At 37.4% G+C, this 72,089-nt stretch overlaps 3 protein-coding genes and 2 non-coding genes across 5 annotated transcripts; 3 read left to right on the top strand and 2 right to left on the bottom strand.

Annotated features, from left to right (window-relative positions):
- The first annotated feature begins 15,960 nt into the window (after window positions 1-15,960).
- On the top strand, window positions 15,961-18,383 carry LOC145031902 (ultraviolet-B receptor UVR8-like). The gene is made up of 10 exons (XM_078980559.1): window positions 15,961-16,083; window positions 16,159-16,303; window positions 16,585-16,695; window positions 16,789-16,849; window positions 16,976-17,094; window positions 17,194-17,279; window positions 17,375-17,576; window positions 17,675-17,728; window positions 17,828-17,995; window positions 18,086-18,383. Exons 1-10 carry the CDS (start codon window positions 16,052-16,054, stop codon window positions 18,281-18,283), a joined length of 1,176 nt encoding a protein of 391 aa, XP_078836685.1. The 5' UTR covers window positions 15,961-16,051; the 3' UTR covers window positions 18,284-18,383.
- Window positions 18,384-24,116: 5,733 nt separating this feature from the next.
- TRNAE-CUC (transfer RNA glutamic acid (anticodon CUC)) lies at window positions 24,117-24,189 on the top strand. Its single transcript has one exon. It is a non-coding gene; the product is annotated as a tRNA-Glu (tRNA).
- Window positions 24,190-30,220: 6,031 nt separating this feature from the next.
- Window positions 30,221-30,293, top strand: TRNAE-CUC (transfer RNA glutamic acid (anticodon CUC)). The gene has a single exon. It is a non-coding gene; the product is annotated as a tRNA-Glu (tRNA).
- Window positions 30,294-31,936: 1,643 nt separating this feature from the next.
- Window positions 31,937-33,253, bottom strand: LOC145029167 (membrane protein PM19L-like). Its single transcript, XM_078977770.1, has 4 exons — window positions 32,919-33,253; window positions 32,522-32,699; window positions 32,360-32,408; window positions 31,937-32,270 (listed from the first exon to the last, which is right to left on the bottom strand). Exons 1-4 carry the CDS (start codon window positions 33,052-33,054, stop codon window positions 32,094-32,096), a joined length of 540 nt encoding a protein of 179 aa, XP_078833896.1. The 5' UTR covers window positions 33,055-33,253; the 3' UTR covers window positions 31,937-32,093.
- A 13,689-nt stretch (window positions 33,254-46,942) lies between these two features.
- On the bottom strand, window positions 46,943-48,910 carry LOC145031901 (Rhomboid-related intramembrane serine protease family protein). Its single transcript, XM_078980557.1, has 6 exons — window positions 48,778-48,910; window positions 48,218-48,672; window positions 47,969-48,134; window positions 47,648-47,818; window positions 47,402-47,556; window positions 46,943-47,299 (listed from the first exon to the last, which is right to left on the bottom strand). Exons 2-6 carry the CDS (start codon window positions 48,664-48,666, stop codon window positions 47,026-47,028), a joined length of 1,215 nt encoding a protein of 404 aa, XP_078836683.1. The 5' UTR covers window positions 48,667-48,672; window positions 48,778-48,910; the 3' UTR covers window positions 46,943-47,025.
- Between the last annotated feature and the right edge of the window lie 23,179 nt (window positions 48,911-72,089).

Genomic DNA, 72,089 nt, shown 5'->3' with positions numbered 1-72,089 from the left:
CTAGACTCGCCGAGTTGCCTTTGCACTCGACGAGTCCGATCAAGTTGACCGTTGACCTGTATGTAATTTAGTAGGGTCAGTTGTCTTGTTTGATAAGATCATTAATAAAGGTATGTGGTATTATAGGGAGCCTGCAGATTAGTGGATCGAGTGCGAGTAGCTCGAAGGGTTTATAGCTTGCATACTACGAGGTGAGTCTTCTCACTATACTTCACCCGTAAGGGTTTGACTGCGTGACCGGAAGGTTGTATGTGTTATATTTATGCTATGTCTAGAAAGGTAGTTGCTTTATATGTGATGTATGCTTATATGTGAGGTATACTTATACGGGCCGGAAGGCGTGACTTTATGTGATAGAAAGAACGGTATGATGTATGACTTATGTGTTATGTGTGATATGTTATATGTGTTATGTTTTATACTATTATGGGCCGGAAGGCAAAATACTATGGGCCGGAAGGCAATGTAATACGGGCCGGAAGGCGATATGTTATGGGCCGGAAGGCGATTATGTTACGGGCCGGAAGGCAATGTTATGTGGACCGAAAGGTCCGGGCCGGAAGGCGTATGTGGGTAAGTCGTATACTGGGGAACTCACTAAGCATTTATGCTTACTAGTTGTGTTTATGTTTTTCAGGTACTAGCGATGACCGTGGGAAGGCGCCGGCGTGACACGTACACACTGCCATTGCTGAAGATCTTGAGGACTTATTATTTACACTTCTGCAATAAACTTGGAATAAACTCTTTTGTCGATTAATGATGTTTGATTTTAAATGAAAAATTTATTTGAAAATTTGAGCTGTTACAATTGGTATCAGAGCCTTGGTTTGAGGGATTCGGGTGTACTTTCGGGTGCAACTGAACTCAGACCGGGGATTTGAGGAAAAACCTTTTTAAATAATAAGGACACAACATTTCATAAATGGTAAGGCGGTAAAACAAGAATGGAGCAGTGTGTACGATCAGCCAGCGCCCGAACGGTAAAGATCCCCAGAATACCTTACAATGTTATATTATGCACTGAATTATGAATTGTTATGCATGCTAGAAGACTAGGTATACATGATAGGACTAGAATGGCCTGTTTTGTGATGCCTTGTCTAGGGAGATTGCTTATATGAGATATTTGGTAGCGTGCAAGTAGATAGTGCATACTAGAGGTAGAGTACTCATTATTCGGGATTTGGGGAGGAAGATTTGGGACGAATACTGATACGGTGTGGTCGGTAGTATTGGGCCCGTACTACCGAAGACACCGGATCAGTGGAAGACCCAAGTAAGAATCCCTGGAAATCGGAGACTGAGTAGGGCGCGTATCGAGTACAATTGTACTTGGTGGAGTCTCTGATGATTTTATGTTGTATTTCAGAGACATCATGGTCATCACACGCAATGGGGCGAGTTCGAGCGGTGCGAGTGACGAGGAGATTCGTCAGATTATTCAGGAAGAGGTAGCTGCGGCGGTTCGGGCTGAGATCCCGGAGATGTTTGGGTCTATTAAGACCACTCTGATGGAAGAGTTTGAGGAGCGGTACGCCGCACTTACTGAAGCTGCAGTCGCTGCCGCTACCGCAGCTGTGGCTGCTGCTAGGCCGCAAGGGGGTGATTCATTACTATTCAGGGAATTCAGCAACACGAAACCCCCTGAATTTGATGGGACGCAGGATCCGATTGCGGCTATGAGGTGGATCGCCGACATCGAGGGGTGCTTCTATACTTGCTCATGCCCGGAGCACTTGAGGGTACGGTTTGCCTTGAACCAGCTCTGTCTGGGAGCGAAGGATTGGTGGAAGTTCGTGACGGCGAACTTCACTCAGGCAGAGATTTCAGCGGTGACATGGGAGAGGTTTACGGAGATGTTCAGGGACGAGTACGTTCCCCCGGTGGAGAGGGAGCGATTGATTCAGGAGTTCTTGACCCTTAAGCAGGGTACTGATTCCGTGGCAGTGATCACGCGGAAGTTTCATGAGAGGGCAATGTTCTGTCCTGAGCTGGTATCTACAGAGCAGTCGCGGATGAGCCGGTATTTGGGCGTTTTGAAGAGGGAGATCCGGGAGTTTGTGTCAAACTCCACCTATCGTACTTTCACTGAGCTTCAGGTGAACGCCAGGAAGCGCGAGATCGAGTTGGAGACTCAGGCGAGGGAGGAGGCTGAGTCTCGGCAGGTGGATCGACGGCCGGCTCAGTCTCAGCCGGCAGCCAAGCGGACTAAGTTCGCTGATTCGAGGATGGGAGGTCCGAAGGGTCGCACTTGCGTGAAGTGCGGCAGGAGTCACGAGGGGGTGTGTCGAGCTGGTGGTTGCTACAAGTGTGGCAAGGAGGGACATATTGCCAGGGATTGCCCTAAGGGGTTTATGGTTTGCTTTCACTGCAACCAGACAGGCCATCGGAAGGCCGAGTGTCCGCAGCTTCTTCAGGGAGCTACACCTACTACCAGGACTACTGAGACCCGACCGGCGAAGGTCAAGGCCCCGAGGGCTCGCGGGAGAGCCTTTCAGCTGACTGCGGAGGAGGTCCGCGCTGCGCCCGATGTTGTGGCAGGTATGTTATCATTCACGTATTTACTTAAAGGTCGAAATGCTATGCTTATGTTAAGGTATGTGTAGGTACTTTCCTTGTGAACTCTATGCCTGCTCTAGTGTTATTTGATTCGGGTGCGAGTAGATCGTTTGTATCGTTAGCTTTTAGTCAGCACATCGGCATTAGTCGTGAGCCGTTAAGTCGGCCTTTGAGCGTTTCTATTGCGGCTGAGAGGGTGGTTTGTGCTACGGAGGTTCTTCGAGGATGTGTGCTAGAGATCTTCGGGGTCGCGTTTCCGATTGACCTAATTCCTATTGCGATGGGGGATGTCTGTGTCATCATAGGCATGGACTGGTTGAGCCGATTCAGCGCTGTCATCGACTGCGAGCGTCAGCTGGTGACTATACGAGACCCTAGTGGGGGAGTTCTTACGGTATACGGCGAGGGTACCCGTTCGGGATCAGCCTTTTGTTCGGCCGCTAGGGCGAGGCAATGCCTACAACGGGGATGTAACGGTTTTGTGGCATATGTGATGGATACGCGGGAGATTTCCGAGAGACCGAAGACTCTGAAGGAGGTTCCAGTGGTGCGCGAGTTTCCAGATGTTTTTCCCGAGGATTTGCCGGGAGTACCTCCTGCGAGGCAAGTGGAGTTTGGTATCGATCTAGTTCCAGGGGCTGCGCCTATTGCGAAGGTGCCTTATCGTCTTGCACCTCCAGAGATGCAAGAGTTGTCCTCGCAACTTCAAGAGTTGTTGGGGAAGGGATTTATTCGGCCGAGTAGCTCGCCGTGGGGAGCACCGATTCTGTTCGTCAAGAAGAAGGATGGTTCACACCGGATGTGTATCGATTACCGGGAGCTGAACAAGGTGACGGTCAAGAACCGCTATCCGTTACCGAGGATCGATGATCTATTCGATCAGCTGCAAGGGGCATCTTGGTTTTCCAAGATTGATTTGAGATCAGGGTACCATCAGGTAAGAGTGCGGGATGAGGACGTCCAGAAGACAGCATTTAGGACGCGGTATGGGCATTACGAGTTCGTGGTGATGCCTTTTGGGCTCACCAATGCCCCAACAGTGTTCATGGACCTCATGAACAGGGTATGCAGGCCGATGCTGGATCGGTCCGTAATTGTATTTATCGACGACATTCTGGTGTATTCGCGGTCTAGAGAGCAGCATGAGGGACATTTGAGGGAGGTCCTTGAGGTACTGAGGTCGGAGAAGCTATATGCAAAATTCTCCAAATGTGACTTCTGGTTACGGGAGGTCCAATTTCTGGGGCACGTTGTAAATCAGGCAGGGATATTGGTCGATCCGGCCAAGGTGGAAGCGGTGATGAGTTGGGAGGCACCGAAGTCACCTTCTGAGATCAGGAGTTTCCTTGGGTTGGCGGGGTACTATCGGAGGTTCATTAGGGACTTCTCCAAGATCGCGGTGCCGCTCACCAGATTGACCCGGAAGGGTGTTACATTTTCATGGGGACCCGAGCAGCAGACTTCCTTCGAGACACTTCGTCAGAGACTGTGCGAAGCTCCAGTATTAGCTCTCCCGGAAGGGATGGAGGACTTTGTCGTATATTGCGACGCATCGATTTCAGGACTGGGTGCAGTGTTGATGCAGAGGGGCCATGTGATAGCCTATGCATCGAGGCAGCTGAAGCCTCACGAAGCGAGATATCCCACGCATGACTTAGAGTTGGGGGCAGTAGTGTTCGCCCTCAAAATTTGGCGTCACTACCTGTACGGGGTTCGTTGTACCATATACACGGACCATAAGAGTTTGAAGTATTTGATGGATCAACCCAACCTAAACATGCGTCAGAGGAGATGGTTAGACGTGGTTAAGGATTATGACTGTGAGATCCTATACCACCCAGGCAAGGCTAATGTGGTAGCCGATGCATTGAGTCGTAGGGCGGAGAGCACTCCATTGCGGGACGTATGTTTGAGATTGACGGTGATGACTCCGGTATTAGATGCTATTCGTGGGGCACAGGCCGAGGTTGTGAAATCTGGGATGCAGAAACAGGAGCGGGTCGTCGGGTTGATTTCAGAGTTCGTTATGGATGGGCGGAGACTTCTGACGTTTCAGGGTCGGATCTGGGTACCATTCGTGGGCGGTACGCGTGTTACTTTGATGGAGGAGGCACACAGATCGAAATTCTCGATCCATCCCGGTGCTACGAAAATGTATTTGGATTTGAGGAAGGAGTATTGGTGGCCTTGCATGAAGAGAGACGTCGCTTGGTTCGTTGAGAGGTGTTTGACCTGCCGTAGGGTTAAGGCCGAGCACCAGAGACCGCACGGTAAATTGCAACCCTTAGAGATTCCTGAGTGGAAGTGGGAGCAGATCACGATGGATTTCATCACCAAATTGCCGAGAACTGCCAGGGGAGTCGATGCGATTTGGGTGATTGTGGATAGGTTAACAAAGAGTGCACACTTCCTTGCCATTAGCGAAAGTTCATCAGCAGAGAAGTTGGCAGAGTTATACGTGAGAGAGATAGTATCTCGGCATGGAGTGCCGACCTCGATTGTTTCGGACCGCGATGTACGTTTCACTTCCAGGTTCTGGAAGAAATTCAATGAGGAGTTGGGTACTAAGCTGCATTTTAGTACCGCATACCATCCCCAGACCGACGGTCAGAGCGAGCGGACGATTCAGAAATTGGAAGACATGCTTAGAGCGTGTGTGTTAGACTTCGGGGGTAGCTGGGATGCGCATCTGCCGTTGGCTGAGTTTTCCTACAACAACAGCCATCATTCGAGCATTGGTATGCCACCTTTTGAGTTGTTGTATGGTAGGAGGTGTCGGACTCCCATTTGCTGGGGAGAAGTGGGACAGAGAGTGATGGGCAGTACAGAGATCGTACTTCAGACGACCGAACAGATTCAACGGGTGAGGCAGAGGTTATTGACCGCCCAGAGCCGACAGAAGAGTTATGCGGACAGACGCCGGTCCGAGCTCGAATTCCAGGTCGGCGACTTCGTTCTCCTAAAGGTTTCTCCTTGGAAAAGAGTGATTCGGTTCAGAAAGAGGGGCAAATTGGGGCCCCGGTTCATAGGTCCATTCCGGGTAATTGCAAGGGTAGGTCGGGTAGCTTATCGGTTGGAGTTGCCAGCGGAGCTGAGTCAGATTCACAATACCTTTCACGTATCACAGTTGAGGAAGTGTATAGCCGATGAAGCGGCAGTGGTTCCGTTAGGGGATATTCAGGTGGATGCAAGCCTGAATTACGCTGAGAGACCAGTAGCTATCGGGGATCGGAAGATCAAGATTCTATGGAACAAGGAGATACCCCTGGTGTTGGTTCAATGGCAACATCGGAAGGGATCGGAGATGACTTGGGAGCCGGAAAGTGAAATGCGGGAGCAATATCCGGAGTTATTCGCAGAATGAGACTTCGAGGGCGAAGTCTAGTTCTAGTGGGGGAGAGTTGTAACAGCCGGAATTTCAGGTATTTCTTTAAATTATTTTTGGGGCATATTTAGGAGGGGACTCGGCGAGTTGGTGCCTGACTCGCCGAGTAGGACCACGGTCTTGGTCACAGATTCGCGACGGGACTCGACGAGTCCATTAGGGACTCGGCGAGTCGACGCTGTTCAGCTGAAACCCTAGCCGTTTTGATTCTGAATCGTATATAATGTCTTTAGGGCCGTCATGTCTCGTCTTTTGGCCGATTGAAGATAACTCAGGAGTCTGTGGGCATCTGGAGCAAGGGTGTGGGCTAGTGGAAGCTTGAAGAGGTTGTTAGACAAGGAGAGGCAAGGTGGTGATCAAAGGAGGTTCAAGGGGTCGAGTTCTGAAAGTTGGGGACACAGGGAACACGTTTCCAGGTAATCTTCGGATCATATCTGTAGCTTTTACGTTGTATGCGAATCTAGGGTTTAGGAAACCCATTTAAGGATCTGATAGATTATAGTGTTGTTACAAGAGTTTAAACCCCTGAAATAGTATATGTGAAGGTCCAGGAAGCCCCATATCTATATATTATGGAATCATGCGAAGTACAGGAGGCAGTTGATTGATTGCATGGCGAGGACTCGCCGAGTCCAATGATCAGACTCGGCGAGTAGCTTGAAGATTCACTAGGACTCGCCGAGTTGTTCTTCAGACTCGGCGAGTAGCTTGAAGACCTACTGGAACTCGTCGAGTCGTTCTTTAGACTCGGCGAGTGGGGTCGGGGTGTCTAGACTCGCCGAGTTGCCTTTGCACTCGACGAGTCCGGTCAAGTTGACCGTTGACCTGTATGTAATTTAGTAGGGTCAGTTGTCTTGTTTGATAAGATCATTAATAAAGGTATGTGGTATTATAGGGAGCCTGCAGATTAGTGGATCGAGTGCGAGTAGCTCGAAGGGTTTATAGCATGCATACTACGAGGTGAGTCTTCTCACTATACTTCACCCGTAAGGGTTTGACTGCGTGACCGGAAGGTTGTATGTGTTATATTTATGCTATGTCTAGAAAGGTAGTTGCTTTATATGTGATGTATGCTTATATGTGAGGTATACTTATACGGGCCGGAAGGCGTGACTTTATGTGATAGAAAGAACGGTATGATGTATGACTTATGTGTTATGTGTGATATGTTATATGTGTTATGTTTTATACTATTATGGGCCGGAAGGCAATGTAATACGGGCCGGAAGGCGATATGTTATGGGCCGGAAGGCGATTATGTTACGGGCCGGAAGGCAATGTTATGTGGACCGAAAGGTCCGGGCCGGAAGGCGTATGTGGGTAAGTCGTATACTGGGGAACTCACTAAGCATTTATGCTTACTAGTTGTGTTTATGTTTTTCAGGTACTAGCGATGACCGTGGGAAGGCGCCGGCGTGACACGTACACACTGCCATTGCTGAAGATCTTGAGGACTTATTATTTACACTTCTGCAATAAACTTGGAATAAACTCTTTTGTCGATTAATGATGTTTGATTTTAAATGAAAAATTTATTTGAAAATTTGAGCTGTTACAATTGGTATCAGAGCCTTGGTTTGAGGGATTCGGGTGTACTTTCGGGTGCAACTGAACTCAGACCGGGGATTTGAGGAAAAACCTTTTTAAATAATAAGGACACAACATTTCATAAATGGTAAGGCGGTAAAACAAGAATGGAGCAGTGTGTACGATCAGCCAGCGCCCGAACGGTAAAGATCCCCAGAATACCTTACAATGTTATATTATGCACTGAATTATGAATTGTTATGCATGCTAGAAGACTAGGTATACATGATAGGACTAGAATGGCCTGTTTTGTGATGCCTTGTCTAGGGAGATTGCTTATATGAGATATTTGGTAGCGTGCAAGTAGATAGTGCATACTAGAGGTAGAGTACTCATTATTCGGGATTTGGGGAGGAAGATTTGGGACGAATACTGATACGGTGTGGTCGGTAGTATTGGGCCCGTACTACCGAAGACACCGGATCAGTGGAAGACCCAAGTAAGAATCCCTGGAAATCGGAGACTGAGTAGGGCGCGTATCGAGTACAATTGTACTTGGTGGAGTCTCTGATGATTTTATGTTGTATTTCAGAGACATCATGGTCATCACACGCAATGGGGCGAGTTCGAGCGGTGCGAGTGACGAGGAGATTCGTCAGATTATTCAGGAAGAGGTAGCTGCGGCGGTTCGGGCTGAGATCCCGGAGATGTTTGGGTCTATTAAGACCACTCTGATGGAAGAGTTTGAGGAGCGGTACGCCGCACTTACTGAAGCTGCAGTCGCTGCCGCTACCACAGCTGTGACTGCTGCTAGGCCGCAAGGGGGTGATTCATTACTATTCAGGGAATTCAGCAACACGAAACCCCCTGAATTTGATGGGACGCAGGATCCGATTGCGGCTATGAGGTGGATCGCCGACATCGAGGGGTGCTTCTATACTTGCTCATGCCCGGAGCACTTGAGGGTACGGTTCGCCTTGAACCAGCTCCGTCTGGGAGCGAAGGATTGGTGGAAGTTCGTGACGGCGAACTTCACTCAAGCAGAGATTTCAGCGGTGACATGGGAGAGGTTTACGGAGATGTTCAGGGACGAGTACGTTCCCCCGGTGGAGAGGGAGCGATTGATTCAGGAGTTCTTGACCCTTAAGCAGGGTACTGATTCCGTGGCAGTGATCACGCGGAAGTTTCATGAGAGGGCAATGTTCTGTCCTGAGTTGGTATCTACAGAGCAGTCGCGGATGAGCCGGTATTTGGGCGTTTTGAAGAGCGAGATCCGGGAGTTCGTGTCAAACTCCACCTATCGTACTTTCACTGAGCTTCAGGCGAACGCCAGGAAGCGCGAGATCGAGTTGGAGACTCAGGCGAGGGAGGAGGCTGAGTCTCGGCAGGTGGATCGACGGCCGGCTCAGTCTCAGCCGGCAGCCAAGCGGACTAAGTTCGCTGATTCGAGGATGGGAGGTTTGAAGGGTCGCACTTGCGTGAAGTGCGGCAGGAGTCACGAGGGGGTGTGTCGAGCTGGTGGTTGCTACAAGTGTGGCAAGGAGGGACATATTGCCAGGGATTGCCCTAAGGGGTTTATGGTTTGCTTTCACTGCAACCAGACAGGCCATCGGAAGGCCGAGTGTCCGCAGCTTCGTCAGGGAGCTACACCTACTACCAGGACTACTGAGACCCGACCGGCGAAGGTCGAGGCCCCGAGGGCTCGCGGGAGAGCCTTTCAGCTGACTGCGGAGGAGGTCCGCGCTGCGCCCGATGTTGTGGCAGGTATGTTATCATTCACGTATTTACTTAAAGGTCGAAATGCTATGCTTATGTTAAGGTATGTGTAGGTACTTTCCTTGTGAACTCTATGCCTGCTCTAGTGTTATTTGATTCGGGTGCGAGTAGATCGTTTGTATCGTTAGCTTTTAGTCAGCACATCGGCATTAGTCGTGAGCCGTTAAGTCGGCCTTTGAGCGTTTCTATTGCGGCTGAGAGGGTGGTTTGTGCTACGGAGGTTCTTCGAGGATGTGTGCTAGAGATCTTCGGGGTCGCGTTTCCGATTGACCTAATTCCTATTGCGATGGGGGATGTCTGTGTCATCATAGGCATGGACTGGTTGAGCCGATTCAGCGCTGTCATCGACTGCGAGCGTCAGCTGGTGACTATACGAGACCCTAGTGGGGGAGTTCTTACGGTATACGGCGAGGGTACCCGTTCGGGATCAGCCTTTTGTTCGGCCGCTAGGGCGAGGCAATGCCTACAACGGGGATGTAACGGTTTTGTGGCATATGTGATGGATACGCGGGAGATTTCCGAGAGACCGAAGACTCTGAAGGAGGTTCCAGTGGTGCGCGAGTTTCCAGATGTTTTTCCCGAGGATTTGCCGGGAGTACCTCCTGCGAGGCAAGTGGAGTTTGGTATCGATCTAGTTCCAGGGGCTGCGCCTATTGCGAAGGTGCCTTATCGTCTTGCACCTCCAGAGATGCAAGAGTTGTCCTCGCAACTTCAAGAGTTGTTGGGGAAGGGATTTATTCGGCCGAGTAGCTCGCCGTGGGGAGCACCGATTCTGTTCGTCAAGAAGAAGGATGGTTCACACCGGATGTGTATCGATTACCGGGAGCTGAACAAGGTGACGGTCAAGAACCGCTATCCGTTACCGAGGATCGATGATCTATTCGATCAGCTGCAAGGGGCATCTTGGTTTTCCAAGATTGATTTGAGATCAGGGTACCATCAGGTAAGAGTGCGGGATGAGGACGTCCAGAAGACAGCATTTAGGACGCGGTATGGGCATTACGAGTTCGTGGTGATGCCTTTTGGGCTCACCAATGCCCCAACAGTGTTCATGGACCTCATGAACAGGGTATGCAGGCCGATGCTGGATCGGTCCGTAATTGTATTTATCGACGACATTCTGGTGTATTCGCGGTCTAGAGAGCAGCATGAGGGACATTTGAGGGAGGTCCTTGAGGTACTGAGGTCGGAGAAGCTATATGCAAAATTCTCCAAATGTGACTTCTGGTTACGGGAGGTCCAATTTCTGGGGCACGTTGTAAATCAGGCAGGGATATTGGTCGATCCGGCCAAGGTGGAAGCGGTGATGAGTTGGGAGGCACCGAAGTCACCTTCTGAGATCAGGAGTTTCCTTGGGTTGGCGGGGTACTATCGGAGGTTCATTAGGGACTTCTCCAAGATCGCGGTGCCGCTCACCAGATTGACCCGGAAGGGTGTTACATTTTCATGGGGACCCGAGCAGCAGACTTCCTTCGAGACACTTCGTCAGAGACTGTGCGAAGCTCCAGTATTAGCTCTCCCGGAAGGGATGGAGGACTTTGTCGTATATTGCGACGCATCGATTTCAGGACTGGGTGCAGTGTTGATGCAGAGGGGCCATGTGATAGCCTATGCATCGAGGCAGCTGAAGCCTCACGAAGCGAGATATCCCACGCATGACTTAGAGTTGGGGGCAGTAGTGTTCGCCCTCAAAATTTGGCGTCACTACCTGTACGGGGTTCGTTGTACCATATACACGGACCATAAGAGTTTGAAGTATTTGATGGATCAACCCAACCTAAACATGCGTCAGAGGAGATGGTTAGACGTGGTTAAGGATTATGACTGTGAGATCCTATACCACCCAGGCAAGGCTAATGTGGTAGCCGATGCATTGAGTCGTAGGGCGGAGAGCACTCCATTGCGGGACGTATGTTTGAGATTGACGGTGATGACTCCGGTATTAGATGCTATTCGTGGGGCACAGGCCGAGGTTGTGAAATCTGGGATGCAGAAACAGGAGCGGGTCGTCGGGTTGATTTCAGAGTTCGTTATGGATGGGCGGAGACTTCTGACGTTTCAGGGTCGGATCTGGGTACCATTCGTGGGCGGTACGCGTGTTACTTTGATGGAGGAGGCACACAGATCGAAATTCTCGATCCATCCCGGTGCTACGAAAATGTATTTGGATTTGAGGAAGGAGTATTGGTGGCCTTGCATGAAGAGAGACGTCGCTTGGTTCGTTGAGAGGTGTTTGACCTGCCGTAGGGTTAAGGCCGAGCACCAGAGACCGCACGGTAAATTGCAACCCTTAGAGATTCCTGAGTGGAAGTGGGAGCAGATCACGATGGATTTCATCACCAAATTGCCGAGAACTGCCAGGGGAGTCGATGCGATTTGGGTGATTGTGGATAGGTTAACAAAGAGTGCACACTTCCTTGCCATTAGCGAAAGTTCATCAGCAGAGAAGTTGGCAGAGTTATACGTGAGAGAGATAGTATCTCGGCATGGAGTGCCGACCTCGATTGTTTCGGACCGCGATGTACGTTTCACTTCCAGGTTCTGGAAGAAATTCAATGAGGAGTTGGGTACTAAGCTGCATTTTAGTACCGCATACCATCCCCAGACCGACGGTCAGAGCGAGCGGACGATTCAGACATTGGAAGACATGCTTAGAGCGTGTGTGTTAGACTTCGGGGGTAGCTGGGATGCGCATCTGCCGTTGGCTGAGTTTTCCTACAACAACAGCCATCATTCGAGCATTGGTATGCCACCTTTTGAGTTGTTGTATGGTAGGAGGTGTCGGACTCCCATTTGCTGGGGAGAAGTGGGACAGAGAGTGATGGGCAGTACAGAGATCGTACTTCAGACGACCGAACAGATTCAACGGGTGAGGCAGAGGTTATTGACCGCCCAGAGCCGACAGAAGAGTTATGCGGACAGACGCCGGTCCGAGCTCGAATTCCAGGTCGGCGACTTCGTTCTCCTAAAGGTTTCTCCTTGGAAAAGAGTGATTCGGTTCAGAAAGAGGGGCAAATTGGGGCCCCGGTTCATAGGTCCATTCCGGGTAATTGCAAGGGTAGGTCGGGTAGCTTATCGGTTGGAGTTGCCAGCGGAGCTGAGTCAGATTCACAATACCTTTCACGTATCACAGTTGAGGAAGTGTATAGCCGATGAAGCGGCAGTGGTTCCGTTAGGGGATATTCAGGTGGATGCAAGCCTGAATTACGCTGAGAGACCAGTAGCTATCGGGGATCGGAAGATCAAGGTTCTATGGAACAAGGAGATACCCCTGGTGTTGGTTCAATGGCAACATCGGAAGGGATCGGAGATGACTTGGGAGCCGGAAAGTGAAATGCGGGAGCAATATCCGGAGTTATTCGCAGAATGAGACTTCGAGGGCGAAGTCTAGTTCTAGTGGGGGAGAGTTGTAACAGCCGGAATTTCAGGTATTTCTTTAAATTATTTTTGGGGCATATTTAGGAGGGGACTCGGCGAGTTGGTGCCTGACTCGCCGAGTAGGACCACGGTCTTGGTCACAGATTCGCGACGGGACTCGACGAGTCCATTAGGGACTCGGCGAGTCGACGCTGTTCAGCTGAAACCCTAGCCGTTTTGATTCTGAATCGTATATAATGTCTTTAGGGCCGTCATGTCTCGTCTTTTGGCCGATTGAAGATAACTCAGGAGTCTGTGGGCATCTGGAGCAAGGGTGTGGGCTAGTGGAAGCTTGAAGAGGTTGTTAGACAAGGAGAGGCAAGGTGGTGATCAAAGGAGGTTCAAGGGGTCGAGTTCTGAAAGTTGGGGACACAGGGAACACGTTTCCAGGTAATCTTCGGATCATATCTGTAGCTTTTACGTTGTATGCGAATCTAGGGTTTAGGAAACCCATTTAAGGATCTGATAGATTATAGTGTTGTTACAAGAGTTTAAACCCCTGAAATAGTATATGTGAAGGTCCAGGAAGCCCCATATCTATATATTATGGAATCATGCGAAGTACAGGAGGCAGTTGATTGATTGCATGGCGAGGACTCGCCGAGTCCAATGATCAGACTCGGCGAGTAGCTTGAAGATTCACTAGGACTCGCCGAGTTGTTCTTCAGACTCGGCGAGTAGCTTGAAGACCTACTGGAACTCGTCGAGTCGTTCTTTAGACTCGGCGAGTGGGGTCGGGGTGTCTAGACTCGCCGAGTTGCCTTTGCACTCGACGAGTCCGGTCAAGTTGACCGTTGACCTGTATGTAATTTAGTAGGGTCAGTTGTCTTGTTTGATAAGATCATTAATAAAGGTATGTGGTATTATAGGGAGCCTGCAGATTAGTGGATCGAGTGCGAGTAGCTCGAAGGGTTTATAGCTTGCATACTACGAGGTGAGTCTTCTCACTATACTTCACCCGTAAGGGTTTGACTGCGTGACCGGAAGGTTGTATGTGTTATATTTATGCTATGTCTAGAAAGGTAGTTGCTTTATATGTGATGTATGCTTATATGTGAGGTATACTTATACGGGCCGGAAGGCGTGACTTTATGTGATAGAAAGAACGGTATGATGTATGACTTATGTGTTATGTGTGATATGTTATATGTGTTATGTTTTATACTATTATGGGCCGGAAGGCAAAATACTATGGGCCGGAAGGCAATGTAATACGGGCCGGAAGGCGATATGTTATGGGCCGGAAGGCGATTATGTTACGGGCCGGAAGGCAATGTTATGTGGACCGAAAGGTCCGGGCCGGAAGGCGTATGTGGGTAAGTCATATACTGGGGAACTCACTAAGCATTTATGCTTACTAGTTGTGTTTATGTTTTTCAGGTACTAGCGATGACCGTGGGAAGGCGCCGGTGTGACACGTACACACTGCCATTGCTGAAGATCTTGAGGACTTATTATTTACACTTCTGCAATAAACTTGGAATAAACTCTTTTGTCGATTAATGATGTTTTATTTTAAATGAAAAATTTATTTGAAAATTTGAGCTGTTACAAAAAAAATAGAAAAATATTTGATTTCTCATCGGTATTTTTTATTACGAAAAGATTATATATGTCTAATAAATATATACTTGTGCCCTAACCACCATGTCAAATAGATATTTTAGTCAAGTATTGAATATTTAAAAGAATATCATATTTTTAGTATTTTTCATGTTCCGTTTAATTAGTCAAAAAAATCATTGTTTTAATTTAGACTACTTAAATAATTATTATTGTTAGCGTTTGGAATTATCTATTTTAAGTGTTTATTAGTTTATTATATTCTATTTATAAACTTTTTGTTTTTTAATCGCCAAATACAAATATATATTCTATACCTAAATTAACACCTAATTCTATTTATACCCACAACGGGATTTAAACCCTCGACCTGATACCGTTAGACTAGAAACACTTTAGTATTTATAAGCTTTCAAATTGCAAACAATAACTACAGTTTATTAGAAATTATGCAGCTAATAAACACTTCTACCCAAACTATTTCATTATAATTTGTTTTAAAATATTTGTTAGAGGTCGAAACCATATTGCACCCTAATTAAAAGAGTTGATTACTATTTCAAAGGTTAGAACATAGAACTCGATGTTTCATTTTAGCAATAAAACCCAATATTTAAATAACTTAAACATCATATATTTTTATTAAAATATGTAATTAACAGTGTTAACTTTAATATTCATCTTAAAGATAGAATAAATTCGTTCATCATATATTTTTATTAAAATATGTAATTAACAGTGTTAACTTTAATATTCATCTTAAAGATAGAATAAATTCGTTCTCATCTAAGAAACTTACAACTTCTTTATTGATACACGTCACTGTCATAGTAAAACCATTTGACAAAGAATAAAATGGTCTGATATAGGGTTGTAAACGAACTGAACGTTCGGTGAACCGTTCGGTAAGAAGTTCGTTTATGTAATAAATGAACGAACATGAACAAAAATTATCGTTCGTTTAGTTATATGAACAAACATGAACAATAGTCTCGTTCGTTCATTTGTGTTCGTGAACGTTCGTTTATGATGTTTGTTTACGTTCGTTTATGTTCGTTCGTTTAAGTTTATTTATATTCATCTATATTCAATTATTTTTTATTATATTGCTATATTATATGTTCGTTTATGTTGTGTTTTTTTTTTTTTTTTTTTTTTTATCTTTGTTCGTTTAATATGTTCACGAACATAAATGAACGAACATGAACAAAGTAATTTGTTAAACGAACAAACATGAACAAGAAAATCTCGTTCGTTTATCTTTTCGTGTTCGTTTGTTGTTCGACTAACTTAAACGAACGAACATGAACATGACGTTATTCGTGTTCATTTGGTTCGTTTTACAGCCCTAGTTTGATACATATTATAATAAAAACATTTAACCAAGGAATATGATTTGTACACAATAATTTTTTTCCATACATAACAATTAATATTTTAAAATGTTATACTGAACAACTCTATAATATATAAATTGTTGTGTACAATTAAAAAAAATGTTATGCAAGAATTATTTCCTTTTAACCAATAATTTTTTTTAGGACAGTATTTACTTAAGATACATATGCATTAAAACTACATTTTGTTAACTTTTAATCAATTTAATTAATTTCTATAATAGATGATAAATCAAAATCATGACATATAATAACGTTGGTAACTAATAAGTAAACAAATAATATTTGTATTTTTTAAAAAAAAAAAAAAAAAAAAAGTGAAAAACTAAAAACACGCGGAATATAAATCTAAAGACTCCCAAACACTCCGGCTTCAAAATCGCTACTTCCGTAAGCTGTACACTCTCTTTCTAAACACTTTCCAATGCCTGTCGACACCACCGCCGTTATCGCCTGGTTCGCCTCTTTCCTCCTCCCTCCGCCGTCACACGCCACCATCAGTCTCACTTTACCTTCGATTTTTATTTTCAGGGGCTCAGGAGAAGATGGGCAACTAGGACTTGGAGACAACGAAGAGAAAGAATGGGTTTCCTCCGTCACCTCCCTTAATTCCGCCACCGTCCGTTCCGTCGTCGCCGGCAGCCGTAACTCTCTCGCTATTTGCGATGACGGAAAGGTAATATACCCATCACGCACCCTACACTGTTTCCCTTCTCGTTGTTATCACTAATACTAATTCTCTAACCGGAATATGCTCTGTGCACTCGGAATATCCAAAAAGTAACTTCACAAGAGATGATCGGAGTACCCTTTTGGTCTTACATGTTATCTTTCCAAATACCATCTTCAAAAGCTAGAATCTTTTGAAAAACGTATAAGATTACGATAGTAATCACCGTGCTAGGGTTTCGCTTTGAAATAGAAATTGAAATTGAACTTGAATTCGATCTGTATCAGTTGTTTACGTGGGGCTGGAATCAAAGAGGAACTTTAGGGCATCAACCATCAACTAAAACCGAAAACATCCCAAGTCAAGTTAAAGCTCTTGACAATGTCAAAATCATTCAAGTAAAACCACAATTCACCTCAAGAACAAAAAAATAGTTTTATAATTGTAGATTTATCTTACATTCTTACTTAATCCATGGGTTGTTGATTCAGGCAGCCATTGGTGGGTGGCATTGCTTGGCTGTTGATGATGAAGGCCGTGCTTATGCGTGGGGTTAGATCATTCCTCTTATCTCTTTTATGTTCATCTTTGATTTCAACTTTTTCAATTTTTCGTTAATTTCAAATTAAAATCACCACTAAGTTTCGAAGAAGTGAATATTATATATTGTGATTACAGGTGGAAATGAATATGGACAATGTGGAGAAGAGCTAGAGAAGAAAGGTGAATCGGGTAGAACTTTGAGAAGAGATATTGTAATCCCTCAAAGATGTGCATCAAAGCTTTCAGTTCGCCAGGTTTATATTTCATTTTAATAAATAAAATAAAAATAATTTATTATACTTTAAATTATAAACAACAAATAAATAAATAATTATCTTTTTATTTTTATACAGGTGGCTGCTGGTGGCACACATTCTGTAGTTCTTACACGCGAAGGACACGTATGGACATGGGGTCAACCATGGCCTCCAGGCGACATGTACAAAATCACAAAATCTCATTTAATTAATTTACTTTAAATCATTTAATGTTGAATTTATTTATCATAATTTATGTCGTTTATTATTAATGTAGAAAACAGATTTCAACACCTGTTAGAGTACAAGGTTTGGAAAAAGTCAAACTGATTGCAGTTGGGGCTTTTCATAATTTAGCTCTTCTAGAAGATGGAAATTTATGGGTTTGGGGGAACAACGAATATGGTCAATTAGGAACAGGGGACACTCAGCCACGATCACAACCTGTTCCTGTTCAAGGATTATCGGGACTCAAATTGGTTCATTTATTTTATATAATTTTGAAATTTCTTTATTTTAATATAATTTTGAACTTTCGTTTATTTAAATTTAATTGTACTTTCACTTTCATTTTCAGATTGATGTTGCTGCCGGTGGTTGGCATTCTACAGCTTTAACAGATGAAGGAGAGGTAATATTAATGAACTAATTAATATTCCATTTATACAATATTTTATAAATTGTTGGAAAAAATATATAATCCATGATTTTTTAAAAAAAAAAAAAAAAGGTATACGGGTGGGGAAGAGGGGAACATGGAAGGCTTGGATTTGGGGACGATAAAAGTAGTAAAATGGTGCCTCAACAAGTTCAGCTTTTAGCCGGGGAAGATATTGTCCAGGTGTCATGTGGTGGGACCCATTCGGTTGCGTTGACACGCGATGGGCGTATGTTTTCTGTAAGTGTTTTGTTTGTGTTATATAGAAAATTTATAATGTAGGTTGACCGAAGGTGACGTTGGAGTTGACTTTTTTTTTTTGATTGATAGTTTGGACGTGGGGATCATGGAAGATTGGGGTATGGTAGAAAGGTGACAACTGGACATCCGTGTGAAGTGCCGATTGATTTAAAGTCGCCAAAAGATGGTGAATTGGGGCGTTGGTGTGCTACATATGTGGCGTGTGGGGGCCGACATACGCTTGCGATGGTGAAATGGAAGGATATTGAGGTTGATGAGTTGATTTGAAGGATGTTTTTATGATGATTCTCTTGTGTGAGTGATGAGAGATCATTTGTGTTTTTGATTTATTACTGAATTTTAATATATATATATGGAGTTTGTTGAAGTTGGAATGTTTGGATTTTCGACATGGTATAATCTATTATAAAGAAATATATATATAATGGTCTTATTGGAAGCTCAAAGTTTGCCTAAAAATAAAGAGGTTATTTGGGTATTGAATTGTTTAGAAAAAAAAGGTAGATCTTGAACCAATTTCGATCTCCTTCCAAGGAAGCTATGCTTATCAAACAAGTGGAAACAAGAGTTTCGATTCACGTGGATATGATAGTTCAATTTACAAAATGAAAATGCTATCCCTTAACAAAAATGTTATTGTCATCTTATATTTATAAATAATAAATCACATCATCTAGATAATAATTCAAGTGAATATGATAGTTCTTCGTGTTTTTATTGCATCTTTAATCCTAATAGAATATTCTAATATCCAACATTTTTTTGTCCGCTTGATGATGATTCGGATGGAATTGAGTTCTTGAATAAGCGTGTAAAAATCATCCTCTCCCACACCCCTTTACACCAAATCATCCATACATAAACTATATGAGCTTCATGATCAACTTTAATGACTTTTGACAATAAAGCATATGTATCGTTTTAGAATATCCATTTCCACTTACATATGTATGAACTTCATATCTAGGTTCGTAATTATAATCAAGATCGTGCTTTTAACAACCTTACCACACATACTATATTTTTGCATTGCCACTTTATTTTTTCCTTCACCCTACTAGGTGACACCCACCGCAATACACATATTTATGCACATACAATGCAGTGAAACCATAACGCACGACAACTTACCACAGTGGAGCAAGGTGGGTTAGTGAAGTGTTTACCGCACAACATAGTTCCATCTCACATACTGTGGTGTGCAGTATCATGTGCACTGAGGGGCCTTAGGGGTGAGAATGAATCGGTTTTGAGGAACAAATTTAAATCTTTGATAACAAAAGATGACATAATGGTGACATAGACCTATTTAAAAGCCATGACTAAGCATATTAGTTTTGATTTGTAAGCCTTTAATGATTTGTTTCTTTAATAATTAATAAAAATTTATTTAATAATTGATAAAAATCTATAAGCATGACTAAGGTAGTACATAGGTGTCAAAATTTTCAAGGATAAAGTCAAAAAATACATGTGTCGAATTCTTATAAATTTACAAGTTGTGAAGCTTAGTGAACAAATATTCATTGCAAGACACTTATACAATAAACAGAAGCTAAAGGAATTCATATCATTTCATTTCAAAATAAAAAATACTCTCAAGAGCATAACATTTCTCAAATATTTCTATAACGTCAAGACACGTGCAGGAAAATAAAGTATCATAAAGGAAGGAGCTAGAGTTTTTTGAGGTATTTTCTTTATGGTACTAATACTTTATAATTTATGATTTCAAATCCTACTATACGTACTATGAGTTGATAAACCATTTTTATTTTTTACAATCACATTGATGTAATTTTTAGTCACATTGTTTTTTTATCCTTTCAAACTTCTTTTTTTTTTTTTTTTAAAATGATTAATAGTACGTTATTATATAACTTATGTTTATTTGATCGATCTCCATTTATGTTTATTTGATCGGTCTTCATTTTGATATTAGAGCAACATGTTAGGAAGCAGTTACTAAAGCCTTATTATGAAAATATTATTATTTATGTTATAGCTTATGCTTATTCGGTTGGTAAGCCTAGACGCAGATTTAACCGTTTATATCGAGTAATCACATTGGGAACTATCCAGGAGATGAGAGATATGCCATTTGTATGAGGTGGGGAATGTGGCATGTTTTATTTTGTCAAACTACGTACACGTCAAAATTATGATTTTTGTGAGAGTTATACATCTTAATAAGATTTGACATCAATGATATTATTTTGGCATACTTAGCGACTTAAGGAAAGTATATGGGACAAAATATTAATATTGTATTTCTATTCAATAATAGCATACGTGGAAAGTTTAATACGATCATTTTATAAAATGTTTTACTTGAAAAGTTTAATACGATCATTTTATAAAATGTTTTACTTGAAATGAATGCTATTTCCATTAACATGAGTTTGTGATGTACTGACAATATATTTAGAACATGGAAACTATTGATTATGGATTTGAATGAGCTCATCGGTGAAAAGCCTGATTTTTTATAAAACGTATATCAGAGTTCATGACTTTTATGGGGACTAGCAACTAGCAAGGGTAAAGAGAAGATCCCTAGGTCAGACACATAGTTTTGAAAGGTAAATAATTGATAGAAGATAGTAATGTGTTGAAATAAGGTAATGCCCGTGTTAGTAGGTTTGTAAAGCTGAATATATATTTTATTATTTTGCTTTCAATAGAGAAAACTTTGAGATTTTAGTAAAAGTTTTTTAATCCACATGTCGATATTCATCTATTTAGTTGAATTCTTATCTTTCAGACATAGAGTTTCATATTGCAATAATATATTTTTTTATTATGGATTTGAATGAGCTCATCGGTGAAAAGCCTGACTTTTTATAAAACGTGTATCAGGGTTCATGACTTTTATGGGGACTAGCAACTAGCAAAGGTAAAGAGAAGATATCTAGGTCAGAGATTTGAATTAGCCTTATTTTTTTATTGATATTGAAATTGGTTTTCTTAAAGTGTAATTCATGCCTTATTTTCATATTGCAATAATATATATTTTTTATTATGGATTTGAATGAGCTCATAAGTGAAAAACCTGACTTTTTATAAAACAACATATATCAAGGTTCATGACTATTATGGGGACTAGCAACTAGCAAGGATAAAGAGAAGAAACCTAGGTCAGACACATAGTTTTGAAAGGTAAATAATTGATGGAAGATAGTAATGTGTTGAAATAAGATAATGCCCGTGTTAGTAGCAGGTGCGATCCTACATGTATCTTAAGGGTGTCCTTGGACACCCCTAATTTTGAAATTTTATATACATGCCATATGGTAAATACGAGGGGATACCTGTGGGAATCACAAATTGGACACCCTTTGGACACTAAACAAAAACAAATACAAAATTTTAATATTTAAAATTTATCAATAACAATCTATTTCTAGCTCTTAAAAGTTAAAACTTATAAAAGATTTAGGAACATTGATTCAAGAGGCGGTTACAATACCAAATCTTTTCTATAAATATAACGGACAAGATAAATCATTAAAACTTGATATAAGTTCCGGGGAAATATAGAAGATTTAGGAAAAGTGACTTTGAAAACCTAAAAAAAATTACAAATCTTGGTGTCAATGGGCACTGCCTTCTTGCTGTCGTCGCCTGCAATACATCTCTGTCGATCGCATCCATCTTCTCCAAAACCCCTTCAAACTCGTTTGCATAGTCGCATTCCACTTACAGAACTTCGACTCCTCTAATTTGATTTTTGGAGGTAACTCTCTTTCTCTTTCTTCGGTTCATGAGAGTTTGGTCCTTTGTGGAAGCAATATAAATATAAATTTTAATTTGTATGTAAAAAATCAAAACCTAGAAATTAGTAATTAACCATAGGTCTTATAGCATCCATCATGTGTAGCAACACATTCATATTATCATGAACAGTAATCCCATGGTGGTACAATAAATAGTTATTAGTTTCTAACTTTTTTTCTATCTTTTTAAAAATATTTTTTGTATATATATATATATATATATATATATATATATATATATATATATATATATATTAAGGTGTTAAATGGACACCCGTTAATTTGTAAAGCCGAATATATTTTATTATTTTGCTTTCAATAGAGTAAACTTTGAGATTTTAATAAAAGTTTTTTAATCCACATGTCAATATTCATCTATTTAGTTGAATTTTTATATTTTAGAATGAGAGCGTTACAAAAGTGATAAAAATATTTGAAATATGAAATTTCTTAAAAGCTTAGTAAAATAAAAATACAATTAAATCCATTAGCCTTATTTGTGCACAATTCCAGGATCATCACATGATGAAATGAAGCAAGAATTGCTTTATGCGTGCTCTTGAGCAAACATGCAAATCCATCATGAAATCTTGCATAAACTGTTATGTTTATGATAAACATAACAACGTTTCACACATACTTCTATTGGATTATAAGTGCAAATACTTAATCGAGATCAAAAGATAAAGTAAGGACACATCATCATCATGTCATAGTCAAGTTCACTGAAAGAATGAAAATCAAGATCAAAATCTACAAGATACCTCTGGATCCAACTAGTCGAGGGCGCCAATGCGCAATGCATGTTGACTTTTTTTCCTTCTTACCAATGTTAGAACTCTTTGCAATTAACAGATCTCATGAATACAATGATAGCAACTTTTAATCAAACGCATATGTCAGTTATGTGATTGTCAATGTATATACCAAAACGAACCAAATTCAGGAAGTATTTCTTAGAGAAACCCTGTTTTTTCATCCATTTATCATGGAGATATCCTCTATTTTGAGATGATGTTTGGAGCAAAAAAGCAATGAAGGCTCGCCAATTTGGTCAAGATTATCGACTAATGAGTAATTATTTAATTATTTATTCAAATTAGATAGCAACTATCTTTATTAAAAACAGTGACAAATCTATAATAGAATTACACATGGTTTCTAATTAAGTGCAGACGGAAAAACCAAAGAGTCAACATTATATATGACATAGCGGGTCGAGTTGAACCAATAAAAAACGACCGATTTGTAAAACTCGAGTTCAATCGGACCCTTAGAATAACTAAAAGCTGGTAAAATCAGTCTACTCAACCCTAAAACCTGATTTTTGCAACAAAAAAACAACTATTTTACACGACCGAGTCTCTTTTATTTTTAAAAAGTTCGTTTGCAACAAATATTTTGCACGACCAACAATATGAGAGGAATTGTATTGTTTTTTAAATTTCCTAATAACCATTCATAATTTATTTTTATAACATCAAACAACTTCAACTTTCTCTATCTTTGATGTGTGATAGGTTTTGAAAGTATTAATCATTCATAATTTATTTTTATAACATCAAACAACTTTTTCTATCTTGGATGCTGGGTTTTTATTGGTTGGAACTTTTTTCTTATTTTCTTATCTTTTTTTTTCTAAAATAAAACTCATTCAACTAACACACCACCATTCCCTATATTTTAACCATTTTCTTCATCCATATGTAGCTTCAAAAAATTTGACATGGCCTAAAAAATTTGATGTGTTACATTTACCATGATCTTCGGAAAAGTGGAGTGTACTCACATAGCTTCAAAACAGAAACAGAATTGAGATAATGATTGTTAGAACTTGAGAGGATATGAAGAACTCCGGTATAAGATCGATTTCAGTCAACCTACCGAGTATTCATATAATCTTATAACTAATGTTGTTGAGTTGTTCGTAGTAGGTTCACTAGGCTCAAGAACAAGAGAATCCTATCTTCATACTAGATTACTGGTAAAGCTATAGCTGGAGTTAGGGTAAATCAGAATTGCAAATCAATTGTAAAGTCAAAATTTCATTTTATCAACTCAAATCACGAAAAGTTTTTCAGGGATAATTAAAGAAAGTTTACATGAGCATAACATCGTTAAACGCCCAAAACTACAAACAATAAAAAAATGGGCTTAACTGAAGAATGAAGAGACTGAAAATGAAACAACGCTGTACTTTCTTTCAAAAGAAATTATACGCAATTTCCATGGAAATTCTGAAATTCAGGCGACAATTTTGAAGCAAGCGAACTCTAAGTTGTTAGACATTGAATTAATAATTAAGAATTGTTAACATAAACAAATCCGTTGTAGTCTAGTTGGTCAGGATACTCGGCTCTCACCCGAGAGACCCGGGTTCAAGTCCCGGCAACGGAATAATCTTTTTATATATATATATATAAAAAAATAACAATAGATTTTGAGCTCAAAATTACTACGACTATTTTTAATTTTTTTTCCTCGTAACTTGACTTTTAGATGCTGATTTTTCGGTGGTCTTCTTTCGTATTTTCTCCAATCTTTCATAACTCCCGAATCCCGATTTTCAAAACTCTTCCTTTAAATTCAATAAATAATCTGTGTATTCTCTTTTAGCATCAAAATAAAATATATGTCTATATTCAGACAATTAGAGTTTATTGAAAAACATGACATCACGACAAGTAAGATGTGGTATGAACCCTATGCACATAAATGCATTCGATGTTGGGTTGCAACTACAAAGCATGATATGCTAGAGAAGGGATTGAAGCTACAAGAGGGTTACATGTTATGCCAGTAGGCATGCCACGTGTGGAAATGATATTTATACTTATTATTATGAGCAAAAAACTGATTCCCAAATGTATGATATGCAAATAATTAGGGTTACAGACTATAAAAATTAGGTTCATTTACGGCCAACCAATGACAAGATAGAAGAGAGAGCCCCGAACGCCAGTAAATTTGTATATGTGACCAGTGGCGGACGGACTCAGTACAAAAACTAACAAGGGGCCAAAATAAATAACAGATAAATATAACAAAAATTAATAGAAAAATATGAACTTTTGTTAGTGTTTCTTGGGTTTTTTTCAGTGAAAATGGTGCCAAAGAAAACTTAACTGGACGCCAATTACTCAATTACATAACAAAAACTTGTTTTTTGGCTAAAATTTTGAATAGAAGCAAATATTTAAGTGGAGCATACACCCCACTTGTTATACACTAGATCTACTACTGTATGTTAGGCCTGTCGAAAAAACACGAAACCCGTTCTACCCACCCGACCTGTTCCGGATTCGGGTAGAATGGGTCGGGTAGAACAGGTAACGGGTATGAACATTCGGGTAATAGGTTAACCCGATAATAATATAGGTCGGGTTTTAGATATGAATATTTATTTTCGGGTATACCCGAATATCCGAATTCGTTTTTTAACTAATACCAAATATACAATGCAGTCGCGTACGCATACTACAAATAAAACAAAACCCTTCGTAACATATTATAATGATTTGTATTGTTATTATATATGTATTTGTTAATTGTATGAAGTATTTTCCTAATTAATTCTTTATTAAACCAACCAACATGTAAAAAAAATTATCAAAAACTGTCACTTAATAAACTTTCGGGTATACCCGAAACTTACCCGACCCGACCTCAAACCCGAATACCCGAAAACCCGAATTACAATATAGGTCGGGTATTGGGTATTATTTTCTTAAGGAAATACTCATTCTACCCGAAACCCAAAATTTTTACCCGTTTGACACCCCTACTGTATGTGATGTGATACATTAAATTGGATCAATATTTTTTAAATTAACTAGGCGCACTACTCACTTGGGTCGCAGCTATTGGGCTATTTGAAAAAACAATCACTTTCTTTATTGTTACTTCACAGCTATAGCTAAAGGTGCACAAACCAGGATTTTTTTTTTTTTTTTTTTCAAACCGGTTCAGTTCAGTGGACCGGTTCGGTTCTAATCAACAAAGTCAACACCATTCACCCTTAATCTGGTTTAGTTTCAAACAGGTTCACCACCAAAATAATTTGATCCTATACAAACCAGTTCGGTTTAGTACAAACCGGTTCACCATAAACCAATTCTTCAAACCTGTCAAAAAAAAAAAAAAAGGACGGGATTGCTTTTTTTTTTTGCAATGTTTGTTTTGTTTTTTGAGATATTATGGATAATATATGCATGGTTAATTGGTAAGAATGGTTACACTTTTTAAAAATCGACATATTAAAAAGAAACCCACTAAAACAGTAGGTATATATTTGTGTATCATATGTCGTTTGTGCATAAACGGTTCAACACTAGTTCAACACAAGTTCGCTAAACCGGTTTAGAGTAAACTGGTTCCAAACCGATCCCAACGGTGAAAAATACGAATAGATGCAAACCGGCGGTTCAGTTCTAGAACGTTTTGGTTCACCAATAGACCGGTTCAGGGTTGAATCGGTTTTCGGTTAAGGGATGAACCGGTTCGGTTGGTGAACACGTTTTTTATGCACCTCTCGCTACAGCCAAAGCCAAAAGAGACATTAAAATAAATTTTGGCAATTATAAATATGGACCATAAGCTTCACTTAGAATTACAATTTTAGTTCATTTTTTGAAATTTTTCTGAAATCATCCCTAATTTTGGTTTTTATTTGAAAATTGTTCCCAACTCAAATAAAAGAAAATTTGTACATTTCTAGAATTTGTAATTAGAAATAATATGTCATACCCGTTTGACCCCATCCGAAAAAGTTTTGTATTTGAGGTTTTCTTTACCTCCAATTTATTTAAATACTAGATCCACCACTATATTTCATGTTGTGTCAATACGCCAAAAGTATGGAATATCTATAAATAATAATAAATAAATAAATTCAGTTCCAAAGCGTAACATCGTGATTTTTCATCCAAATTTTTATCTTAAACACTTTTTAAATCAGAAAACGTTAACGGAAGTCTTATGTTTATTAAAAAAAACATCATCAATGTACTTATTTCAAAACAACCATTTCAAATCAAGTTCATAAGTCAACAAAAATAAGTTCTCGGAATGGAAACTCTAATAGATGTTTTAAATGGTATCAATCTAGTGAAAGTAGTAAAGGTAGTTTTGTGTGAGTTTGATCTTATTCAAAGCTTTCCCAAAGTTAAAGAAGTAACTTTAGTATTGTCCATTTAATTGTTTAATAATTATAATAATTTTAAGTTATAAAAAATTTAAATAAAGATTTGGTCAATCTTATATTTTAAAAGCTTATAAAAAGTAAATATGACATTTAGGTATTAGACTAGACAAATACCATATTTAGTTGTTTAATAACAGTATAAATGAAAATCTCTCATTTTTATTATGAGTCAAAATCGATAATTCGGTCTACTTATTAGCGATAAGCTCAAGTGATATTCAAATATTATGATGTATAGTTTAGATAAGATAATCCCTGTATTTTAGTTTGTATTTGTTATTCATTGTACTATATATATATATATATATATATATATATATATATATATATATATATATATATATATATATATATATACAACACACACACGATTACCTCATTGAGGTTTATTAAAGCTAATCCTTATATGGTATCAGCTTAGGGTTACGATTCCTTCTCTTCACCCCCAATCATGACATGTGGCTCCTCTTCTAATACTACTCTCTCTCTCTCTCTCTCTCTCTCTCAAAATTAATACCATTAATCTCAGGGTTGGTTAAAAAGACATTCCATTTTACCATATAGACACCCTAATTTAATTTTGAAATAATTTTATTAGTTGAAATTGTATTGTTTTCCGAAAAAGCTTATTATAAATAATTAATTATAGGTTGATTTTTTAAAAAGTGATCAATGGGGTGTCCAAGATGTGTCTTATTAGCGACACCCTTAATCTCAGCTTCATCATCATCGTCTCTAGCAGCCACCACTACAATTAAACTGGAACTGTAATTAAGCCCTAACTTGAAACTAAAATTAAGACGTAACCTAAAACCCGAAACCTAGAAATAAGCCTTAACATGAACTAAAATTAAATAGTGAAGGTGTCTTCAGACACAAACTGAAATCGTCCCTGAGTGCGAAGATAGGTTCGAGATAAACACTGATCCCTGTGTGTAACAATGGAAGGTGCGTTTTAAGGAGGTAGAATCGCAATCTAATCTGGTGGAAGAGTGAAGATCTCGATGATCTGGTGGTAAGTGTAGATATGACAGTCAATCAATGAAAGAAACATAGGTGGAGCAAAATCAAAAAAGATGAAGAGACGAGGAGGTTTTGAATGACACCAGAGAAGAGGAAAAATGGTGAGTATGATCGTTGGTGATCTGGTTGTTGTGCGCACGTGTGTGTGTGTGTGTGTGTGAGAGAGAGAGAGAGAGAGAAGGGTGGGCCATATTTTATTTTTTTATTTTAATTTATAAATAATAACAAAACAATATGTTCAAAAGGACTCTGTAAGGGATTATAGTTTTTTCATATTTGCCGAGGCAACAAAACCAAAACATAAAGATGGATCAAGTGAAAAAAAAAGCTAAGGACCACATATAATTTTGACTAAACCATCGCGATGATTTCAATAATTTACTCAAAGTTTAATGATCCAAAATAATTTTCGCTTACTGTTTTTTGAGGCATCAGTAACTACAAGATCAATATTGTTCGTATCCATTACCTAAAGAACAAGAAAGATAGTTTTTAAGATTTTTTTCACCCGGTATACCGTGTATGCTTAGTGAATAACCTCAATGCACCATAGTTTCTACACATACTTTATGATGCTACTTGTACAAATTTTAATTTACAACCTATCACTCAGTTTCATAATTCTCTAGCGTCTAGCATATATTCTTAGTGAATAACCTCAAGGCAACATACTATTAGGTTGATTATGTTAAATTGGAGGTATAAATTATTAGGTTGTATGGTATGGGTGTAACTACTAGGCACACAAAAACACCACCCCAGGCTGTTTGCTTGTTGTGGTGTGGCGTGGCCTTTGTAACGGGCTGTAACGCAGGGTGTGAATGATTTTTCATTGTTGGACTACCATTTGTGATTTTTTTTCTTTAACTTAGTACTATATTTATTCATACTAACAGATTTTTACCATTTTACACACACCTCTTATACACTATTCTTTCTCTTACATCTCAAATACCTTTTTCATTTCTCAAAAATATGGAACAAAACCTAAATAACCAAAACGCAAGCATACCACCCCCAAACTACATTTTACGATTCCACAAATACGATCAGAGTTTCAAGAGTTCCCCGAACTTCAAGGACCTTCGTGAAACCCATTTCAACAACCACAATCCCATCAACAACCATCATTTCAACAAAACCCATATTATCAACCACATTTTCATCAACCCTTTCAACCAAATCCATCAACGACCTTTTCAACTGATATATATTTTTTTCAAATCTAGTTTTGAAATTTTGGATTAATTTTTTCACAATGACCGACAATTCCACACATGTTTACATGCAAAGATCTCTTAAACAATGACGTTTTTGAGGTTTTCTTGGCCACCATGATTTTCACCACCTACTAAAATCATAATCATGGCTATTTAGGTTCAGTCTCTAATTTTTTCTTAAATCTTCGAAAATGATTAATGCAATTAGTGTAATTTGTCTTTCCTCTTCTTTTAATTAACATAATTCGTGTGACATTAGTCCCCATTGAAAAGCTTAAACAAAATTAGTATTATGAGACCCCTTGATTGATACAACACATTAAAATGCAACAGATCTACGACCTTGTTATGACCAAAATTTTGGACTTCACTTGGTTGACTCTATTTCACAAAAGTACATAAGTTACCGATGAACACAACAACTTCCCGATGATTAAAATGAAATCTTAAATTCTTTGAAGCATAATCGAATATCGCATATAATTTTCTAGAAAAAGAAATTAACCATTTTTATGGATTCAATTAGAACGGGTTTGCAAACAACAAAGAAATTGACCATTTTTATGAAAGATATGGAGCTAAGGGTCACAAGATGATTCATCTCTAGCAGTATCCATGGCAGGTTATTTCGTCTACTTAGATGATGAAATCAATAAATTAATTCTAATCCAAATGGTAGTTATCATATGCAAAGTAAAATTACCTTTCAAGAATACTTTGTGGAGTGTGGTTACATGGCAAAGCTGGATCTCTTGAATTGAGATATAAGCAATACTTTGTGGGATTCATCTTCTTGTAGTTATGGGTAGCGTAGAATTTGATCAGAAGCAATGGCTTCAAAACAGAAACAAGAATTGAGATAATGATTGTTATAACATGAGAGGATATGAAGAACTCCAATATAATCTAGCGAGTATTCATCTAATCCTATTACTAATGTAATACTTAGTAGAAATAGTTAAGAATATTTAGCAAAAACAAATCCGTTGTAGTCTAGTTGGTCAGGATACTCGGCTCTCACCCGAGAGACCCGGGTTCAAGTCCCGGCAACGGAATTCTTTTTACTCAAATATGATGATATTGATTATGCTATTTAATCAAATTATGTGAGTTATTTATCAATACTACCTCAATGACTAATTTATTTATTTGTTTGTTTTTTTTAAATCTCATAACCTCGCTTTCAGAAGCTGATATTTAGGTAGCATTTCCTCGTGTTTTCCCATTTTATGTCTTTCGCAACTCCCGTTTTCCAAACCACTTCTTTTAAATTCAGCAATTAATATTTGTATTCTCTTCTTTTTTGGAAATGGCAAATATTATATATAAAAGTCACATGCTCAGCAAGTAGCTAAGAAACATGGACAAAGTACAAGTACGATAACATATAACTTTAACAAAAAGTAAAAGGTGAGATACTCCAATCAACCCATCTACTATATAATTTTGAACTCCTATGTTTAAACCACGAAAAGGATTGGGAAATAATATCATCTGCAATCATCGTGGGACAACTAATCACCCTACTGAACACCTTGTTATTCCTCACATTCCAGATATGTCACAACAAACAATAGAAGATTATTGTGATCGTCAACCTTTTCTTCGGGTAATTACCCCATGAAGCCCCAAAGTTGAGAAATTCATCCATGTTAAGAAATTATCTCAATGGTAAATTACACCATTTGAAAATCCACTCACGAGTCTCATCAACCACTTTGTATTTTACTATCAAATGATCCACAGTTTCTTGCTCGTCACCACATAGTACACATAAGTCAGAATGTATAGTAACACCTCTTCTCATAAGTTCCACAGTAACATGTATCTTTCCTTGCAAAGCACGCCATACAAAGCATTTGACCTTGAGCGGGATGATCCTTGACCATTCAATGATCAGACCATTGTGAGGTATTCCAGTGGCATCGATACACCTCCTCATCATGTTGACTGTATACATACCATCCGAATTAAGGTTGAACTTCAATCCGAGGAAAACTGGAGTAAGTCTAATATTATTGAGTATCGAACAAATCTCCATAAATTCTGATAGCACAGCTTCACCACGGAGTGAGGATTTCCAACTCCATGTGAAACTTGCATTGGCAACTCTTTCAGTTACATAACATTTTTTTAACAGATTCCAACTCGTACAGAAGTGGAAATTTGTTTTTAAAAATGTCCGATCCACACCAATGATCAAGCCAAAACAGGAATTGTGTATTTGTGCCTGGGACTGGAGAGAATAAGGAATGACAGTTGGTATTGGTATGTAATCACAACCAATTAGATTAATTGCCTCACACCTTTCCTAATAAACTTTGGTTTTTATTTGCTATTGTACCCAATTCAAATAAAAATATTTTTGTACAAAAATCTGTAATTAGTAAAATCAGTAATAGTATGTGATCTGTAATTAGTAAAATCAGTAATAGTATGTGATGAACCATTTGACCTGACCAGGAATTTTTTTTTTTGAATATTTTCTTATATATTCTGATGTTCTTGTCATCAAATCTTTTAATAAATAATCCAACATTTTTTTGTCCACTTGACGATGATCTGGATGACCCTAAATTACCATTCAGGGTTTTCAGAATATATGGGTCTAGAACTTGATTTTGAAATATTTTTTGTTTTAGTTTTAAAAATCTTCAACCCACAATAACCTTCAAATACTCTCAACTCCATTTGCAGGGATCTACAAATTTCTTGCTTTTTCAACATGCTATAATTCGTTATAAACAATTATATATTCTAGTCTAGTGACATTGAAAACACAAAATTACACGTGATATTCCATCATAATATGAGTAAGTTTTGTGGTTTAAGTGTGTATGATATGAAATCTTGTATCAGTCCAAAGTGGAGGTGCTGGGCTGGGACTGGGCGGGTGCACGGCGGATGACGGTGTCGTCCCTGTGGCTGAGATAATCAGGTCCGTATCTTGGGTTAAATAATCCAGCATGCAGAAGCATGAGATATAACATCTGACTGAATGTGGATATGGTGATGAACAATTCCAGTGTTTGCTGCATTTTGAAATTAATTATCGCATATATAAAGAAAAAAAAGATGTTATTTAGACAGTGAATTGTTTGGAGAAAGTTGTATTAATTACCAAGCGTTTTCCTCTTCGTCCTCCAATTTTGATCTCCTTCCAAGCAAAACTATGTTCCAAAAAACCCACGTTAATACATTTATGAAACAATAAATAAATAAAAAAAAGCCAACGTTTATAGTCTATAGAACAAGAAAATTATGATTGTTTTATTTCAAGTACCCGAAAGCAATGGAAGTAATAGCCCAAGCTATAAATGCGGAAGATGAAGCACTTGCTAAACTGGCACTACGCCATGCTCGGTGATGCATGAAGCCGATAACCACCGAGCACATTCCTGTTGCACCTCCAAGCAATCCAAACTCTAACATGTATGTTGTCGATGTGTTCCCTCCTAAGTCTACATCACATTAATCATCATGATATAATACTTTATATACCTATTGGGAACAAAAATTGAGAAGTTTTATGAGTAAAGAAAAAAAAAACAGAGTATGTGATCATCTTAAACAATTAAATTATCCGTTGCTAGGTTATAACTTGAAGCACATATAGTCTACAAGTAAATGATAGTTCGTACACAACAAATTTATGTAATTAAGGCTACAAGTTAATTTACGAGGATGATTCTGTTGGCCGTCGATGTACTTGTCGAGAGACCATGCGGCAAGGCCGATGACGATTATGTAGACTACAAAATTGGCTGCCAACATTGGCACCATTATACCTCTACCAATCTTTCCCACCACTTCCATCGATCAATATCCTGATCTTCTATTCAATGTTTGTTGGAGAGAGAGAGAGAGAGAGAGAGAGAGAGAGAGAGTATATGAGTGTGTTTGACGTCAAAGGGAAAGAGGCTTGGGATACACCTAAACAGCTTAAACTACGTGGTGGATTAATAAGTACTCCACCAGACAGATGTTTGTTGAACAGGGTATGGTCTATACGTACTCATGAAATTGCAAATCATAAAGCATAACTTACAACTTGGTCGCTTCTTTAGAAATATTTAGAATTATGTAGAAAACACCAAAAGGGATTTCCCGATTCCCTAGACTTTATTCTTTTGCATTGGGTCCCAGTCATGTCACTCAGGCATAATCGATGGAATCCATGTCATAAACATTTCCTAGGAACCCAAAGTTAAATTGTCAAACAAAAAGAAGGGTAATTGCATTCATAGGTGTTGCGATATTAGTGGTGACAATATCCCTTGATTTTAGGCTTTGTTAGGCGGTCGGGTATGACACACATTTTGACGTGTAATGGTCGATGTGGCAGGGATGTTCATCTGTAAACGCTGCCCTATAGTGGTGTAAGTGTTATGCAGATCGACTATAATCAAAGATCATCAGCCAAATCGAATTCTTCCACCTCAAACGGTAAAAAATGCATCTGTCAGGGGCCGATGCACATATAGTAGGTGTTGCTGATGTAGGAAAAATAAGTAAAAATTTTGAAAATTCGAAAATTCTTCCATTGCGGACAGAAAAAATAGGTGTTTATAGTGCTACACTGTGACACCCACAAAAACCACCCTTGGCGTCAGTTGAATTCCATTTATGTATAAAAAAATTACTTTTCAAATTTAAAATAAACACTTACATTACAAATACCAACAATTTTATAACAATTTCACACCTTAAATCTCTTTATAGTTTCTTATCTCTTCTTGAAACTATAGATCCAAATCAAAATACCACATCCACTCCAAACATCCCAACAACCCCAAACACTCAAAATGATCTGGATCAACATCTTAACTACATACAAATATTAATATCCTCAATCCAACAACAACATATATTTACCAACATTTCACATCAACCAAACTATTACCAACAACAAATACCACAACAATTCAACCACAATTCAAGCTTTTCAACAAGTTCAAATCATAAGCTTCACAACCTCAACAATTCCAACCACAAACTTAGGACCGATCAAAAGGTTTTACATACCCAGGACGGAAAAATCTTAATAATACCCCATTTTAATACCATACATATACATTACACCCATAAATGCATAATGCAATATTGCGGCATAACTTTTTTTTATTTATTCAAATCTCATATTTATAATTTATCCAAACTAACGTATACAAACTCCAACTAAAACGTGCATGTACATTATTTGAATAAAAAAACATCATGTACCCTATCAAAATTGAAAGTTGCGGATACTCAATTTCTCTCTCAAACACTTTTAATCCTAATGAGATCATAAAAACTTAATATTAATAAATAACAACTTAACAAGACAAACAAATGAACAATGAATCAACTACATATTAAAAAATAATTTTGTGGATACTAACAAAATAATCCAAAAAAATATAATAGACCAGTAATGCTAAAAAACAGCTCCAACATCAATGAAACTATCAAAAAAGTTTGAGCAATAGTAAATATTAAGTACTAAAAATAATCGGAACTAACAAGATTACAAGATGTAATTTATAAAGACTTAATCAAAATAAAATGGAAAAATAGATAGTCAATTATCTACCAGGTGTCCAATGAGAAAGATTTGAAGAACTTCAACTTTGAAAATAAAGGACAAATTAGACATTTGAGCAAAAAAGATGAAAGACCACCACAAGTTCTAAGACTTTGAAAATAAATGAGGTTTTAAGACTGTTCTCGAGTCAAAAAGACACAAAAAAATTTCATTGGTTCTCGAACCAGTAAAGCTCAGTGCTCACTACTTAGTTTCTTGAATCGATTCAGATGTTTAGATAAATTGATGATCAGTAGGGTAAAGCATTAAATAGATTAGGGAGAAGGAGAATGGAAAATTTGAAATAAGAAATGATAATTTTTTTATAAATATCTCCCATCTCCTTGCCTTCTTCATTTTCCCCGACTCCTCCAATTAGGTGTGGCTGGTGTTCGAATTTTGTTCCTAATAAATTAAGGTGTGTCGTGTTTTTTCTTTACCGCTCAAAATGCCCTTCTCAATCAACCTCAAAATCTAGAAACGAACTTAATTTGAGTATGGATCTTAAGTTTGGGCAAAAATAAAGCGTATAACTATGATAGTATGACAAATACATTGTGCCCCATATTAGCTTGATGCCTTGGGCAGTAGCCCAACTCTCCCTGCCCTTCGGCCGGCCCTGCACAAACTTTTCAACCTCAATAATTTCAAACACAACCATTTTAAGTCTCATTTTCTCAATCCCAACCTACAAACCTGGACAATGACCTAGGCATAAACAATCAAATAATAATAACCAATTTCCTCAGCAACAGCGCCAAAACTTGGTGGGATGTCAAGTCCATCAAGCAAATTACACCCTTTGTTTGCAAATAAAATGTAATATATTGGTAAAAATGGGTATCAATCCTTAGGGAAATGGTTGTATTCAATCAACAATGCAAATCCAATAGAACTTGTGTAAATACACTAACTAATTACAATTGAACTAAAAGGGGGTTGTTATGATTTCTTGAAAACTAAAAGACTTGAATAACTAGAAAACTTGCAATTAAGCAAGATGGTGAGATCCTCAAATTTTGGAGAGAATTGGCTAACCAAGGTAATTCAACATAATGAACATTTGTGTGTTTATCATTAGGATTCAATATAAAGCTTATCATCCATCCCAAATTGGTTATAGCAATCATGAAGCATGATATGCCAAGATTCATCATAGGTAGTATGGAGGTTGGGGAAGCCTACAACATACCCTCTTAATCAGAATCAAGGATTCAATTGAAGCAATTGAACCAAAGAAGTTAATTAGCCTTTAGAATGAAGGAATCCTTAATTCCTATAGGATATCAATGCTTACACATCCATAAAGGAGTTATGATTCATAAACTAGAGATGATTTCTACCATCATAAAGCCCTTGTTCTAAGTAAATTCAATGATTCAATGCTAAACCAAAGAAATAAACCAGCAATTGTTCATTCAAGTACCATGCTCATGATCAAAGTATTAAACAAGCATAAGAAATATGAACTAGAATCATAAACATAAGATAAATGATAATTAAGCATGAATCCTTCAAAAACCCAAACATTCAAGGGTTTTAGCCAAAGTTAACCAAAATAGAGAAATTAGCCACTCATTGCAACAAAATAACAATCATAAAAATGTTTTTACATCAAGAATCTACCAATTACTTAGAAAGATGAGCAAAAATGTATCCAAGCTCCCAAAACTGCCTCTCTAGGTCTCTAATGGTGGAAAATCAAAGTGTCTCTGAAAGATCCACCCCCCCCCCCCCCCCCCAAGGTAAATGGTAAACACAATCACCAAAATGCCCAAAAGTGTGCAGTTGCGTGGGTACCCGCGCAAGCGTTGCGCAACTGAGATTCTACCCTCGTAAGTGTTGTTGGAATGCTCTTGGTCCATTCTTCTCCACTACCCACTCGACTACCCAAGATTCCCTGGTCCCCTCCATGACTCACATGAGTTGAAATTGGCCAATCACCTTCAAGCTTTAAATATGGATAGTCCATGCCCAAAATAAGAATCCATGACCCATCTTCACAAGCCCACTTCATCCAAATCTTCAACTTTTAAGCCAAAATCTCATTTGATCGATCCTTAAAGCCCACCAAGCCCAACTCTAGTCAAACCGCAACCGCAATGAGCTCCAAAACCCTACAAAATATCTCATGCAAAATAGAAAGTACCCAACATGATCCATGATAAAGAAAATAAAGAATATATGATGCAATACTAATAAAAAGAGCTAAAAATACTAAAATAAACTAATAAAAATAAGGAAATAAAATAAGCTATCAACGACGACGAAAGGGTTCAAGAAACACAACAACCATCTAGAAGAATGCAACAAAAATGAAAAGCTACAAAAAAAGGTACAACTTGGAACGAAGATAAGGAGGAAGCTTTACCTAAAATTTGGATTTTCATATTGTGTGACTCGAAGACGTGCAACACGCAAATGGGAAACATTTTTTAGCTTCGTATTTTAGACCACTTTCACTTGCTATTAGGAAGTCAAATGGAGAGGACGTACGACACGACAACGGAAATGGCATAAACTACGAGCGGCTTGCATAAAGTTGAATATCAGATTTGAAAATCTTAAAAATATGCATAAAAATGGTAGCAATGATTTCAATATTTTATCAACAACATGCCAACAATACAAGGTTACCAACGATGGTAAAACATTCGGCCACCAAAAAGCATAAGAAATTTGTCGTAAAGGTCTAAAATGGGTCCTTAGTCTGAAGACTTCGCATTCGGAATCGACCATCGACTCCAACAAACGACCAAGAACTTTCGATTCAGATATGAGTTTTGGTGTTGACCTCAATGAATACGTCAACATTGAGGGGGAGGGTCCATCGAGTCCAACTTCGACGACCACCGTGAAGCGACAAAGGAAAAAAAAGGCGGCATCTTCAAGCAAAAAAGCGAGCAGCGAAGACGTACGCGAAAATAATAGACAAAACTCTTAAGTTGTTGTTATTATTATTATTATTATTATTATTATTGTTATTATTATTATTATTGTTATTTAGTATGAAGCAATTAAGGAAGCTCGTCGCCGGAAAATAGTGTTGGGTTTTACAGAAAACATAATTGTACAATATGGTAAACAATTAACACTTACTAGGGTACATGCATTTTATAAAAAATCTACGACATATACCTTGATAGCAACATACAATGGACAACTAAACTTAGTATAACCCTAGTCTAATTCGAAATTATCAAGTATAGAGTTACATACCTCTTGATTTGTTGTAGTAAACATATCACTTCAATCTCCTTGTAGTGTAGGTCTTGGAGATGAGAGAGGAGATTTTTGGCCAAAGAAAGTAAGAGTATGAACGAATTTGAGTTCCTAGGAGGGTTCTAGAATCTTCATTCCTTGCTAAATTATAAACAATTACAATTCAACTCTTGAACCTTTAATTAATTTCACTTAATTCCAGATTAATTTTGATTGATAACTAATTAGGGTAAATTACACCAATCGTCCTTCGATCAGGTGCTGAAAAGCACGTTTAGTCCCTATTTTCAAAAATTAACTCGGGCCGTCCCTATGTTTGATTTTTCTTACACGCTTAGTCCTTATTGACATGAAATGACTGTTTTACCCTTAATAATTTCTTTTTGCTTTTTCTTTTATATCTTTAACAGTTTTAAATTAATAAAAAAATAAACCAAAAGTCCCCACACCCCACCCAACCGCACCCCACCCCTCCCTTCCCACTTCTCTTTGTATTTTCCTTTTACATTGCCTGGAAACCAAAACCACTATCTACTACCACCGGAAACCACAGTCCACCACCATCGGAAGCCACCAAATAGCATCGCTTCTCCCCCCCCCCCTCTCCCTGTCTCTCACAGAGCTCTCTAGTTTTCTCTATTTCATATCCTCTCTCTAAACTCTATCACCTCCCTCTCTTCTCTATCCTCGTTCTCAAATCTGGCACCACCACCTATCACCTCCACCACCTCCTGAAACTTGTAATCAAAATCAAACCCCCAAAGTGAAAATCAGACATGAATGTGATAGTGGAGCTCGATCTGAAACCTGTGGTGGTTGTTCGGAAACCTAGCAACGACGATCTTAGATTTGAGACCCTAGGAGGAAGTGATTTTCATGATCAGGCAGACGGAGTAGTTCTCGATAGTTTCTTTCACAATCCACACCCTTTTATGATGTAATTAATGATCTTAAATTGCTGATTCGAAACCCTTGACAGTTTGAAACCCACCTTACTGAGATCTTAGAGGCAACAGTTCTAAACCCTAACCAACATCGATGGCGACATAGATTTGACGTAGCGCTAGCCGATGGAAAATGTGTTTGACCTACCTGGTTCCCTTTATTGGAAAGATATTCGCCGCCCCTTATGGATCCATCATTTTCTATGTCATAACCACCTATAAACCCCTTCAATCGCCAGAAAGATCTAGATCGATCTCTGTTTTTTGTCTAGGGATTTCATTTGTTTTTGTATTTCATATTTAGAACGGAGAGAGAGAAAAGAGAGGCGGGTGGGTTATGGTTCATCGATGGTGGTAGGTCGTGGTCCGATGACTCTCTTCTTCGGTGAGATAGTGTCTTCTCTGGTGGTAGCTTAGGGAAAAGAGGATTTAAAGGGGAGGGGGTTAAGATATGGTGGGTAGGGTGGGTTTTTTATTTTATTTTGAATTTTATAAATAATTGTAAGAATGAAAAATAATTCAAAATAATAATAAAAAGGGCATAACAGTCATTTCATGTCTTACGAAGGATGAAACATGCAAATTTAAATTAACGGGGGATGACATGTGCAACTTTCAACCAATCGAGGGACGATCCGAGTTAATTTTTGAAATAAGAGACTAAACGTGTTTTTCGGCACTTGATCGAGGGACGATTGATGTAATTTACCCAATTAATTAATTCTAATTGATTTCATCTTAATTTATTAATTATATAAATTAAAAAATAAATTTTCTAATTCCAATTGATATATTAATCATATAATATACTAATAAATCATTTCCTCATGATTTACAATTAGTTTATTAATCATATAATAATCTAATAAATCATCATCTCTTTATAAATGTCATTATAATCAAATTCTAGTTATGAAGACAACACAAAAAGGATTTTGATTCTAATTACAAGAATATATCAATTTAGTTACGGCCTTAGACAACTTAATCCAACAAATAATACTTACCGATCGTCAAATTATAAACACCAAGCCTCAACCGGATCTCAACCTAAAACTACGAAACATCTAGCGACGTTTCTAAAAATTCAACAACATGTCGGTAAAAACATATGGAAATTAGGTTCTAGTGATTTTAATTTTTATGTTTAGTTTTCCATGTTTTTTAGGTTTCAAACTTTATGTTTTTATGTTTTTTTAGTAATTTAGACTTAAAATTTAAGTTATGTAATGTGTTTTTAAGTAATGTGAAATATTTATTTATGTTTATTAATTATGTTTTTTTATTTAGTTTAAATGTCAAAGTAAAAATAAAAAATAAAAAAGATAAATAATATGGAATTAGAGCTGTCAAATCGGGCGGTCGTGTCGTGTTTTTGTCTGACACGACACGACACAACAAGATTTTGTATAAGACGAACACGACACGACACGATGTCGTGTTTTTTTCATTAACACGAAAACGAACCAATTAAAACACGACAACACGACACGACACGACACGACAAATATAATATTACATAACTATTAGTGTATTTCTTTCATACTTAAAGATATATAACACGACAAAAACGACAAACACGAAAAACACGACAACCACATGCTTAATCGTGTCAATTTCGAGTCGATTTATGAACACGAACACGAAACGACACGACATCGTGTTTTTTAATCTTGACACGAAAACGACACGAACATGAATTCGAATTTTGATTTCGTCCTGATTTCGTTTCGTTTTGTGTATTTTTGTCGTGTTGTGTCATAAATTGACACCCCTATATGGAATGATAACAATTTCCAATGGCTAATGAACATATAGTGGATGTGATGTTGTACATATGTGACATCACTTTTTTAATAGATTTGTGGTAAATAATACCTCATAGCCTTAGGCTGGAATGAGTGTAACATCTTTAACATGTTGCTATATATATATATATATATATATATATATGTTCATTTGAAATCATGTTAGTTTTATGAGACATGGAGATGTGATCCTAACCACTCATGTTGGATATAAAAAAAAAACCTAAAATGCAAAATAAAAAGGAAAAATCAAAATTTTCTTTTTCAATTATTATTTTTGTCGCTTTATTTAACCAAAAAAAAGTAATAAAATAATATAAAATCAAAATCAAAAAGTACCATTTTTTAAATATACCTGGAATATTCTAATAAAATATTACACTGTAATATCGAAATAAAAATTTTAAAATGTTAGAATATTCTACTAGAATTGTTAGATATGTTAAACTATTCTAAAATTCTACTAACATTGTTAAAATTTGTAGAATATTTTAATATTCTATTCAAATTGTTTAAATATTTATAATATAATATTTTAGTAGAATATGTGAATATTTTAACAGTTTTGTTATAACTTTATACTAAATATTCTATTAGAAGATTTCATGGATATTTTCAATATAACGATAATTTATTTATTTATTTTTATTTTCTTTTAGAAATTATAAATGACAAAAATAATATTTTTTTAAAAAATTCAAAAAATTTCAATTATTTTGAAATTGAAAAATATTTTTTTATCTTCAAAATGAATGGTTATGATTACATCTCTATGTCTTACAAAATATAATAGTTTCAAATGAAACTATATATATATATATATATATATATATATATATATATATATATATATATATATATATATAATCTGGTAAGAATTTTTTTTTTTGTACGAAGGTAAGAAGTTTTTTTTCTACATATTTTTTTGACGAACAAAATAAATGAATCACTAGATGATTCATTTATAAGATGATTCACAAAAACAATTCCCAAAAAAACATATTTATGATTTATTTTTAAATAAATTAAGAAAAAATTTACTTTATGACAATTTTAGTGAATAACAACAAAATCATTGTATAAATGAATTATCGAGATGTTTTTTTGAGAATTTTTTCTTGTGAATCATCTTACAAATGAATCATCTAATGATTCATTTTGATTGTTCACGAAAAAAATATGTAGGAAAAAAACTTCTTATTTTCCTACCAAAAATTTTCTTCTTATTTGCTCTTTGACTATATATATATATATATATATATATATATATATATATATATATATATATATATATATATATATATATATATATATATATATATATAACGACGAAGATTGGGAAAAGTAATTTTGTAAAAAATATAAACTAAATTTTTAAGAGCTGGTTCCTAAAATATAATTCTAAAAACAAGTTTACAAGAAGTTGTAAAATATAAAAAAGTAAGTCTTAAAAATCATATAAAAATAAACTTAACTAAAACTTTATGCTAAATTCGTAAACTATAAAAAATAATCACAATTAAAAGGGAAACTTGGGCCAAAATGAAAAAATGAAAATTGGGCGAGGCAAATATATACTTTGGCAAATAAGCTTATTAGCTTGTTATGATTAAATGATTTTTAGTCCATCTGATATTGTTTTTTTCTTTTTAGGTTGCCGGTTCAAGTTTTTTTTTTTTTTTTAGACATAAATGAAATTAATAAATAATTTACGGGTATGTTAGATTTGTCGTTTCAAAATAAAAAAATAAATAAATAAAAGTTATTCACATGTTCATACCGTCATAAGCTAAAAGGTTTTTGGATAAAAACCGCATATGGTGATAAAAAACCGCTAATAAACCATTTTTATAAGTTATATCACTTGAACTTATTAGCTTATAATCTAATAAGCTAATAAACAATAAATTTTGTTGTCGAAACCCCATTAATATTTTGACACTAGTTTATAATACGTGGAACCATAGTTGGATATGCAAATTTTTGTTGCTTTGAAGATGTGTCAACCGGGTTGGGTGTCTTCTTTTAGAAGAATTCCGAGAGGGGGTATAGAGTATGAGTAGTGGCCAGTCTTCTCAGATTTGGTCTCTTTTGTTGTGCTCTCTTCATATGCGGATAAGAGGAGTTGGTCCCTTGATGGTTCCGATTCTTTTTTGTGTCTTCTGGCAGAAATTCATAAAAATCTTCTTATTGATTTTGATTCAACTATTAGATAATGTTGCCTTACTCCTATAAACGTTAATGTTTTCGTTTGGTGCCTCTATTTAACAAATTACCTACCCATTATAATTTGTTTTACAGAGGGATAGATATTACTTCTATTTTTTTGCCCTATCTACGAGTAGGAAGTTGAAACGATCACTCATCTATTCTTGGCTATCAATTTATTAAATCTTTTATGTCTATGGTGGAATGTACATATGTTATCCTTGTTTTCGGTTCAAGACCGGATTATTTAGCTTGGCTCGATGGGCTTGTCTTTGTTGTGTTAAGAGTTTATGGAGGTTGTTTTTACACTCTTTGGTAGTCGATTTAGTGCTTTAGAAATTCTTTTCTTTTTGGTAAATTTAAGCTTAAAAAATATTTTGTAGGGAAATTTAAGGTTTGTGGTGGATTCTGTAAAAGTATGATGAAAAACGAGAGCTTAAGATCGTAACCCTCTTCTAAAGAGGAAGAACTCTTTATACATTAAACGAGATTAGGGTTTCATTAGGGTTGGGCCGTCATTAATTGCTTTGGAAGCAAGTCATTATAATCTAGATTTAATGAGGATTTAGGGTTACCAAAACTAACGAGTTTGGTTCGTTTTACCATAATCACCCGTGGGACCCCTGCGAGGGGATCTGCCCTGCCCCTTGGACCCCGCTAGGGGCGTTGCCCCTAGACCCTGCCAAAGGAGCGCTGCCCCTTTGGAAACCCCAGACCCTCGACTAGTCAATGAACCGGCTTCTAATTCGATCTTATACATACGTACACTCCGCACAACCTCGTATATATATAAGAGTACAAATTATGAAACCACTTAACTCACATGTTAGTTTCAGTTACTTAAAATGACATAATGATACTAAAATCACCAACATCTTTGTCGCTTGATAAGGTGGTTTCTCAAAGTTTTTTGTTGGGCTAATATTAAGTGTCGTAAAAGTAGTGTTAATTGGGTTGACTGGTTGCATGATCCAAACTTGTCTATTGATTCCATGTAATTGTTACTTTTATCTAGCTTATTGCTAGTTTTTATAATATATCTGTTGTTCTAAAAAACATCTTATATGTGAACGACTCATACCGTCATACGTAGGAATCGACGAAGCTTAGATAAAAATAAGCATAAAATATAAAAAAAAAAAAGAAAAAAAAATCGAAACATAGACAAACTTGAACTTATACTGATACATATATAAAAAAAAACATGTAACGAAAGCTCTATATTTACATCAAAAGGTTGATACCTTTAATTTATATCGACACATACATAAAAATAACCATATAAAAAATATTTTTTAATATAAGTTAACGAACAAAAATTATTCAAGAAAATCGTAATATATATTATATATATACTATGAATGTTAAACACGAAAGTTTAGAAAATAGAAAAATAAAAATAAAAAGGGTTTGAAATTGTTACTTAAGTAAAGTTCGGCAAAAAAAAAATCTGATTGAAATTGCCTAGTAAAGACAAAAAGAAAAAAAAAAGTTTACAGAAATTGCCATAGAAACTTTTGAAATGATTGAAATTGCTAAGTATATAAAAATAAAATAAAAAAATAAAAAAAAAGTTTACAGAAATTGCCATATATAGAAACCTTTGACATGATTAAAATTGCAAAGCGATGACAAAACAGAAAAATAAAATTACAGGGACTAAGCTTGTCAAATAATAATAATAATAATAATAATAATAATAATAATAAAAAAGTTAAGAGGTACATACAAACAATACCAAACAAGTCTACTACCAAAGGTTGGTTTTTACAGGGCCGGTCCGTGGGCATGGGCAAGCTAGGCGATCGCTCCGGGCCCCCAAATGCTATAGGGTTCCAATTTTTAACTTGTTATTTTGGTTATATATTAACAGCCCATTACTTTTTAGCCAATTTAACTACTTCAAACCTCAATACTCTGATCAGGAACTAATCCAAAAGATGGAGCGTAAGAGAGAACGAGACTTACCTGGCATATGTCCTAATTCCAAGGCGTCATAACTCTTCAACAGTCAGATTTCTATAGAAAATCCAAACATTACCATGGAAAATCCAAACGACGTCTTCTCCAAAAGCAAGAGTTAACGATCATTCTTCTATTTCTTATTCAAGATTTCAAGTTAATCGATTTCTTTCATTCTTTTTTGATTTTTTGAATTCGTAACCATTAGTGAATCGAATGTTATTTTAGAATTGAAAGACTGATTGTGTCTTGTTCTTCTCACGATTTCAGAAAACGGGAAACTCTATTGTTTCCCTTCTTGTTGTCGATTTCCTTTTTCTGATATAGCACCAATGGGAAGTTAATAAGGTTATTTGATTTATTTTAGGAATCTGGCCTAGAGGTTTGAATCGAGAGTTCCAGTCACTGCCTCAATTGGATTTCTTTCTCAATTTCTAGAAATTTGAAGGCTCAGTTTTTAGAATCGACTATTAGAGGTGAAATTGATTTATGATAATATGACTATGAATCTTTGTATGTTCTATCGCTCTTGAAATTTCTTATTCTTTTTTGAAATTCGATTTTTATGAGGTTGTTCAAGAGACATAATCAAATGTTAATATTTTTTAGTTAGAGACAGTTCTTGAACTTTATTGCTTAATTTAGATTTATAATGTTAATATTCTTATTTTTTATTTATGAAGGTACTCTTTTTTATTTCTATTTCTATGTTTTTGATATGTATAGAATAATTCTAGGTTATTAACAACAATAAGTATTCTGGATTTAAGCAATTCACCTAACAAATTTTTGTTGATGATAAATCTACTTCTGTTGGAGGTCAACAACTTATGTACAGGAACAGAACTGGACAAGTTAATGAAGAAACAAAGGGGATGAGACTTTAATATTTTTGTACTTCTAATAGCATTGTATTTTTAGTTTTCCCCATTCTATGGTGTACGAATTTAAATGTATTATTATGTATGTATAATTTATAAAATATTGTAATATACGAATACATAAATTTTTTGAAATTGCCCCATTTTTTATTTTGCCCCGGGCCTCCAATCGTGTTGGCCCGGCCCTGGGTTTTTAATAGTAAGTTAGGGGTGTTTGGATTAGCTTTTTAGCTTATTGCTTATAGCTTATTTGTGGTGGGAATAAGCAATAAGCAATAAGCATGGAAAGGGATGCTTATTAAAATTAGTTTATTTAGCTTAATAAGCTGGATTTTATCAAAACACTCAAATTAGCTTATTATAAGAATAAGCAATAAACACATTTTTTTTCTATCCAAACACCCCCTTAATATATGTTTTCTAGTGTAATCTGCACTTATTAAAGGAGTTCTAGTTCAATGATAGTTTAGCAGTTAAAAAAAAAATTGGGCACTTAAATTCATTCATTTTAATGGATCCTACAAAGATATATTTAAGAGGAAGATCCTATGAACACATAAACAACATAACAAATTAAACCCAACTCCTGAGGTACCTTCACAAACTTGTCTTACCACAACATGACAAAGGATTCAAAGCATAATAATGAAATATATTTTGCTCATAAGAGACGAAAAATGTAAAAGTATAAGTACTTGATGAAGAATTGCAGAAGCACGGTTTAACACACTAACCTCCATCTTTTTCTCTTACTACACGCATATAAAAACCAAATTAATTTATAAGAAATCAGCCTATTCTTTATAATCACAAGGTTATAATGTATACATATTTGTTCAAGAAAACATTTGATCATGGCATTTCATCTAACACTTAGTAGTGTGTATGTAAATTAGAGATTATTGATTAGTACAAGAAAACCAAGCTTGTGCAAATGATATTAATTAGATTGTTTGAAATTGAATGACAAAGAAAATTAGGAAAGTACATACTTTCAATTTATATCAACTTCATATTGTTGTTGAACACTTCAACAATCATAGCGTTTTCTTACGCAACTATCTCTCTCCCTCTTGTATATACATTTCTCTCATAGTACCAAAAAAAATGATGTAAGTAACAAACCTAATTTTAGTAATCTTTATTGTAATACATATATCTTACACATATACCCTTTTACCCTTTGGTTGTTGAGACTACACAAGGGTGTCTACATCTAGTGAACCCAATGGAGGTTCAAACACGAAAAGCAAACAACTCAAAACCAATACAAAAATAGAAAACATTACAAGTGATTTACATGGATCCACATATCGTGAGATGAGTGTCATTCCATTGTCTTTACCAGTATCCAATGTTGATGATGATGATGATGATGATGATGATGATGATGAATCATCTATTTGTAGTAAGGTGGGGCATGTCATGAAACCATACGCTATGCCAGTGAACACTGATCCAAAATGTGTCCTGAAAACATACCCAATCAATTTAGAAATAAAGAGACAAAACACCATTTTTTTGTTGTTTCGATCGAATTAAACAAACATAAATTATAAGAAGTTGACTAACCAATCATCAATTGGACCTAAATTTGATAAAACAAAGCCAAGTGCAGTAGCAAAGATTGCCTTCTGATACATGCTTTCAAAAACATTCTTCTCAATGGCATCTTTGTTTTGATATTGATATATAAGCCAAGCTCCAATGATTGCAAAAACTGGTCCCTAAGAAATTCAAATTTAATAATTAGTTACTCATTTATATTTTATACAACCAAAATCTCATAACTCATAAACATGTTTCTTGTTTACTTACAGTTCCACCAACAGTTGGATAAGGGGTATGAAGAAAGCTTGTCAAATTACCAGATAGCCCTCCAAGTATGTATATCAAGAAAAAGGTAAACGGGCCATAAGCCCTGCAAACCCGTGGGCCAAATGTGAGCAAAGCCCAACAACCAAGCCCAATATGAAAAATCCCCGTGTGCTGTGATAGATACATTTTAATTCTTGTTGTTACTATTCTTGATTACATTTACATAATCTTTTTGTCATTTATATGAATCGTTAGAGATTTTATAAAAAAAATATATAAATAAACAAATGGCACGAACCCATTAATTAGTCAATCTTGTACCAGAAACATTGGTGTCAACAGCCTCCACCATTCTCCATATAAGATCAAGTGATTGATCTTTGCTCCATAGAGTGCTGGAAGTGAAAAGAGTTCAAGATTCGAGTTCTTTATTGGACTTGCAATTTCAAAGAGATAAACTGCAATGTTTATCGACACCATCGTGCATCTGCAACGTGAAAAACAAGAATCATCAGAGAAATTAATGAAACTGAAAAGTAATAATAAACGGGAATAAAGTTCATGCTTTACATCATGTAGAGACCCGAAGTTTCATCAGAATCGCTTTTCGAATCAGCAGCTGGACGATTTACTACTTGTGTTTGGGTTTCGTGCATGTTCTTGACATGATATATTGTGGGTAGGGGAACTTCTTTACTCGATCGACCACTTATGTTGTGTGAATCTTTGTGATTCATATCGTTCTTGAATTTCCTAAAGTAAGAATCCAGTGATCTTAATTGCTTCTCTCTAGAACTAGACGCTAAAGGTTTCTCCTTTTCTGATGCATTGGGGGAGATATATCTTGAAAAGTTTGAACAATTGAGCATGGTTTTGTTTGTTTTCATGAAAGTGGCAACATAATTATTGCAAAGATTCGTATTCTTGAATTTGTGGTTTGAAACTGGAGAGATGAAGCATCTCTTGTTTATAGTTCGGTGTTTGTAACAAGTTTTGAAGCATATTGGAGTCATCGCCATGTGTCGCTGAAAAAAAGTACATGAAACAATTATTTATATTTACATATAATGATTTCATATATCTAACGTAAGAAACTTGAGATAAACGTATATGAGGAGAGTGCTGCATACCCGGTTGACAAGGAAGAATGAAGCTTTTAAAATCTAGTGATAAAGACAGGGAGTTACAAGTGAGCTTCCATTAATGGAGTTGTCCTTGAGATTACAAGCATTTAAACGTTAATGACGAGAACTTAAATCGAATAGGAAGAATGGATAGGATGGAACCTTATCGCTTGTTTAACCAATGAGTGCTACCACGTAACCTTTTAATTCAATCTCTGCCATTAGTTTTGATTCTTGTAGGGTATGATTTGAACGCCCCACTTGCCAATGGTTTGATTTTGACTCCTGCAACCACGATAATCTTAACGACTAATGCAGTGCCTCGTGTTGTGGATACGATATTATCCGTTTTTAGCCTTGCCAAAAAAATCAAAGTTAATTATGTTGATTAGTGATGGTTGTGAATATATCTTAAATTTTAATTTCAAGCCTTGAAAATATATAATAATGAAATTATTAGTCATGTGTTTTGTTGACTCGAGTCATCGAATTTAATAGTGACATAAATAGTAAACATGCAAGTACCGTAAATTACTATGGTAGTTATCTAGGTAGGTTCCGTAACAAGCGTTGTAATTTTTTTTTTAAACTTTTAGTTTTCAGATTTCAAAACAAAACTCAAAAAAATAATAAATAAATAAATAAATAAAATAAAATAAAATAATATATATATATATATATATATATATATATATATATATATATATATATATATATATATATATATATATATATATATATTAGTACAAAACATTTTAACTTTTGTTTTAAACAAAAAAGCTACCAATACGTTTAAATGATTTAAAAGCTAATATATATATATATATATATATATATATATATATATATATATATATATATATATATATATATATATATATATATATATATATATATATATATATATATATATTGTTAAGTTCAAATGATAACACTATTTAATTTGAGAACGTGAGAACACTATTTTATATTACTATTCGACTATGAATTTTGTATATACAACGATATGATATTATTCATCAACAAATATACGAACAATTACACATTAATATTCACAATAAATTTTTGTATGTACAACTTTATGATATTATTTATCACCGAATATATGAACAATCAGATACTTAATATTCATATTAAATTTACTAAATTACTACACACACACACACACACACACACATATATATATATATATATATATATATATATATATATATATATATATATATCGGTAAAGTGAATATACCTAACAACCTTATATAAGCTTAGGTACCTAACCACATTATACTACATTGTTTTGCATTATATTTCCATTGCAATCGTCTAAGGTTCTTAAAGTTCAACCCTTAACTTGATTTACTTCCAAGATTTTCAGATATTCACCATTATATTCTTCCTACACCATTTGATTTGTAACGGTAGTATATGAAGCCCACCAGGGGGTCTCCGATAGAAAGACGTCATTTGAAAGATGATAATGGTGAAAGTCCAAAGATTTTGGAAGCAATCAAGTTATGAGGTTGAATTTTAAGAACTTTGTGTGATTACAATGCAAATATGATACAAAATTACGTAGTATGATGTGGTTAGGTACCTAAGCTTATATAAGGTTGTTAGGTATATTCACTTTACCCTATATATATATATATATATATATATATATATATATATATATATATATATATATATATATATATATAGTAGAATAACAATATAAAATTGCATATATTCATATTATAATTACTACAATACTATACATATTAAATTCATAGTAGAATACTAAACATAAAGTAGTGTTCTCACGTTCTCACATTAAATATTGTTCTCATTTGAACTTAATCTTATATATATATATATATATATATATATATATATATATATATATATATATATATATATATATATATATATATAGGTGGATTCAATTGAAAAAATAAAAAAGGTTGAGAATGGGGGAATCATTTTCAACCACTCATTTAATCTAAGCATAAAAAAACACGTTGACAAACTTGTAAATATGACAACAACCTTCAATCTCAAATACGGATCTGTAGAGAATTAAATTACAGTTCAAACCCATTCATCGTTCATTATCCAACTTTCTTATCCAACCTTCAACAATCATCCAGAGATCTTCAATTAAACCATCATCAACATTATCCAGTGCTAATCAATCATTGATCTTCGTCAATAACATTTTTATCAACACGATTCAGCAGTTAACAACAAAAATTGATTTTTGGTTCTTTTAATTCAACCTTCAATTCTGCTTGAATACGATCAAATCTTCAACACCTACGATTAATTATACTTCCAGCGTCATTAGATCAACATCATCGATAATCAACAGAAAATCCACTTCATATCATTCATTCAACATCGATTATCAAATAAAACTTCAAAATTGCGGTTAGAAAAAGATCAAATCGTTTTTTTTTTTGAAAAATTTCATATAATTTTCTATCAATCTACTATTTTGTAAGATTTAAATAGGCAAACGATCATGTTTTTAACATTTTTAAAAAAGTTAAATTGTATGCACTCCAACTGTTTGATGAAATGCATAAAGTAAATTATCATGTTATATTCATATATGAATATGTTTTTTTTCACCTGAATCAGTATATGATTATTAAAACAAAAAAACAAATATGCAAGTCGGTATGTTATTCATATGTGAATAATATATAAAAATTATATATATATATATATATATATATATATATATATATATATATATATATGTGTGTGTGTGTGTGTGTGTGTGTGAAAATACCTTGTAATATTCATATGTGAATATACTGTGGATTATTCATAAGTGAATATATCATCTAATATTCACAAGTGAATATACTATGTAATATTCACATGTGATACCATGTAGGTAATATTGAGATATTGAAATATTATCTAATATTCATAAGTTAATATATCATGTAATATTCACAAATGAATAAACTATGTAATATAAAAAATACTTTGTAATATTCATATGCAAATATACTGTTTAATATTCACAAGTGAATATACTATGTAATATTCACATATGATATACCATGTAATACTACGTAATATTCAAATATGAAAATATTATATAATATTCATAAATAAATATATAATCTAATATTCACATGTGAATAAACTATGTAATATTAACAAGTGAATGCTTTTGTCGTACTATCGAAAATGGGAAATTAGAGGTTGTTACGGTTCTTAACCTTTTTTAGTTCTCATTTGAACCTTTACCTCTCTCTCTCTCTCTCTCTCTCTCTATATATATATATATATATATATATATATATATATATATATATATATATATATATTATTTTGGCGACTTTCCTTTCCTGTAAAATAAATCTTATAAAATTTTACTCCATTCCCATCTGTTTTGTGTGCGATTTCTAATTTTCTGTCGTTCGTGTAACGGGCATCCACCTCCGAGGGCCACCCACCGCTTCTTTGCTACGTCGATTAAACATCCGGCTACGGCTGAATCTCGTTCATCCATCCATACCTCATGCAGAAGTTCCTAACGATCATAAGTATCTTCGCATTCTATTTTTATTTTTTTTATTATCAGCTAGGGTTTCGATTGAAAACAGAGCATCACGTTTATTGTTTCTATGATCGTTTTTCTTTCATAATTAGAAATCGATTTTGTAGTGTACATTGTTTTATGGTAAACTACATGATTAAAAATCATCAAGTGGTTGTGGTCCTTGCATTCGAGAATAAGTTAGGGCATTCCGATCGGTAACTGAGGTTGGCCTAATATTAGGCTTGTGAAGGATTGATGACGATTATCATCCTATCGCAGCAAGCTATCGATGTAGAGCAAGGGTTTACTATCATCAGATTGTTGCTTCACTATTTTCTGTAGCATCAACAATGGATTAAGCCGATATCATATGATTGCATGTTGTAACAGGCCAAAATTTTGGTAACACGCTAGGCTCAATTGGATCTTAGGCATCAATATGCTTCCTTGACATTTGCCAATCTTTACTTCCATTAGTGTACATAGAGATTTGTTTTAGGTTTACTTCTTTTCAGCTTCCTTCTTTATTTGCAATGTCAACGTCACAAATACATCTATCTGAATGAATGAAAGAGAATTACATCTCTTTGTGGAATCAATTTGTTTTCTGTATAACTGTATTCATGTGAAACGACCCAAAAATACGACCCAAAAATTTTGTTTTTCAATGTAATCAAAACCATAATCTGAGTATCATAACATAAAAACATACGCGATGTATCCCAAATCATAATAAAATACTGTGCGGAAAAACTGTATCATACTATATCAAATCAAGACAACTAAAACCATCCCCAGGATAAAAGCTAAGCTGTGGTGTGTGCGATGCTATCACCCCGAGCTCTTCCCTTTGCTTGCGGAAGTACCTGAAACCAAAACTAAAACTGTAAGCACGAAGCTTAGTGAGCTCCCCCAAACTACCACATACCATACAGTATCATATAAACACATATTGGGTCTGGCCCACTGCATCGGGCCGAAGCCCGGAAACTGCATCGGATCGAAGTTCGGAACTGACTGGGACCTTGTCCCCTGCATCGGACCGAAGTCCGGAACTAACTGCATCGGACCGAAGTCCGGAACTATCTGCATCGGACCGAAGTCCGGAACCGACTAGGACCTTGTACTTGACCCATTGTTGGATAAGGTGTCTAAGTCCATAACTATTTCTGGTACTTGACCCATTGTTGGATAAGGTGTCTAAGTCCGGAACTATCTGCATCGGACCCAGTACGGTACCCATTGTTGGATAAGGTGTCTAAGTCCATAACTATTTCTGGTATGTACTTGACCCGACCCGGCATGGTCCATTTGGGTTGCATGGCACCATGCAATTGGATAGACTAAATGAGAGAAATAACACTTGGAGATTATTAATATATTATAAGTTCTAATATATTAATAATATTATTTGATTAGTTTGATCAAGAATTAATTAAGTGATCAAAAGATAACTAATTAAATATATGGGTTGATTATGTAAATCATCCATATCTTGTATAGTGGGCTAAAAGGATCCATGGACTATCAAGTTGGGTTCCACCCATAGGATGCTCCATGGATGCTCCATGGGAGTTACAAACCCATGGGTCATGGAAATGAAGAGTCATGACACATTAGGGTTTAACCCTAGATGTGTCAACACTATATAAGTAACATATTCTCCACCCAAAATCGGCTACACTAAGAATCAAGAGGGCTTGGCCGATTTTGAAGAAGTGAGTATTCTCTCATAAGTTCTTCCAAGAGCATTTGGTGTTGTGTGAAGCATTTGAGGCATCACACTTGGGGTGCTAGGCTCACAAGGTTTCAAGGAACACAAGCAACAACAAGGTAAGTTATTCTATCTATACTTTATGTTAAAATTGTTCCCCATGTATGCTAGATAGGAATATAACCTTGGAATTCAACTTTGCATGACAATTAGACAAACATAGATCCAAGGTTATTAGGGTTGCATGTACACTTAGGAAGTGTTAGAATGCTCAAAACCCATCAGTGGTATCAGAGCCTAGGCTTGTTTGTTCTTATTTGTGCTTAAAAGTTGAAAACAGAATCGGAAATTTTGCTGTCTGCGAATGGACTCGTCGAGTCTATAGGGGGGACTCGTCGAGTCCATGAGTATCTTCAACCAACTCGGCGAGTCAGTTTATGCACTCGGCGAGTAGGGTCGAATGAGTGCAAAATTTCGATTCAGTTGCTGGAAAATGAATTAGAAACATTACCCTAAACTGTTTTGGTAATTGAAAACTTGTTTTTGGTGGTGTAATGTCTTTGCTAATTCATTTACAACAACTAGTTATCAAAATTACAAAGTTTTATGTAATTTTTTATTGTGTTCATATTCATGTTCTTGTTCTTATGATGTTTTAGATGATCATAGGAATTATTTGTAACCTATTTGGTAGTTTAATTCTTGATCATAATGTGTTTTAATGGAGTCCATAACTTATCCTTAAGTTATGGAAAACCAAGAGTCACACTTGAGTTAAAACCATTAAGAAAACACAAGAGTTAGAAAAATGAAGAGTCTTCATTTTATTACTCTATTAAACTCATAAGTTACAAGAAATGAAAAGTTTTGAAAGTTACAAAACTTGCCCTCAAGTTTTGGAACAAGTAAAGTTAAGTTAAAACTTTAAGTTCCAACCCCTAGAATTTTAAAAGTTAAAATTCAACCCTTATACTTATATTATGATGATTTAATAATTATATATATATATATATATATATATATATATATATATATATATATATATATATATATATATGTATAAGAATAAAGTCGTCTTACCGCTAGTACGCCTCATTCACGAAGCCGGTCTATAAGGTGGGTATAAGGTTGTTGCCTATAAAATGGTGACTTAATGGGTGAATATTCTCACCCACCGCTTGCTTGACTGGTGGAGGGTCGTTAGCCGAACGGGTAAGACAAGGACTTATAAATTCTCATTCAAAGTATGATGAATATAATAAAGTAACTAAATGTTTATTAAATTCCCAATCTTAGTTACTTTAGGTAAAATGTGAATAAGGTGCTAATCCATGAAATTACACTTTACACTTTGTCTAAGTCGTTGGTGGAGCGTGTGTGGTTAACCGGCACACTAACTTGGACTTAACAAGGTAGGTAAAGGGTGACTTAAGGTTTATTATAGTATCGGTGGAGCGTGTGTGGTTTACCGGCACATCAATTGAGTGATAAACTTTAAGGGTACCAAGTGATTTGCATGGTTACTTCACACCTCGTTTTGTGATCCTCAGCATCCCAGTCACAAAACCTGGAGGGCACTCCCGAGATTGAAACATGTCTTTGAAAAGTTCATTGGATCTCAAAGAATCTAGGAATTTCTAAAACCAATAAAAACTAAATATCTAATATTTCGGTTTTCGTGGTGGAAATTGGTGAATCGTCATTCACCTACCTTTCAAATATGGTATAGCTTAGATTACGGCATACCTCTTCTAAGTTATATTATATTGTGATTGGATCCTAGCCTTAATATTATATTTGGGTGTTTTATTAAGAACTCTCTTAAATCTAAACTAAACTTGTTCTTCTCTTTCAGATGTCTTCAAACAATGCTTCTGGCTCGAATCCTAATGGCTCCTTTACTCTTATGAGTTTGTGTGGGAAAGTCACCTTTGATGGATCCAACTTCAATAAATGGATCAGAAACATCAGGATGATTACCCGCTACGAGGACAAAGAATATGTCCTTGACAAGGAGCTTAAGGAAATTGACGAGTCCACTGCAACTCCCCAGGAGATCGCTGACTTTCATACTCATGAAAGAGATGCAACCAAGGTGGCTTGCATCATGTTGGCCACCATGACAACTGAACTCCAAAAGTCTTATGAAGACTTCTACCCTTATGAAATGCACCAAGATTTGATGGAAAGATACCATCAAAGTGCACGACAAGAGAGGTACGAAGTCATCTGCTCCATGATAACAACCATGATGAAGGACGGAGAGTCCGTCATGAGCCACATGCAGAAAATGCAAAGGTATGTGGATCGTTTGCTGAAGCTCAATGTGAACTTCCCTGAGGAGCTTGCAATAGATATCATTTTGCACTCCTTACCATCGTGTTATGATCAATTCCGCATGACATATCACATGAACAAGGAAGAGGTCACCCTCAGCAAACTTCAGGGACTTCTCAAGACCACAGAAACAGGTCTTAAGGGGAAGTCGGTTGCTATCACTCCTACTCCAGACTCAACTCCGGTCTTGGCAATCGGGCAAAGTCGAGGGAGGAAGAGAAAGAGATCTTCAAAGGGTACCAAGGCTCAGACCCTTGATGGCTCTTCTTCAAGTGGAACCAAGAAAGGTTTCATTACTCCTTCTTCTGACCCAAAAGAGGCTGAATGCTTCTATTGCCATGAAAAAGCTCATTGGAAGCGAAACTGCCCAAAGTACCAGCAGGATGTGAAGGATGGGAAAGTCAAACCCAACCATGCAGGTATTTACACTATCATTTCTAATAACTCACCCCATTCGAAATCTTGGGTCCTTGATACCGGTTGCGGTATTCATATTTGTTGTGACTTGCAGGGACTAGGAAGAAGTGAGAATGTGGAGCAAGGAAGAATAAACTTAATCATGGGGAATAGGAAAGTTACACCTGTCACCAAGATTGGAGTTTATACTTTATCGCTAAGTAGTGGGTTAAATTTAGATTTGAATAAATGTTGTTATTCGCCAGAAATGGCAAGAAATATTATTTCCTTTCATGCATTGTACAAACAAGGTTTCACCTTTTCGTTTGATAATGAAGTTGGTTCGATTAATGCTTTCTTTAATAATGTACTTTATTTTAAAGCATTACCTTGTGATGGTGTGTATGAAGCTGTATCTATTGTAGATAACTCAGGAAATAATGTTTTGTGTATTGATTCTCCTAATAATAATAACTTGGATAAAGCATCATTATGGCACTGTCGTCTTGGACATATAAGCAAGAAACGCATAGGCCAACTCCAAAAGGATGGAGTCTTGGAGTCGTTTGACCTAAAGTCAAATGATAGTTGCGAATCATGCTTACTTGGAAAAATGACAAAGTCACCCTTCACAGGCTCGTGTGAAAGGGGTGAAGGTTTGTTGGACATTATACACACGGATGTGTGTGGACCATTCAAACATGCCACAAGGGATGCTAATCGTTATTATTTGACTTTTACCGATGATTACAGTAGATATGGATATGTCTACTTAATCAAGCATAAGTCAGAGACTTTCGGGAAGTTTAAGGAATTTAAACAGGAAGTCGAGAATCAATTGGGCAGGAACATTAAGATGCTTCAATCCGATCGAGGTGGTGAGTATCTTAGTTCAGAGTTCCTCGACTATCTAAGGGAATGTGGGATTGTCTCACAATTGACACCTCCCAGGACACCGTAGTTGAATGGTGTGGCTGAGAGGCGTAATCGAACCTTGTTGGACATGGTTCGTTCCATGATGAGTCGAGCTTCGCTACCAATCTCATTCTGGGGGTATGCCTTAGAGACTGCCGCCCATATCCTTAATCTAGTCCCTACAAAGAAAGTTGCCAAAACTCCTCACGAGATGTGGACTGGTAAAGTACCTAAACTAGACCACATCAAGATTTGGGGTTGCGAGGCTTTCGTGAGACGCGAGACTCATGATAAGCTCGAACCCCGAAGCGAGAGGTGTATTTTCATCGGCTACCCACAGCAATCCTTTGGTTACCTCTTCTACAGACCTAGTGACAATGTGGTCTTTGTAGCAAGAAGAGGAGTCTTTCGAGAAAGAGAGTTTATAAGCCAAGGAGACAGTGGGAGGCAAGTTGATCTTGAAGAAATTCAAGAGTCAAGTGGTGAAGGAACTTCAAACTCTAGCCCTCAACTTGAGGAGGAAACTCCTGTTGAGCCAATTGACGAATATGTACCTCTGAGGCGTTCCACGAGAGTTAGGAGTGCACCTGAGCATTACTATGGATTCCATATTACTGCAGAAGGTGAGACACTTATTAGTGATGAGAAACTAGTAAGTCAAGATGACCCTAACAGCTACGAGGAAGCCATGGCAGGCCCCGAGTCTGCTAAATGGAAAGAGGCTATGGATAGCGAGATACAATCCATGTATGACAATCAAGTTTGGAACTTGGTTGAGAATGTACCAGGCCGAAAGACTGTAGGGTGCAAATGGGTCTTCAAGAAGAAGACCGACATGGATGGTAAAGTACACTCTTATAAGGCTAGACTGGTTCCAAAGGGCTTCTCTCAAATTCCTGGAGTGGATTATGATGAGACCTTTTCTCCGGTAGCCAACATTAAGTCTATTCGGGTTCTGTTAGCCATAGCCGCATTTCATGACTATGAAATTTGGCAAATGGATGTCAAAACCGCTTTCCTTAATGGAAAGTTGGCTGAAGATGTTTACATGAGTCAGCCAGAGGGTTTTGTCAGCAACGAGTACCCTAATAGAGTGTGTAAGCTTGAGAAGTCCATTTATGGACTAAAGCAAGCACCTCGCAGATGGAATCTTTGCTTTGATGAAAAGGTCAAGGAATTTGGCTTTTCTAGGAGTGAAGATGAATCTTGTGTATATGTCAAGGCTAGTGGGAGTATAGTTAGCTTTTTGGTATTGTATGTGGATGACATACTACTCATAGGAAACGACATTCCAACCCTGCAGAAAGTAAAGTCCTGGCTTGGAAAGTGTTTCGCTATGAAGGACCTTGGTGAAGCTGCCTATATTTTGGGGATAAGGATCTTGAGAGATCGGAGTAAAAGACTAATTGGACTTAGTCAAAGTACCTACTTGGAGAAGGTTCTGAAGAGATTCAGAATGCAAGACTACAAGAAAGGAGAGTTGCCCATCCAGAGTAACGCCAAACTGAGTAAGACACAAAGCCCTAACACTGAGGCTGAGATAGCAGAAATGAGTCGAGTACCTTATGCTTCGGCTGTAGGCTCGATCATGTATGCTATGACGTGTACTCGACCTGATGTAGCCTTTGCCTTGAGCATGGTTAGTAGGTTTCAGGGGAACCCTGGCAAGGCACACTGGACTGCGGTAAAGAATATTCTCAAGTACCTACGAAGGACTAAGGACTGGGTCCTTACCCTCGGTGGGAGTGATGACTTGAGAGTTGTAGGGTATAGTGATGCTAGCTTCCAGACTGATAGGGATAACTTCCGCTCTCAGTCGGGCTGGGTCTTTACCCTAAATGGAGGAGCAATTTCTTGGAAGAGTTCCAAGCAAGAGACAGTGGCAGATTCTACTTGTGAATCAGAGTATATTGCAGCTAGCGAAGCGGCAAAGGAGGCTTTATGGCTGAGGAACTTCATTGGAGACCTTGGAGTTGTACCAGCTATTAAAGAGCCAATGGAAATTTTCTGTGATAGTGAAAGTGCAGTTGCCTTAGCCAAGGAACCAAGGGATCACGGGAGATCCAGACACATCGACAGAAAATACCATTTCATCAGACATCGGATCGAAGAAGGACTCCTCGTGGCAAAGAGGGTATCATCAGATGAGAATCCGGTAGATCCCCTCACGAAGGGACTAACTCGGGTTAAGCATCTCCAGCATGCTCGGAGCATAGGGCTGAAGGATGATATTAGATTTAGTAATTAGATAACCTCAAAATTTGTAAAGTGTAATTGACATTTGATGATGAATAAAAGTGTTTTATTTATGAGTAAAGTGTTACTATCTCTTGTCGATCGTTTACTATATTTCTTTTGCATGTTTTGACTTCCAGAATAATTTTGTTTGGTATAACATATTATTCAAACCTCCACAGTCGGTCATATGTCGGAAGTAGGTATGAATCAAGACTGTCATGTTTGGTTGTAGAGGTCTGGGACAAGGCTACAACAATCATGAGTGCTCATAAGTTCTGAGCATTGGACTCAACCCACGCTCACTGGAATCACTTCATGGAATTCTATCTCGAGTGATCGTGAGACGGTAATATCATATAAATCTTTAAACCTAGAGATATGATTTGTTACTTACAAGTTGGTTATGCATTGATTGTACGAAAAACGCATTGGTAACTCGATGTTATAAAATCGCGCTCTTATGTGTAATTCAATGAGTAGTAGAACAAACATATGAGTCGAAGTTTATCTGTTCCTTCTTGGATTAGAAGCTGATATCTGGGCCCCTCGATGATTTTGTTTTGACCTATGTACCGGGCCCGGTCAGAACTAAATTGATGTGTTCAATGAAGTTCTTTGTCAAACAAATCGGAAATCGGGAAACAAATGTTGGACAATAAGTAAGACATTGTTCCATGTATTTGTCCGACTGATATCTAGAACAGAGGATTATATGATCACTTATCTTAAATGGCGTACCATCATCTTCTCAGTTTCGAGAAACCTTGAAAAGAGCTACGATTGCCGATCGGTTCCTGAAGTCATACTTGCAGTAATAGTTATTAGACTTATCCAAGTGGGAGACTGTTGGATAAGGTGTCTAAGTCCATAACTATTTCTGGTATGTACTTGACCCGACCCGGCATGGTCCATTTGGGTTGCATGGCACCATGCAATTGGATAGACTAAATGAGAGAAATAACACTTGGAGATTATTAATATATTATAAGTTCTAATATATTAATAATATTATTTGATTAGTTTGATCAAGAATTAATTTAGAATTAATTAAGTGATCAAAAGATAACTAATTAAATATATGGGTTGATTATGTAAATCATCCATATCTTGTATAGTGGACTAAAAGGCTCCATGGACTATCAAGTTGGGTTCCACCCATAGGATGCTCCATGGATGCTCCATGGGAGTTACAAACCCATGGGTCATGGAAATGAAGAGTCATGACACATTAGGGTTTAACCCTAGATGTGTCAACACTATATAAGTAACATATTCTCCACCCAAAATCGGCTACACTAAGAATCAAGAGGGCTTGGCCGATTTTGAAGAAGTGAGTATCTCTCATAAGTTCTTCCAAGAGCATTTGGTGTTGTGTGAAGCATTTGAGGCATCACACTTGGGGTGCTAGGCTCACAAGGTTTCAAGGAACACAAGCAACAACAAGGTAAGTTATTCTATCTACACTTTATGTTAAAATTGTTCCCCATGTATGCTAGATAGGAATATAACCTTGGAATTCAACTTTGCATGACAATTAGACAAACATAGATCCAAGGTTATTAGGGTTGCATGTACACTTAGGAAGTGTTAGAATGCTCAAAACCCATCACCCATACCCTCCCATGAAGCATCAGCAAAACCCGACTATCATAATCGAACGAAGCTACTCGGCCCACTATCCTCTCACACTTCTGCCTCTCCTCCTTGAGGCCCTCCATCTGAGCCTCCTTGATCCGCTCCAACAACGGAGTGATCACTGTCATCCTCATACACAGATCTCTAATAGGGGCCGTCGACACTTTGCGGCTTAGGGCGTCAGCCACCACGTTAGCCTTCCCTGGATGATAAAGGATCTCACAATCATAATCCTTCAGCACGTCCAACCACCTCCTCTGCCTCATGTTCAGACTCGGTTGATCCATAAGATATCGCAAGCTCTTGTGATCCGTGTATATAGTACAATGGACCCCATAAAGGTAATGTCTCCAAATCTTGAGGGCAAACACAACTACCCCCAGCTCCAAATCGTGGGTAGGATAATTAGCCTCGTGAGGCTTCAACTGTCTCGAGGCATAAGCTACCACATGGCCTCGCTGCATCAATACTGCTCCCATACCTGTGATCGAAGCATCACAATAGACTACGAAGTCCTCTACTCCCTCTGGCAAGGTAAGGATCGGAGCCTCGCACAATTTCTGTCTGAGAGTCTCGAACGCCGCCTGCTGCTCAGGCCCCCAACGAAATACCACCGACTTCTTGGTTAGTCGGGTGAGCGGCACTGCTATCTTGGAGAAGTCCTGAATAAATCTCCGATAATACCCTGCCAACCCTAGGAAGCTCTGAATCTCGGATGGAGACTTCGGGACCTCCCACTGCATCACGGCCTCTATCTTGGCCGGATCTACCAAGATACCCTTCTGGTTGACGAGATGACCAAGAAACTGCACCTCGCGCAAACAGAACTCACACTTGGAGAACTTTGCGAAGAGTCTCTCCCTCCTCAAGGTCTCCAACACCTCCCGCAGGTGCTCCTCGTGTTGCCCCTGTGTCTTGGAATATACCAAGATATCATCTATGAATACTATCACCGACCGATCCAGCATCGGTCTGCACACGCGGTTCATGAGGTCCATGAACGCGGCTGGGGCAGTGGTGAGCCCAAATGGCATCACCACGAACTCATAATGACCATACCGGGTCCTGAAAGCAGTCTTCTGTACATCCTCATCTCTAACCCTCATCTGATGATAACCGGAGCGTAGATCGATCTTGGAGAACCAAGATGCTCCCTGAAGCTGATCAAACAAGTCATCTATCCTCGGAAGTGGGTAACGGTTCTTCACCGTTACCTTGTTCAACTCCCGATAATCAATGCACATACGATGCGACCCATCCTTCTTTCTCACAAATAGGATCGACGCTCCCCAAGGCGAACTGCTCGGCCGAATGAAACCCTTGTCTAACAGCTCTTGCAGCTATGTAGACAACTCCTGCATCTCAGGGGGAGCTAGTCAATACGGTGCTTTGGCTATCGGAGCCGCACCAGGAATTAGGTCGATCCTGAACTCAACCTGTCTCTCAGGAGGTATCCCCGGCAAATCCTCGGGAAAAACATCCGGGTAGTCCCGAACAATAGGAACATCATCAATCGTCGTCTTGCCCTTCTCCCGGGCATCCAAGACGTAAACTACAAAACCGGCGCAACCCTGCTGAACATAGCACCTCGCCCTTGCGGCGGAACAAAAGGTCGGTCCTCGCTGGGGCCTCTCGCCCTGAATCACTATCTCTCCCCCACTGGGAGTGCGAACCCTCACTAGCTGAAGCTCACAATCAATCACCGCCCCATTGAGGCTTAGCCAATCCATACCCACAATAACTTTATTCCCTCGCAGGGGAATAGGAACCAGGTCCACTGAAAACTGCTCATCAAATATCTGAAGGGAACACCCTCTATGTACTCTGCCGACCCTCACGGTCCTATCATCTGCTATCTCAACCTCTAATGGACAATCCAGCTCCCCTGGAGCTCTGCTAAATCTCTTGCTAAGCGCAAGTGATACGAATGATCGGGTAGCCCCCGAATCGAACAATACCAAAGCAGAGATGCCGTTCACCGAGAACGACCCTAAATAAAACATATCATCAAGTAATATTCAAACGATAATGATAATTAAAAGGTGAAGGAAAGATACATACCCGTCACCACATCAGGAGTCGTTCGCGCCTCCTCTGCTGTCATCTGAAACGCCCTACTCTTCGCCACTGGCGCATCAGATCGGCCCTGCCGACCATCCGTAATCCTCAAGGTGGCAGGGGCAGGTGCAACCACCTTCCCCGCTGCAGCTAAACTGGGACACTGGGACTTTTTATGTCCCCTCTGATTGCACTGAAAGCAAATCAGATCTGATGCTGTAACCGTAGTAGCAGGGGCCGTACAATCCCTGCTCAAATGCCCAATCCGACCGCACTTGTAGCAGCCGGAACTCCCTGCCTTGCTCGCCCCCTCATGCAATCTCCCACACTTGCCACACCGACCGTGGCTCTGCTGACTCCTGGACCTGTGATCTGAAACCTTGGGCTTTTTGCCCACACTGCCTGAACCCGAAACCGCCTCCGGTTTCCTCTTCTTCTCCATCTCGAGATCAATCTCCCTCTCCCTAGCTCTAGCAATCATGTCGTCCAGCGTTTTACAACTGGACCGGCTCACAAACATGCGGATATCACTCCGCAACATCTCATGATAACGGGCCTTCTTCATCTCCTCATCGGCTGCATACTGAGGAACAAGAAGAGCCCTCTCCCTGAACTTGGCGGTGATCTCCGCCACCGTCTCTGTAGTCTGGGTAAGGTCCTGAAACTCCCTAGCTAGCTGCTGCACCTCAATGACCGGTGCAAACTCCGCCCTGAACCTAGTAGAGAAATCAGTCCAGGTCATGGCATCCAATGCTGCATCATCCCCGATGGCATGTCCAACCTCCTCCCACCAATCCCGTGCCTTGTCCTTCAGAAGACAGGACGCCAATCTGACCTTGTCCCCCTCGGGACACCTGCTAGTGCGGAAAGCGTTGGCCACATCCGCCAACCATCTGCTACTCGCTATGGGGTCCCGTGGCCCATGATAGTCTGGAGCTCCGCATGCCCTGAACTCCCTGAACGTAAGTGTGCGCGACCCCATCATGGCCGCCATCTCAGCACGAAAACCACCCAATCTCTCATCCATCAGCTCTAAAATACCCTCCTTGATCGAACCGAAGATCACAAGAGTCTGCTCCAGTATGATGCGAGTAACCTCAGAAGAAAGGAACTCTCTGGTCTGCTCATCCATCTGCCCGACCTCCGGGCTTGATCCCGATCCTGATCCCCCTCCGGCATCTGAGCTGCCGACTGCTGGTCTCGGGCGCAAAACTACCATTCTGAAACATATCATAACAACATCAAAACACTGAAATATCACAAGGGATCGTGATACTACTACTAGCTTCCTGGTCTTGTCTTGGCCTTCCTTGATTCGAGTACGGATCCTCTGATTTCAGTAGTACGGGCCCATACTACCTTCCACATCTATCCGTACTTTCCTCAAGGACTGCCTTGACTCCACCAAGTCACTTCTACTACTGCTATTCTCTGCTACTCTCATCCTAGGCTTGCCCTAGGGAAACCTCAGACTTAACACAACTGGTCCTCAGCTGCTGAAGGTCTCCTCATAATGCCAATTAGCCACTACCTAAACACCATCACATGTGATGAGGATCAGATAATCCTTCAAGTAAAAGACCCGTCCCTATAACGGTTGGACTCAAACAAGAGCTGCGCAATAGGGCCAGTTCCAGCACTCTGGGATTATTCAACCCTGACCACATGTGGTGTGACGTGTTCACCTAATGGCTAACTCCCATCACTCAGATTCCCACAAAGCACGAAGCAAGCAACATTCGGACAAGGGAAACAGACTCAAGCAAAACTATTCTCGTAACAAGAAACTGCACTAGCATAGGATGCTAAGCTCCCACTATCAGGCATAACCTAATCAGGCTATCCTACGGTTGTCTACTCAATTCTAGCATGCAATACTCATAAAGCTGTAATACATAAAGCAGGCACATAAGGCATTCTCCTAGCTCCTTAGTCCTATTTTAGCATGTTGTTCTACTGAAACTGAAACTGAACAAATAACTTGTATGGGTAATTTGGGAGTACTTACTTGAGCTCGGCTGATCGCATGCACACACCTCTATCTCGTTAAAAAAACGATTTCTTTCCTTCTAAGTGCTTTCAAAATTCTTTTTGTAAAACGTTTTTATTTATTTATTTATTTATTTTTTAAAAAAAACAAAATATTTTATTTCCCTTAGTTTGAGTTCAGATACACCCGGAAGTGTATCCGAATCCCTTAAACCAGGGCTCTGATACCAACTTGAAACGACCCAAAAATACGACCCAAAAATTTTGTTTTTCAATGTAATCAAAACCATAATCTGAGTATCATAACATAAAAACATACGCGATGTATCCCAAATCATAATAAAATACTGTGCGGAAAAACTGTATCATACTATATCAAATCAAGACAACTAAAACCATCCCCAGGATAAAAGCTAAGCTGTGGTGTGTGCGATGCTATCACCCCGAGCTCTTCCCTTTGCTTGCGGAAGTACCTGAAACCAAAACTAAAACTGTAAGCACGAAGCTTAGTGAGCTCCCCCAAACTACCACATACCATACAGTATCATATAAACACATATTGGGCTTGTCCCACTGCATCGGGCCGAAGCCCGGAAACTGCATCGGACCGAAGTTTGAAACTGACTGGGACCTTGTCCCCTGCATCGGACCGAAGTCCGGAACTAACTGCATCGGACCGAAGTCCGGAACTAACTGCATCGGACCAAAGTCCGGAACTAACTGCATCGGACCGAAGTCCAGAACTATCTGCATCGGACCGAAGTCCGGAACCGACTGGGACCTTGTCCCCTGCATCGGACCGAATTCCGGAACTGACTGACTGAACATGGCATAGCATAACACATCATCTAGCATGAACACATATACTGCATACTACATCGGGCCGTAGCCCAGAACACATAACACTTAACACATAAAACATAGCATACAAATCCTGTCTGAACCACGAAGGCATCAAACATACTAGCTACTGCATCGGACCAAAGTCCGGAAACTACTGCTAACTGAACGGGTCGGCATTGTGGCCTTAGACCCGTCCCTACTGGAAGGAAACTCACCTCGTAAACTGGCTGCTGAGTGTGTGGCTCTGGAAGCTAACGGTTGCTGCTCCTGTATCTCCCCGGCTACAAGTCCATAAACACACTCAATCAAATACTAAACACTGCACTTGGGTAAAATGACTCTTTTACCCTTGGTCAAAGTTACTCTCATTTGGACTGACTCGCCGAGTTGGGCCACCCAACTCGCCGAGTCCTACTCTCACTTTTCAATCCTACTCGCTGCTACTCGTCGAGTATGGCATCAACTCGACGAGTACCCTCTTGATCCAAGAACTCAGACAATCTTCATCCGACTCGCCGAGCCGTATGAACATACTCGACGAGTTGTTCTTGATCTTAAGAAGATTGCCTTGGACTCTCCGAGTTGTATGAACAACTCGCCGAGTCCCTCCATTACTGAGTCTACCTTCAACTCGCAGAGTCCACTCTCTAACTCACTGGTTCCACTCAACACTGCTAAAAAATGAAGGAATCGGGGACTCGCGACTCAACTCGCCGAGTCGTTCTTCCCGACTCGCCGAGTTGCCGCCATGCAACTGTTTTTCACCTGATTTTGCTTGAATCCAACACATACAAATGATAGATCTGAGTCCAATAAGTTGGTTTACCACGTAAAGTTTCCAACTTTACGTGTACAACACATGAATAAGGGAAAATAAGGCTAAAAGATGCATAAAAGGGATAGATCTAGGGTTAATATGCAAAGTATCCTCATAAAGGCAATAGATCTGGACTATGGGACTTCTCAATGAATAGATCCAAGGTTATCTCGGCTTATTAGGGCGTTCATGAAAGCACAAGGCTTGGAACAAGCATCAACTAGTTCTTAGAAGAGTTCTAATGGAGGTTTAAAGCATAAAACAAGAGGGGAATCCGAAAATACCTCCAAATAACTCAGATTTGCCCTTGGATCTTGCACAACTCTTCTTCTTCTTGCTCCTTTCTTCTTCTCCTTCTTCAAGCCTTCACAAATCACACAAAATCACTTATAAACTCTCAAGGATGAACTAGGGTTTTTCTCACAGTGTTCTCAGGGTGAAGGAGGCAAGAATGGGGCTATAAGGTGACTTAAATAGTGGGCAACCCGGGGATTTAGGGTTTCACCCAGACGGATGGACTCGCCGAGTCCGGGATATGGACTCGCCGAGTCTCCAGCTAACACGTGCTCGAAGTCGCGACCCTACTCGGCGAGTCAGGCTATGAACTCGCCGAGTCCCTCTTGCAAATCTTTTAAACAATTACTAATAAATTAACATATCGGGAACAGTTCGTTACATCATGATTCACCATTCTTTTCCCAGTGAGTTCTCTTTAAGATGCTAAGTAATTATGTTGAATTTCATATGTAATTCCACTAATAAGAATCGCCCTAATCTATGGTGGAATCTCCCATAGACATCATAGAACCTACTATAAATAAAGTTCATGTGTTAGTTTAACATCATGCAAATACATGATCCTATTCAGTATTTCAGTCTTGATCGACTTACCTGTTAGGTGAACTCATGACTTGGTTTCTTACTATGTTAAAAGAAGTAGATTTTTCTTCAAATTTAACTATGGTTCTTATCCTTTCTACAGGAACCATGATTAGGTTGTTTAAAGTCAAGGAAAAGCAAAAAGAAGAGGCGAAAAATGCAAACCGAAATGGATCCTTTAAGAAGCAAAGTGCAGGGGAACTGCGTGTTCACAAGGGTAAAACCTTTTATCTATATAATTTCAACCAACATAATGACTTTATATCTTGTATTTCTATAAATACTAATATATATATATATATATATATATATATATATATATATATATATATATATATATATGCTTACGTTTAACACGTTACATTTTCTAGACATAAGTGAACTAAACCTACCAAAATCATGCACCATTTCATTTCCAAATGGCAAGGACGACTTAATGGCTTTTGAGATCACCATTAAACCCGATGAAGGGTATTACATGTACGTTTTCCTTTAAATCCTTTTCTTTTATAAACTTTCCATATACATATAATCTTGCTTTATAACTTATATGTGTTTATTTATGTTATAGGGGTGGAAAATTTTTGTTCACTTTCAATGTTGGTGCTACCTATCCACAAGAGGCGCCAAAAGTCAAGTGTAAAACCAAGGTAAAAAAAAATGTATTCTTCTCATTTATTATTTGAGTATTTACTTTTTGTTAAAGTTACGCATTGAGAAATATATATAAAATATCAGGTGTATCATCCTAATATTGACTTGGAAGGAAATGTTTGCCTCAACATCTTACGAGAAGATTGGAAACCCGTCCTCAACATAAACACAATTGTTTACGGATTGTATCATATCTTCACGGTATGATTCATGTAAAATACTAGCATTCAGTACTGACAGTAGTACCGTACTGATAGTACTTGCATACAATACTGGCAGTACTATACCAGGATTGGTGACTGGTATAGTACTGCCAGTATCTGGGAACGAAAACTTTAAAAATATTTATCTATATTGTTGTAAATGGATATGTTATAATTAATTAAGTGTATACAGGAACCGAACCATGAAGATCCTTTAAATCATGAGGCTGCGGGTGTTTTAAGGGACAACCCGAAAGTGTTCAAATCAAATGTGAGGACAGCAATGGGTGGGGGACGTGTGGGAGACACTTATTTCACAAAATGTATCTAATAATTTCGGTTGGTGAATTTTATTAAGTTAATTATTATTAGAAAGTTGACATTTTAAAAGGCTTGACTGATGAAAGATATGAAATTAAGTTGGATTTACATAAGGGTTTATGTTATTGTTTAACAACGAATTTTTTGTATGTTGTTATTTAGTCTCAAATAGAAGGTTGTTCTCACATCTCCATAGTATCCAAAAGTAAACTATTGATTGGCGATCATAGATCTATGAAATTGGTAAATCTTCAATGTGTCTAAAGTAGAACTCGATTGAAGATGTGTGGTATAACATAAAGAAGTAACCATGAAATCTCTTGTATTAGATAAACGCTAAACCCATATGTCATTGTTATCATTGGTTTGGAATCCATGAAGCGTTTGGATGGGTGCCCAAATAGAACCGATGGGAAACCATATACCCTTTATTATTCTCAAGAACACATATTTGAAGAATAACTTCACATAAGCCATATAGGTTTATCTCCCTTCGACCAATCCTTCCAAATTTACATGGATACTTTGTTCCTAAGAACCATAATAGCATTTCCAAGACATCCTAAAACTCCATTTATCCTCCGATTTTCCTCCAACCTTATCTCATTTCTATCTCTATTTTGGGACAGAGGAATAGTATCACATCAAATATGTAAGAACATTATTCATTTCTTCTAAAACAGAGTTTGAAATTTCATTGCCGATTTTAGTCTTTTTCTTTTGTTTTATACATTTATAGTTTATTTTTATCTATTAATTATAATTTAAATGTAACATTTAATATTTATACTATTTTGTTATGTATTAAATTTTATTAATTACTTATATATATATATATATATATATATATATATATATATATATATATATATATATATATAAAGCTTGTTTTTTGTGTATTAAATTCATATAAAAATTTAAATACATATTGAAATTTTAAAACACACTTGTAATAGCTTATTTTAAAGTGTCAATGTATAATATTTCTATAAATGCATGTATAATATTAATTTTAAAGTTTTTATGTGCAATATTTATATAAATACATGTATAATATTTACTTATAAGTGTTTTATAAATATAACATTATTTATTTAATATTTTTGTAATGAAAAAAATTGATTATAAATATGTTAAAAGTTAATTATTAAAAGGGTGTATTTAAATATATATATATATATATATATATATATATATATATATATATATATATATATATATATATATATATATATATATATATATATATATTATTTTGGCGACTTTCCTTTCCTGTAAAATAAATCTTATAAAATTTTACTCCATTCCCATCTGTTTTGTGTGCGATTTCTAATTTTCTGTCGTTCGTGTAACGGGCATCCACCTCCGAGGGCCACCCACCGCTTCTTTGCTCCGTCGATTAAACATCCGGCTACGGCTGAGTCTCGTTCATCCATCCATACCTCACGCAGAAGTTCCTAACGATCATAAATATCTTCGCTTTCTATTTTTTTTTTGTTTTTTATTATCAGCTAGGGTTTCGATTGAAAACAGAACATCACGTTTATTGTTTCTATGATCGTTCTTCTTTCATAATTAGAAATCGATTTTGTAGTGTACATTGTTTTATGGTAAACTACATGATTAAAAATCATCAAGTGGTTGTGGTCCTTGCATTCGAGAATAAGTTAGGGCATTCCGATCGGTAACTGAGGTTGGCCTAATATTAGGCTTGTGAAGGATTGATGACGATTATCATCCTATCGCAGCAAGCTATCGATGTAGAGCAAGGGTTTACTATCATCAGATTGTTGCTTCACTATTTTCTGTAGCATCAACAATGGATTAAGCCGATATCATATGATTGCATGTTGTAACAGGCCAAAATTTTGGTAACACGCTAGGTTCAATTGGATCTTAGGCATCAATATGCTTCCTTGACATTTGCCAATCTTTACTTCCATTAGTGTACATAGAGATTTGTTTTAGGTTTACTTCTTTTCAACTTCCTTCTTTATTTGCAATGTCAACGTCACAAATACATCTATCTGAATGAATGAAAGAGAATTACATCTCTTTGTGGAATCAATTTGTTTTCTGTATAACTGTATTCATGATTCACCATTCTTTTCCCAGTGAGTTCTCTTTAAGATGCTAAGTAATTATGTTGAATTTCATATGTAATTCCACTAATAAGAATCGCCCTAATCTATGGTGGAATCTCCCATAGACATCATAGAACCTACTATAAATAAAGTTCATGTGTTAGTTTAACATCATGCAAATACATGATCCTATTCAGTATTTCAATCTTGATCGACTTACCTGTTAGGTGAACTCATGACTTGGTTTCTTACTATGTTAAAAGAAGTAGATTTTTCTTCAAATTTAACTATGGTTCTTATCCTTTCTATAGGAACCATGATTAGGTTGTTTAAAGTCAAGGAAAAGCAAAAAGAAGAGGCGAAAAATGCAAACGGAAATGGATCCTTTAAGAAGCAAAGTGCAGGGGAATTGCGTGTTCATAAGGGTAAAACCTTTTATCTATATAATTTCAACCAACATAATGACTTTATATCTTGTATTTCTATAAATACTAATATATATATATATATATATATATATATATATATATATATATATATATATATATATATATATGCTTACGTTTAACACGTTACATTTTCTAGACATAAGTGAACTAAACCTACCAAAATCATGCACCATTTCATTTCCAAATGGCAAGGACGACTTAATGGCTTTTGAGATCACCATTAAACCCGATGAAGGGTATTACATGTA

The sequence above is a fragment of the Lactuca saligna genome, chromosome 2, assembly GCF_052625555.1.
Source record: "Lactuca saligna cultivar CGN05327 chromosome 2, ASM5262555v1, whole genome shotgun sequence".
Lineage (NCBI taxonomy): Eukaryota > Viridiplantae > Streptophyta > Magnoliopsida > Asterales > Asteraceae > Lactuca > Lactuca saligna.
Note: the sequence above shows the minus strand (reverse complement) of the source record. Positions and strands in the feature narration are given on the sequence as shown.

What these genes read in the sequence shown, in the direction of transcription:
- LOC145031902 (XM_078980559.1), top strand. Translation starts at nt 16,052, where the DNA reads ATGCCTGTCGACACCACCGCCGTTATCGCCTG. An exon ending in AGGCCGTGCTTATGCGTGGG is followed by an intron (nt 16,850 to 16,975) that starts GTTAGATCATTC and finishes TTGTGATTACAG; the next exon opens with GTGGAAATGAATATGGACAA. An exon ending in GCGATGGGCGTATGTTTTCT is followed by an intron (nt 17,996 to 18,085) that starts GTAAGTGTTTTG and finishes TTTGATTGATAG; the next exon opens with TTTGGACGTGGGGATCATGG.
- LOC145029167 (XM_078977770.1), bottom strand. Translation starts at nt 33,054, where the DNA reads ATGGAAGTGGTGGGAAAGATTGGTAGAGGTATAATGGTGCCAATGTTG. An exon ending in CGGCCAACAGAATCATCCTC is followed by an intron (nt 32,700 to 32,918) that starts GTAAATTAACTT and finishes AATGTGATGTAG; the next exon opens with ACTTAGGAGGGAACACATCG. An exon ending in GACGAAGAGGAAAACGCTTG is followed by an intron (nt 32,271 to 32,359) that starts GTAATTAATACA and finishes TTCAAAATGCAG; the next exon opens with CAAACACTGGAATTGTTCAT.
- LOC145031901 (XM_078980557.1), bottom strand. Translation starts at nt 48,666, where the DNA reads ATGGCGATGACTCCAATATGCTTCAAAACTTGTTACAAACACCGAACT. An exon ending in ACTTCGGGTCTCTACATGAT is followed by an intron (nt 48,135 to 48,217) that starts GTAAAGCATGAA and finishes TTCACGTTGCAG; the next exon opens with ATGCACGATGGTGTCGATAA. An exon ending in TGTTGACACCAATGTTTCTG is followed by an intron (nt 47,819 to 47,968) that starts GTACAAGATTGA and finishes TATCTATCACAG; the next exon opens with CACACGGGGATTTTTCATAT.